The sequence below is a fragment of the Panicum hallii genome, chromosome 1 (assembly GCF_002211085.1).
Source record: "Panicum hallii strain FIL2 chromosome 1, PHallii_v3.1, whole genome shotgun sequence".
NCBI lineage: Eukaryota > Viridiplantae > Streptophyta > Magnoliopsida > Poales > Poaceae > Panicum > Panicum hallii.
The window spans coordinates 25,909,357-25,980,449 of NC_038042.1; the positions used below are offsets into that span (position 1 = coordinate 25,909,357).

Genomic DNA, 71,093 nt, shown 5'->3' on the forward strand with positions numbered 1-71,093 from the left:
TACGTCAGCGGCTTCGACGACTTCTAGGCGTTTGTCTCCCAGTCGACGTCCCTGTGGCGCCCAGCTCTTCATGTATTCATTTTACGCTTCCGCATTCCTTGAACTGATTCTTGATTCAGTTCTAATAGAGACATTCATTTTATAATTTATACGCTTTTATTTGTGACATGTGTTGTGATATCTTGATGATCTGTTGTATATATGCGTGACTTGATCCTGGCGCATATATGATTGCTCGATTTATGTTCTTATAAATCGGGTGTGACAGATTGGTATCAGAGCCGTGTTGACTGTAGGACGAAGCCTAGATAGAAATGGTCGAGTTAGGGATTTCCTTTCGCTTGCTCTGCTTCCGCAAAACTCAAACATTCGTTTCTACTTCTATTCCTTGGATTCTGAACCTCGAGTTTGCTAACCCTCTCTGCTTTTTCCGAGGGTTAGTTTGATATATCCCGTAGACGTTGGCCTGAATTCATTTAACCCTATCAGTTTAAGCTATCCCAATGAAAATCCGCTAGAACGAGTGTGTTAGTCGAGTAGTGTGATAAACTCGACTAAGTTGTGAATATTGAATGTTTGTTATTGTGCAAATGTTTGATTTGGATTTTTGGTTGATTGCATAGTCTAGTAGTTAAACTTGTTCATGCAAATCGACCCTAACCCCACTTGAACTAAATAATAAAATTTGATTTAGATCGTTGGGGGTAAAATCTATATTCCTTTCTCTCTGTTATATCCTATCGAAGTTTCATCTCCTCAGCGGCACCATATCTTATTCTCATAAATTTCGTTTGTTGCAATCAGATGGTGAACACCAGGCGCACCAGTTCCGGTTCTGACCAGCAGGAGCAGAACAACCAGAGTGCTGGTCAGCCGCTGCCGATGCCTCCACCACTGACCCCGGAGCAGTTCTTCCAGCTCCAGATGCAGATGATGGCGACCCTGAACAACACCGTTCAGGCTCTGCAGCAGATCCACGCCCAGCCACCACCTCCTCCGCCGCCTCAGCCCCGTGATCGGCGTGCGGACTTTCTGAGAGGTCATCCTCCGACCTTCTCTCACGCCACGGACCCACTCTAGGCGGACGACTGGCTTCGTTCGGTGGAGCGCCGGTTGGTTGTTGCGCAGTGCGACGACCGTGAGCGAGTTCTGTACGCAGCAGGGCAGCTGCGAGGCTCCGCTCTCGACTGGTGGGAGTCCTACTCGGCTCAGGACAGTGATGCTCTCACCTGGGTCCAGTTTCGTGAGCGTTTCAGGAACCATCACATTCCTGAGGGCATTATGAAGATGAAGCAGAAGGAGTTTCATGCCCTTAAGCAGGTACATTTGAATGGAATTCTCTACAATTTCTTTTGAGCTTCGATCTATCCTTGATCTCTTTTATGAGCCTGACCTATTGAGCGATTTCTGTCCTTGTTGTCTGTGTTTGTCATTTCAGGGATCGATGACGGTGACGGAGTATCGTGACCGTTTCCTTCAGCTTGCCCGCTATGCCCCTGCTGACGTCGCTCGTGATAGCGATAAACAGGAGTATTTCAAGGAGGGACTGGATGATCACATCCAGTATGCGCTGCTGAACCACCGCTTCGACAACTTCAACCAGCTGGTTGACGCGGCCCTCAACACCGAGCGCAAGCGCCGGGAGATTGAGGATAAGAAGAGGAAGATGGCTCCATCCTCTTCGGGCAGCAACACTCGTCCCCGCTATCAGCATCCACCACCGCCGCAGCAGCAGAGGCCGCCTCAGCAGTACCAGCAGCGGCAGCAGTTTCCACCTCGTCCTCAGCAGCAGCAGCAGGCGGGACAGGGTCAGAGGCTTCCGGCGCCTCCGGCTCCACCAGCTCAGAGGCAGGGGGCGCCCACTCCTCCTCCTGGGCAGCAGGCTCCAGCACTCCCACCAGTGTGCTTCCACTGTGGTGAGCCAGGGCACTACGCCAACGTCTGCCCTCGGAAGGCACAGGCAGGACAGCAGGGGCGTGCAGCTCAGCCCAAGGCCCCAGCTCAGGGCAGGGTGAACCACGTGACGGCCGAGTCAGCGGCCGAGGCTCCTAACGTGGTTATTGGTACGTTTATGGTCAACACCCATCCTGCTACAGTGCTTTTTGATACTGGTGCTACACATTCTTTCATCACCCAGTCTTTTGTTGAGCATCATGGTATTCCTACTAGCACGTTAAAGAGGTGCATGTTAGTATCTTCACCGGGAGGGCAGTTGAGGTCTCATGTCTTCTGTCCCAGAGTCAGTGTGGCCATAAGGGGGGTAGATTTCAGTGCGAATCTGATGGTGCTAGACACCAAGGGCATTGATGTGATCCTCGGGATGGAGACTCTTGCCAAGTGGGGAGTCCGGATAGATTGTGCTCGGAGGACTATTCTTCTGTCAGCACCGGATGGTCAGGAGGTCACTGTTGGAGCTACAGAGCCTTCTGGATTTCTTCATCAGATGGAGGCTAGACCCACAGATGGTATTCGCGTGGTGTCTGAATTCCCGGATGTCTTTCCGGATGATTTGCCAGGTATGCCGCCTGATCGCGACATTGAGTTTTCTATTGATCTCTTGCCTGGCACAGCTCCTATTGCTAAGCGGCCCTATCGTATGGCTCCCGTCGAGCATGAGGAGGTTAAGAAGACTATCAACGAGTTGCTGGCTAAGGGTTATATCCGTCGTAGTTTCTCTCCTTGGGCTTTTCCTGTTTTGCTCGTAGAGAAAAAGGATGGAGCGAAGAGAATGTGCGTCGATTATCGGGATCTGAATGCAGTCACCATCAAGAACAAGCATCCATTGCCTCGTATTGAGGATCTTTTTGATCAGCTCCAGGGTGCTTGTGTGTTCTCGAAGATTGATCTACGTTCGGGTTATCATCAGCTGAAGATTCGTTCCGAGGATATTCCGAAGACGGCATTCACCTGCAAGTATGGGTTATACGAGTATACGGTCATGTCCTTTGGCTTGACCAATGCTCCGGCTTTCTTCATGCATCTGATGAACAAGGTTTTCATGGATTATCTGGACACCTTTGTGGTGATATTCATTGACGATATCCTGATATACTCCAAGTCAGAAGCAGAGCATGAGAAGCATCTGAGACTTGTGTTGCAGAGGCTCAGAGAGCACAAGCTGTATGCCAAGCTCAGCAAGTGCGAGTTCTGGATTGACGAGGTTCCATTCCTCGGCCATGTTATCTCCAAGGGAGGTATTGCTGTGGACCCCGGAAAGGTGAAGGATGTGCTTGACTGGGTTGTTCCGCAGACAGTGAAGGAAGTCCGCTCTTTTCTGGGCTTAGCTGGATATTATCGGAGGTTCATCGAGAATTTCTCCAAGATTGCGAAGCCTTTGACTTCCTTGCTGGAGAAGGGTGTGGATTTCTCTTGGACTGATGAGCGTCAGAGTGCCTTCGAGGAGCTGAAGAAGAGGTTGACTACGGCGCCAGTCCTTACTCTGCCAGACCAGAGCAAGAGGTTCACAGTGTATTGTGATGCTTCGAGGGATGGTCTTGGTTGCGTCCTGATGCAGGAAGGCAGAGTGATAGCTTATGCTTCGCGGCAGTTGCGCCGGCACGAGTTGAATTATCCCACTCATGATCTGGAGTTAGTCGCAGTTGTGCATGCTCTGAAGATATGGAGGCATTACTTGTTTGGGCAGAGGTGTGATATTTACACCGATCACAAGAGCGTCAAGTATATTTTCACTCAGAGTGAGCTGAATATGCGGCAGAGAAGATGGCTAGAGTTGGTCAAGGATTACGACCTGGAGATTCACTATCATCCGGGCAAGGCCAATGTTGTAGCAGATGCTCTGTGCAGGAAGAGCTATGTTAACATGGCCGTGGCTTTTCAGATGCCTCAGGAGTTATGTGAGGAGTTTGAGCAGTTGAGTCTGGGGTTCTTGCATCACACCTCGGGTACATCATTCGAGGCAGAACCCACTCTAGAGGCTGAGATCAGGCAGCATCAGAAGGAAGATAAGAAGCTGCAGGAGATTCGTGAGTTGCTCAAGATTGGCAAGGCTCCTCATTTCAGAGAGGATGATCAGGGTACCTTGTGGTACAAGGGTCGTATATGTGTGCCAGATGTAGCAGATCTCAGGAGGGTGATTCTGAGTGAGGCTCATGATACAGCATATTCTATCCATCCTGGCAGCACAAAGATGTATTACGATCTGAAGGAACGATTCTGGTGGTATGGAATGAAGCGTTCCGTTGCGGAGTACGTGGCTATCTGCGACACTTGTCAGCGTGTCAAGGCAGAGCATCAGAGGCCAGCAGGATTATTGCAGCCGTTGAAGATTCCAGAGTGGAAATGGGAGGAAATCACTATGGACTTCATTGTTGGCTTGCCTCGTACTCAGAAAGGGTACAATTCCATATGGGTAGTAGTGGACCGGTTGACGAAGGTTGCTCACTTCATCCCGGTGAACACTACTTACTCCGGTGCTAGACTCGCAGAATTGTACATCTCCAGGATTGTCTGTCTGCATGGTGTTCCAAAGAAGATTATATCTGATCGAGGATCTCAGTTCACTTCGCGGTTCTGGGAGCAGTTGCATGATTCGTTGGATACAAAGCTGCGCTTCAGTACTGCTTATCATCCTCAGACAGATGGGCAGACAGAGAGAGCCAACCAAGTGTTGGAGGATATGCTTCGAGCCTGTGCTATTCAATATGGTACCAGCTGGGATAAATGCCTGCCGTATGCAGAGTTTTCTTATAACAACAGTTATCAGGCCAGTCTGAAGAAATCACCCTTCGAGGCCCTGTATGGTCGAAAGTGCAGGACTCCGCTGTATTGGGATCAGATTGGCGAGAGGCAGGTGTTTGGTCCAGATATTGTTGAGGAGGCTGAACAGCTGGTGCAGCAGGTGCGAGAGAATCTGAGGGTCGCTCAGACTCGTCAGAAGAGCTATGCGGATGTTCGTCGTCGAGATTTGACCTTCGCAGTGGGTGATCATGTATACCTGAAGGTCTCGCCGATGAGAGGAATCCGCAGGTTTAATGTAAGAGGGAAGCTAGCCCCTCGATATATTGGTCCATTCAAGGTGTTGGAACGGAAAGGTGAGGTGGCATATCGTTTGGAGTTGCCTCTCAATCTCTCAGGAGTGCACGATGTGTTCCATGTGTCTCAGCTGAAGAAGTGCTTGAGGGTGCCAGAAGAGCAAGCACCGATAGAAGGGTTAGATGTGCAGGAGGATCTGACCTACATCGAGCATCCGGTGAAGATTTTGGAGACATCCGAGAGAGTTACCAGAAACAAGAGGATCAAGATGTGCCGAGTTCAGTGGAGTCATCACACGGAAGATGAGGCTACTTGGGAGCGAGAAGATGAGCTGAGGAAGACATATCCCGATCTCTTTGCTAGCTAGCCCATTCGAATCTCGGGACGAGATTCCTATAAGGGGGGTAGGTTTGTAACACCCTAAGGTAATTTCCTTAAATTTTAATGAATTTATTTTGGCTCAAATAAAACTTCCGGGGTTTTTCTTCAATTTTGTGGCATTTAAAGTAGTTAAAAACACAAGAAAATAAAATTTAATATAAGAGCAACATGTTTGTGCATTCATGCTGGTGCATTGCTTTATTTGTGATGGGTTTGAATTCAAATTTATTCGAATTCAAATGGATTTGTTTGAGTAGTTTGAGTGTAGAAAAGAAAAAGAAAAGGAGAAGAAGATAGCAGCCCATCAGTCAAAACCTCTCTCTCCCTCTCTTCCCTGGCCCAAGTCACCTAAGGCCCAGCACCCCCTCCCCTCTTTCCTTTTCTCCCGCGTGGGCCGAGCCCTGGCCCACTTCCCCGGCCCAGTTCTCAGCCCCACGCCTCTCCCTCTCTCTCTCTTTCCCTCCACGGCCCAGCCCGAGCCGGCCCTTCTTCCCTCATGCGAGCAGCCACTCACGGCCTCTGCCAGGCCGGTCCCACCGGTCAGGTGTTTCTTCCCCCTTCCTCGCGCCTCCTCTGTTTTCCCCTCTCGCCGGTCCGGTCGTCCTGCCGCTGACCGAGGGCCGCCTCGCAGCGCCCCGGTGTTCCCCGAGCCGTGCTGACCTCCCCATCCCCTTCGCAGGAACCTCCCGGAGCGATTCCCACCATCCAGAGGGCCCGGCCACCCCGGCATCGTCCTCCTCCGTGGGAACCCGACCCCTCCGCCGCCGGTCGTCGTCGCCGTCCTTCCTCCATTGCACCGTCGACCCCCACATCCCCTCGGTGAGCTTCGCTCCATCACCCTGGTCCTTTTTCACCGGATGCAGTAGCCCTTAGCCGCCCGTAGCGCCCAGAACGCGCGCGCCGTCGTTACGCCGTCGCCCCGAGCCGCTCTCACCGCCGTTGTGCCCTAGTCGTGCCCAAATCCTCCACCACAACTGCCCAAATGGACTACCCATGCTGCCAGCGTCCTCCAGGACTTGACCTCATCTCAGAAGGAGCTCAGACGGCCGGGAACGGTCTACTCCGGCGAGGCGCCGCCGCGGAGCCGAGCTCCGGCGACCCAGCGCCGCCACCTCGCGTCCCCTTTGTCCCGGGCCGTTCGATCCGCTACTGGCGTCTAGGATTAGATTGGAAACTCGTTGATCCGGACCGTGCGATCGAGATCCGAGCGTCTGAGTTCGCGCGTACCGGTTCGAGTTAAGTGTGAGACGGAGCCGTCAGATCTGAGTTGAACGGTTTGGATTTGAATCCAGTTAAGTTAGCGGCCGATCCGTTACATCTAGATCCTACGGCGGTTAGACGCGCGTACCCCTTCGCTGTTAGAATCTAATCTGAGCCGTAGATGCTAGATCCGGCGATCCAGATTAAAACGTACCGCTTCAGCCAGCCTTTTTGCTTAAGAGCCCTCGGGTTTTTGGGAAATCAACCCGCCATCCAACCCTAGCTCAAAAGTATTTACAGACAGGTCCTTTTCTTTCCGTTTGACCCCCTGAGCTTCCTGGAATTTGTGGCCGCCGTCCATGTCTTGTGTTTTCACGTGCTAGCCCCTATAGCTACCCTTTAATTACGTTTAAGTCCTCGGTTTTTGCGCAGAACCCCTTAGAACCTCCAGTTTTCTTACAAATAGGTCCCTGGATCTTGTTTTAAGCGTAGTTTTCGCGTTTTAGCTCCGTTCTAGGTGTTCTTTATATCCACGCGATCGTTGTAACGCGTAGAATAGTTCTAGGCCAGTTTTATGTGCTGTTTCATTGCTTTGTTGTACTGTTTCTTATATTTTGACCTTGTTTGCATGTACGTGTGTGCTGGACTATGTATTGACGTTGCGATCGTGAGTAGACGCGGAGCCTTTGGACCAGTACCAGGAGCAGCCATCTTCCGAGCAGTTCGAGCAGCAGCCGGGAGAGTACGAGGAAGGCAAGTATAACATGAACATCCTATCACTTTTAAATACAATTTCGTACTGCATTTTAATACTGTATGCCTATAAGGACCTTCCTAGCCACCTTTATATCCTTATATATACATCCTTTGGGTTGCATTTTGGTTAGTTGTGCTAGGTTGCTGCGCTATAACAAATCTTGGTCCTTTTTAATTAATTTGAATAATGGTCTTATGCAACTTAATTCTGGAGCCGACCCTCTGTGCTGTGTGCTTGAGTGGTTTGTGCGCCCTTAAAAGATGTTTTTGTTAGAAACATGGTTTAGGGGGCCAGCACGGTGCTTAGTGCTTGGTTGGCCACTCTCCATAAGGACCGGTTCATAGAGCGACAACCTGGGACAACCGCGCAACCACAAGACTGGAATGGGACGGTCTTGACTTACTAATTAGGTCATTTTGGTTCGGGAGTAACTTACCTGCGTGGGCAAGAGGGGTGGTAAGCTTCAATGGTCCCTGCTCCTCCGGCTTGGTCTGTGCTGTGTGTCTTGTACCCCCGGAGGTGGGCCCCATCGTCGCTGATCCAGAATCCTTAGCGGTTACACCTTACCAACGTGGTCCTTTGTAACGGTCTCGTAGTGTGCTTGCTAGTCATCTCACCTAAGGAAGTGTGATGAATAACTAGCGTAGCTCACGACTTGTGGGTAAAGTTGTGCAACCTCTCGAGAGTGTAAAACTGATATATCAGCTGTGCTCACAGTCATGAGCGGCCCAGATCCTCCGTCTGATTAGTGGGGTTATCAACCTTTGATTAGGGAGATTCCCCAGGTGGTTTGGTTTGGGTGGTTCTCAGTAGTTCTTAATTAATACTGATTAATTTCTTATGCAATTTGGGTTATGGTAACTCATCCACTTGTAGTAATTAGCTTTAATAAAATTTGCCAAGACTAAAAGCTAATGCAGTTGGGTCAGCCAGCCTAGAGCCTCATAGTTTGTGTTATACTTGTTGAGTACTAGTTTGTACTCACACTTGCCTCTCCACTTTTCTGTTCCATTTCAGATATCTTCGACCGCTGCTCAGTGCCCGGCAACGTGGAGGACTACGTCAGCGGCTTCGACGACTTCTAGGCGTTTGTCTCCCAGTCGACGTCCCTGTGGCGCCCAGCTCTTCATGTATTCATTTTACGCTTCCACATTCCTTGAACTGATTCTTGATTCAGTTCTAATAGAGACATTCATTTTATAATTTATACGCTTTTATTCGTGACATGTGTTTGATATCTTGATGATCTGTTGTATATATGCGTGACTTGATCCTGGCGCATATATGATTGCTCGATTTATGTTCTTATAAATCGGGTGTGACAAGTGTAATCCACACACATCCTCCATTCATTGTTGTTCTTTTTCAAGACTAGTATAAGGTTGGCTAACCACTCAGGATGGTAGACTTCTTTAATGAAACCAGCCGCGAGCAGTTTTTCTAGCTCCTTCTTGATGGCCTCCCTCTTGTCAGGAGCGAAGCGTCATAGTTGTTGCTTCTTCAGAGTGGCTTTGGGGTCGACTTTTAGGCAATGCTCGATCAACTCCTTGGGCACCCCTAGCATATCCACTGGTTTCCACGCGAATATGTCACGGTTAGCCCTAAGGAAGCTGATGAACACGCTTTCCTATTTGTCGCTCAAGCCGCCTTCGATCAAAGCAGTCTTGGACAAGTTGCCTTCTTGCAGCTGAATGCCTTGATGCTGACGTCGCTGGGGTTGGGTTTGACCCTTGACTGGCTAGGCCTCTGGTTGGAGATCTCCATCTCCGAGTCGGTGAGCTTTTGCGCGGCCACGAATACTTCCGCAGAAGGTTGTGGCACGCGTGATGTCGCGGCGTACTTGATCGCCTCTTGGTCGCAGTCGTACGACTTCTTCAAGTCGCTGCAGAACGTGATTATGCCTGTCTTGCCTGGCATCTTGAGTAGTAGGTAGACGTAACGGGGCACGGCCATGAATTTGGCCAAGGCTGGCCTGCCGAGGATGGCGTGGTATGACGACTCGAAATCAGCCACCTCGAACTTGATGTACTCCGTGCGGTAGTTATATATCTTTCGTCCCGAAGGTGACTAGCAGGACCACTAGCCCGAGTGGTGTAGTTGCGTTTCCCGGGACGATGCCATTGAAAGGAGCTCTACTAGGGGTAAGCATCTTGGAAATGTCCAGCCCCATCTTCTTTAGAGTACTCGCAAAGAGTAGGTTGAGGTCGCTCCCGCCGTCAATGAGTACTCGAGTCAGCTGTGAGGCCACCACGACAGGATCTAGGTCGAGCGGGAATTTTCCCAGCTCGAAGAGGCTGGTCCACTGATCATCCCTAGAAAAGGAGATCGGGACCTCGCTGTATCTCAGAGGCTTTTGTATGGCAGGCTTGACAGAGAGGATTTCGCGCAGGGTCAGCTTCTGCACGCGCTTGGAGGGGAAGCCACCGTCTCCGCCGAAGATGACGTTGATGATATTCTTTGGGTCTTGGAAACCTTGAGCCCCTAACTTGTCACCCTCGTCGTCGTCCTCCTGATCCTTTCGCTTTCCATCTTGAGGAAGCGGTGGAGTGTTGAGTGACTTGCAGAGGCTGACGCACTCGAAGAGTATATGTCGTGACTTTGGGTGCATCGGGCATTGTTTGTGCGGGACTTTCTCAAACTGTGCTTGATTGCTCCCCGACTTCTTGCCCCACGGATTGCGCTCAACAACCATGACTTCATGGTCTGGCTTGCGATTTTCGAGGATTCCCCGAGTTGTTCCGCTGGCCCTTGTTGAAGTGGTTGTTGCCGTTGCCCTGCTTGTCGTTGTTGTGCTTGGGGAAGCGATCTTTCTCCTCATCCTCCTGGTCAGCCTAGCATGCCATCATGTCGCGCAGCTCCATGGCAGTAGTCGGGCAGTTGCATCCAAAGTCGTGGTACGTGTGCTTCGAGAATAGGCCGTTTTGGAAGCAGCGGATGACATACTCGTCGGTGATGTTGGCGATGGTGGCTCGTATCTCGAAGAAACGCTGGGTGTAGGATCTCAGGGTTTTGTTCATCTCCTGCTTGACTTGGGACAGATCATGGCGAATACCTGCTCGGATCACTGGTCCCTGGAAGTTGTCGATGAAGGCCTGTTTGAGGTCCTCCCAGGAGTCGATGGAGTTTGGTGTGAGGCTTTCAGGCCAAGTGAGGGGCACGGATTCCAAGGCTACCAGGAAGTAGAGTTCCTTGGTGGTGTTGGATCCCCCTGAGACCTCGATGGAGTAGCATCAAATCCATTGGCGCGGGTCTTGCTTGCCATCATACTTGGGGATCCCGACTAGTTTAAAATCCTTGGGGTAGGATTTCTCGGTGATGTTGGAGGTGAAGGCGAGGAAGCGATCGTTATCGTCATCATTGTGGTACCTGATGGGTCGGTCCCTTCTCCTTTCCTCGATGATGCGCCGTGCGTCACGGCCATCATTTATCTTCTGCCTAAGATCAATTGTGGGAGCATCCTGGAGGCTGGCCTCAGGTGGAGCTTCGCCTTGAGGAATTGCATCACGCCGGTTGCGAGGTGGGCGAGTGGATTGTTGCACCTCTTGTTTGATGTTGCCACGCGCGGACTGCTAGCCCTGGGGATTGCCTTGGCCGACTGGATTGTCCTGGTTGCACTGGCGATTGTCATTCGTCCGGTATCCGGGGCCTCCTCCAGGGGTGCGACTGATCTGCGTAGTGTCACCATGGCGCTCCGATCTCGAGGGCATATTCCGAGTGGAGGACACTGGATGTTGCCCATCGAGTTGCACGAGCGCGTGCTAGGTTACATTCTGCAGCCTTTGTATCTGGGGATTAGGTGGTAATTGTTGAGCTAGGAGCACTGCTTCTGCAATGGCGCTAATCGGTGTACGATACTCCCGATCCACAATTGCTGCAAAAGCATTGTTGAGGTTCCTTTGGTGCATTGGGTTGTGAGCGCGATTTTTCGTGTTCCACCTACGCTTGGTGTTCTTCAACCGTCGGATCCTTCTATGCTACTTGTTCTCATCCTGGGGGGCGTCTGCCGAACGCTCAACGGCAGACACATCCGCGAGTAGTTCAGCATCGTACTTGGGACCCGGCTCGTCCTCATCCGCATTGCGAAGGGAAGCCATGTAGACGTGACGATCCGACGAGTTCTCAGCCGTATGGCTGTACTCGAGTAGCTCTGTGCTACCCTCTCCCTCATCCGAGATGGGAGAGAGAGGTTTTCCCTCTTGGAAGGGTAGTTCCTGCGTGAAAGCCGCAATGTGGGAGTCGTATTCGAGTAGTTCAGAGGGCTCTAAGCCCTTCCAGTACACGAAACGGCCTTGCGGCGTAGATGTTATGATCAAACCCAGGTGACTACCCGAAAAGGATTAGGGGTGGTCATCAGGTTGCGACTGGTTGTCGAGGATGGGGGCCTCCCGACAAGCGGTGGCTCCCTCGTCCTCATGTCCTCCTCAACTTTGGCTTGAAGGTGTAGTACTAGTCGACGAGTACTCTTCGTTGGAGTCAGAGTAGTTGTCAAAAATGGGCCCCCCCGACAGGCGGTGGCTCAAGTTTGAGCAAACGATGTAAGTCCTCCTCCAAGTCGGGAGAGGGACTCGGATTGTGTAGTCTCCTCAGATCGGTTTGAGTCCGATCCGACTAGTCCTGGTGCAGCGCGGGTTGAAGTCGCGTCGAAAATGGACATCATCTCGATCTGCCTGGCTAGATTGGGGAGCAGCAACTCATCGAGGTTGTCGATGAACTCGTCGAGGTCGCTATGTCGAGTTGGTGTAGAGGCCTCCGGCTTCCTAGAGTTGACTAGGTGGCTGTTGAAGCCACCCAAGCCGTTGGCGACGCAGATCCAGGAGCCGAAGATGAAAGTTGTGCCCTCATCGAGCACAGTGCTGGTGAAGCTGAGAGATGCCATCGAGTTCTCCGGTGGATGCTCGATGAACACCCCTACCTGGCGCGCCAGCTGTCGGTGTTTTACCGCTATGCCCACCGAGGAATACCCCCAAGGTGGTGAGTTTGTAGGTAGAGTGTCGCCGAGATCAGAAACTCGAAGGTGCAAGGAACACAAAGTTTAGACAGGTTCGGACCGCCGAGAGCGTAATACCATACGTCATGTGTGGTTTGTATGGCCTTAGGTGGTGATCGGGTGATGTCAGAAAAAATATTTTGAATCTGTGAAGAGGTCCACACACACGAAATTTGGATGTGGCGCCTTAGGAAGAGCTAGGCAGTGCGGCTCTTGGGATAGGATGTTACACAAATTGAGCTGGTGTCACATACACCCCTATGAAAAGACCCGACATTTTGGACGATCCAACTCCCCGACCGTATATCCAGTGTTGGTGCCATATAACATGTCGTGGATCCAGAACTCATAAGCCACTATTAGGCAACATCCAAATTGGATCAGGTGTCACGTACACCCCACACCCCGCTCAAATTAAAGGACTTGATGTTTTTATTGGTCCAACTTGATGATCCTACATCTAGTGCCGGCACCAGGCCATGTCGTGTGTTCCATCCGAAGCCACACGCGCCATGCAATATATGCTTCACACACTAACCCGTATCCAAGAACATCCTCTCTTAGCGCATGATCGTACGTCTAATATCAGCGCCATATGCCATGCCGTATGTCCCATGAAGGTCCACACGCGTCATGAACTATATACCCACATACTAACCTGTACCGCGATCGTGATGGTCGGCTCTAATACCACTTGTAACACCCTTTCTTCCAAAGCCACATTATCGAGCACTTCCGAGAGGCACCTGAAATACACATAGCATCTTACTTACACTTTAGTTCTCGCTTTGTGTAAAAGAATTAACCCAAACATACTATGACGGAAGGATAAAAACTTATAAGTTAACTCCAAACTTAGTATGGTGGTTATAAACAACAACACTCGTAGGCCACAATTGGACCACATCCAAATTGGGTCGAGCATCACGACTCACAAAAAGAACAAAACTAGTGATGAACAAATTTGAGAATCAAAGGATTATACGACTGATAATATACCTTCAGAGTTGGGGGCTAAGAACTGGGTACACTACTCCAGCGCCCCATCACCGCCGGTTTGGGTGGGTGTTGGATTTACGTTGGTGGTGATGGTCCCCATCACCGCCGGATCCAGAACCAACGGTGATGACAAGTCATCATGTCATCACCACCTGTTTGTGACGAACCAGCGCTGAAGTATCCATCATCACCGCCGGTTAGAATCTAAGAATTCTAAAATCTAAATAAAAAAATTTAAACTATAATTTAAAATAAATGCTAAATTTCATTACTAGTATTATATACCAATGTATATACATCCCGATCATCATAATTAAGAAATGCTCTCTAAATTAAGAAAAAGCTTTTACATCCTGATCATCACAATTAAGAAATACCCTATAAATTAAGAAAGAACCTTTACACATCATAATTTTGACAATGATAACCATGAATAGCTAGTTTCGTACCTGGAATCAAGTATGTGAAGTCCAACCCTCAAAATTTTATGAGCCTCCATGTTGACTTTTGATGTGAAATGATTCTAAAATGAAGAAAGAGACTCTCCATGATCACTTCATCACAAAATACATAATTAATCCAAAGATAAGGTATGAATCTAGTCACTAACCTTAGCACAAGTTGTTGCACTCAAACAACAAAAAGGGAAGCCTCCAAGATGATTTTTGATGAGGAATGGTCACAAAAATACAAGATTAATCCAAAGAAAATGGTAGGAATCAAAGGAATTGCTAGTTAACAACCTTAAATTAGAATAAAGTTGTGTAGTCTATACATCAAGAATGGGGAGTTACTGAGGATTTTGGCAAAATCCGGCCGCATGCAACAATGGAGGAGAGGAGCATGGCCGTCGGGGTGGAGAAGAAAGATGGTGGGAGGAAGAAGGGGTGGCGGTTTTGTACTGTATAGGGTCATCACCACCGGTTCGTGGCTTGAACCGGCGGTGATGACCGTCGGCATCATCACCACTGGTTCCAATTGCCACTCCAGCCACCAATTTTGGAACCGGCGGTGATGGGGCGTTTGCAAAACCCTGATGTGTAGTAGTGGCAGACCAGTTCCAGATTGGAAAAAAAAGACCTTTAATTCGTTGTAATCAGCAATTTCTTTTTGAGAGAATTAATAATTTCTAACATAGAAGTAAGTTGGTTTGATTTTTTTCCTTTTTGCGAGGACTAAGTTGGTTTAGTTTTTTTTTCTTTTCTGCAAGGAGTAAGATATATCTCATAATGAACACGTTGTGACCTCGATACGAGGTGATATGCAAGAGATACATTGCCCAACGGCTTGAAGCACCGAAGGTGATGCACGCAATGTGTCCACAAGTTCACCTTGGTCACCTAGGATGTCGCAAAAATCATAGAGACATTATACTTGTAGTGAAATAGGGTTGGAAAAAGATAGGTTTTAGATAAAAATAAAAAACATATAAAGTGTACTAATTTTTGTCAATTTTCATTAAATCGTATCTCTTCCATGAACCGAACCTACTTGGCCACCTCCAAATTGCGCTGGGTGCCACAACTCTCACAAGTCACAAGTTACATGATTTTTCACGTGAAATACGTGAGCATGCGATGCGTAGGATTCGAATCCAAAATCTCTTGTCTTGCGCGTATCTTTCTTACCATCTCACCTACACAAGGATGTTATCAACTAGGACAAAAGGCCTTCCGAGCATTCCTTCCACCATAAACATAGTGGTATTATTAGTAACGGTCCGATTCCTACCATTACCTTTGTGGTGGATGAGCGGCGAGTTTTCTAGTAGTGCGGCGACGAGACCCTTGTGTCGTTGAATTATCCTAAACTCACAAAAACGTCACGCCAAATTAATTTAAACATCAACATATACCCTCCCTTTGTAAACTTGCATGCCAAGAAATAATCTTCACGCATCCTAAACTTTGCATCGTACCATCACACTCCATAGATAGGTCAAAATCATATGTGTTTCTATAAGTGATAAAATTTTATCGAGCAAGATTATTGTCTAGAGAATCATATGTGTTTATAAGAGTGATAAAATCACAAGCTTCAAGATTATTGTCTGGGTCACATTTTTTTTGCCGTGCAGAATAACAAGATAGCACGCGCCAAGGTCGTAATTGGGCGACCATGTTCTCTACTGTATGTCCATGCATTGGTTGTGCTCTTTACATTCTCATCATCAGTGCTACAGCGTGGCAGACACTACTAAAAAACAATCTGTATGTACGTCCTGTTTTTTTAGGGATGGATCAAAAAATAACCCGCTCCTACAAATGGAGCGCTGTTACTATAGCATCCGACCCGCCCATAGAAAAGCATTAATCATTTTCAGGGACGGGTGATCACATCACCCGTCTCTAAAAATGGCATTTCTAGGAGCGGGTGATGCCACTACCCGCCCCTGAAAATGGTGGTATTTCTAGGGGTGGGTGATGACTTCACCCATCCCTAAAATATATTTTTAGGGGTGGGGTAATGGCATGATCCGGCCCTAAAAATAGTTTCATATAAAAAAATTTATAACTTTTTCATATGATATCGGATGAAGTCAAACATTATATCAAAATTATAGAGAATGACAAGATCTAAAACTTTCTAGTTGATAAATTTTTCATTTAAGGTTATTTAGTAGTCCAAAAAATTATTATAAACCTACATATACTATGACTATATAGTATCTCATGCAACTCAAGCCATACTTTGAGGTTTCAACGATCTTAATCTTTATATATACTGAAATATACTTGGCATATTTTTTTATCTATAGTTCACAATAACCATAGTGTAGAAGTTTTACTTTTTTATTTTTGTTTTGCTATATGGAAAGATTTAAATGAATGTTCGAAATAAAATTAAAAAATATTTTTAGGGATGGATGGTGGCGTCACCCGCCCCTAAAAACGGATTTCTAGGGGCCGGTGATTGCGTCACCCGCCCCTACAAATCAATTTCAGAGTTAATATAAAAGAAAAGCATACCCTATAGAGTCACAAGTGACTGTGTAGTGTGGTGGAGAGTTAGGTAAGCACGAGACTTGAGATATGCAGTTTGAACCTCGGATGATGCAAGTGTGCATATTTCGTCAAAAAAAATTGTAACTCGATAGCACAGGGCTTGTGGTGGTGGCTGGTTGGCTGCAATATTTTTTTCTTTTTTCTTTTGCTATTTTTTATTTTATTTTGATTTTTTATTTTCTGGAAATCAATTTTTAGGTCCGGATCACGGTATGATTGTCACACCCTAAAATATTTAATTTTAGGATGTGAGTATCTTTTGGAATGTGTTCATCTATCAATAGGATTTTCCGAGAATTTTTCAGAATATATTTCTGGAAATTATTCTCTTTTCCATAGAGCTAAATCCATTTATTGGAAGGCTCTAAAATCTTTTCTTGGAATCCGAGTATTTTATTTGGACTTGTCGTGTCCTAGGTTTTTCCCCGAAACTTTTGGGAATGCTTCAGGATATATTTTTCGTGGTTTAAAAGATTTATCTGGACTTTTCTAGATTGATTTTAAGCTCGAAAATATGTTCTGGAAAATGAATTCGTTTTCTTTTCATCTCGAGCTGGATTCAACTCGTTTTGGGTCTAGTCCGCCTTAGATCCTAGAACCGTGCCATGCAAGAGCTTGAGTTCAACTACCACCACTATCTCATCGTCTGTCGCGTTTCATCGAGAAAATAGACCAGAAGCTTCTCTTTGAGGAACCCTTCGCCGAGGCCGAATACATTAGTGCCGGTAGTTGTTGTGCACAATTGCTATGGATGAAGGCAACATTGAGTGACTTTGGAATCAAATTCAAGCAAGTACCATTGTTGTGTGATAATGAAAGTGCAATCAAGATGACCAACAATCCGGTTTAACATGCAAGAACAAAGCACACAGATATAAGACATCACTTTATAAGAGATCATCAACTAAAGGGTGACATTAGTATTGAGAGTGTGGGCACCGAAGATCAACTAGCCGACATATTCACCAAGCCACTTGATGAGAATAGGTTTTGCAAGTTGAGAAATGAATTGAATATTATTGACTTCTCCAACATGAGTTGATGCACCCCACTAATATGACATGCCTCTCCTTCAACAAAGCAAGGTAAAATTGGTTGACATGTCATTCATCCTATGCTAAGGACTAGTTTAGTGCATCTAAACATATATGCATTTTATAGGCTCATTCATTGAAAAGCAAATGAATTTGATGTATGTATGCTACCACTATTGTTCTCTATATTTACATGTTCTAGTGGTAACATATGACATGTTTGTGGGCTTGCAAACCTAGTGTTGTATCTAGAAAATGAGCTCATGATGTGTAATTCAACATGGTCAAGATAACCCTTATATTTTGTGAGGTGTGAAGAAGCTTGTCCTTGATTCAAACCGAATTACATATTTAGGCAAGTGATCTAGATTGAACCATAATTTGATCCACTCTTTGATTGACTTAATTCCCACTAAAATTGATTGACTTGGTTCTCTCCAACTTAACACCTTTTTGGTGATTGTTGACAAAGGGGGAGAAATAAGTTACAAAGATACAAAGGGGGAGAAATAAGTACAAAAGGGGAGAAATAAGTCACAAAGTTGGAAATTTGATAAAGGGGGAGGATCAATTAAAATTTGAGCACACAAATAGGGGGAGCAAGCTCATGGACTATTTGTTGCATCTTTATGTGCATAAACATGATGAAATGTTGCATTGCAAGATTTAAATTCAATATTCATGCTTGCTTGGTGTATGCTAGAATTTGTTTTTGAATGGTGATTTAAAGAACTAGCATGCATAGGTTTGTAGCTAGACATAGCATCCTTCCTTGTGGTTTTCCAAGTGATATCTAATGTTGATCTCATAAGGTATTTTGAGTTTTTGATGGATGTCTAGTTACATTGATGCTAAGGATGGTATATAAAGGCACTCCGATTGGTATCACGCTTCAAAGGTCCATTCTATATATCTTAGCATCCTTTTGGTAATATTAACTCTCCCACAACTCATACTTATGCATATGTGAACATATTGATCTAAACTCATGAAGCACATATGTAGGGGGAGCTAATACTACCAAAACCGAAATTGAAATGTTTGTCCAACTTTAATTTATGATCAAATGCTTTGGACAAGCAATTCAAATTTGATATTGAATTTATTTCATATCTTTGTGATGGTTGTCATCAATTACCAAAAAGGGGGAGATTGAAAGCCCATGTTTGGTTTTGGCTAATTGATGACATACCAAGTTGCTAATGGTGTATCTAAGATGTGATTAGATAAATAGCAACACAAAGAGGAAGAGCTAGGTGGCATGGTGAGATGGCCACAAGATCACATGGACATGGACTTGATGGACAAGATCATGGTGATCAAGCTCATGCAAGATGGAGAAAGACCAAAGCTTGGTTGATCAAGGCAAAGGTATACTTGATAGGGCTCTTTGGTTTAGTGATCAAGACACCATAGAGGGTGTGATCACATTTAGGATAGATAGCCGACTATCAAGAGGGGATATCACGGTTAAATCCTTTAATCAAGTGCCACTAGGTTCATGCTCGACTTGCATACGCATTTAGAATCTAGTGGAGAGACTAATATCCTTGAAAATGCTTTGAAAAATTGCTAACACACGTGCACAAGGAGAGTACACTTGGTAGTTAGCAAGTTGGAAGCAAGGGTGTTGAGAAAACGAGTCGAATCACTGCTGGTGGCGCAGCGGACGCTGCACTGGATGCACAGGCCGGTGTGTCCGCTGCAGCTAGCCAGGTAGGGTTTCGGGCGTCGCAGCGGACGCGTCCGCTGCGTGCGTCGACGTCACGGTTTTCGTTGCCCAGTTGCGAAGAGGGCGGCGGACGCTGCCGTGCGTCCGCTGCGTGTCCACCGAACGCGTCCGGTGGATTTTCAGGGGCTCGGGAACCTCTCTGGACCCTCTCCGGACGCAGCGTATTTATTGCATCATGCTTGCATCACAGCGTCCGGAGGCTGCGTCCGGAGCGTTCGGGGACTGCTCGTTGGAGCAGCGGACGCTACGAGCGGTGCATCTGCTGCGTGCATCCGCTGCGAGGTCAGAGGCGCTGTTCTAACCGTTGGAGCAGCGGACACGTCCGGGACTTTGGTCCTGTGCGTCCGCTACAACATTAACTTGCGCGCGGAGTGTTTCAACCGTTGGAGATTAATGGTCATCGTTTGAAAGGCTGACACGCAGCGTTGATTGAAGCACCGGACGCATGGCGTTGGAGCGTCCGCTGCACACACGGTTTCTGAGGAAAGAGGGGCAATGGCTCTTTGAGCGTGGCCTCCTCTATTTAAGCGTGGTGGCCGGTTCTAGCTCACTCTCTTGCATATTTTCATTGCCATAGCATACTTGTGAGCTAAGCCTAACCTCTCTCACTCATCCTACTTGCTTGAGAACATCCTTTGGTGAGATTGAGGTGATTCAAGAGCATTGCTTTTTGAGTTGCATCTAGAGGCACTTGATTCTAGTGGTTGCTGCGGATTTCTTGTTACTCTTGCGTGTTTCCCGACAAGCTAGATGGCTTGGAGCAGCAAGGATCGTTGAGAGGAGTTGGTGCTTGTACTCTGTCTCCGATCGGTGGATTGTGAGGGGTCTTGTGGCATTCCCCGCGGGAGATTCGCGAAAGCCAACTCTAGTGGAATCCGTGGCTTGGAGGATCCCCATCTTGTGAGTGTTTCTTGCGAGCTCCCACCGTGGGATTTGGCACCGGCCATTTGCTTGTGAAACATCAAGTGGGTGCATCGCCACAATGGGGACTTAGCTTGCCGGGAAGCAAGTGAACCTCGGAGAAAAATTCTTGTGTCAACTTGTCATTGCTTGTTGGAGATTTCATTTGATTGACACTTGGTGATTGGCATCCACCTCTACTCTTCTCGGTGGTATAAATATCACAAGCTCATCCCTTGTATTTACTTCATTATTTTGTTCTTGTGTAGTTTGAGTAGTTGGTTAGCTAGCTAGCTTAGTTAGTACCTTTGCTCACATAGGAGTAAGTTAGCAACCTAGTTGTTGATTGTGATTAGAGACAATAGCCTTGATCACTAGACTTGTTTAGGTGGCGTGCATATACTAGAAAGCTAATGCTAGACAAAAGCTAGGCCATCTTATTAACTAATAAGTGGTCTTAGTGTTTTGCTAGAAATTTTTATAGGCTATTCACCCCCCCTCTAGCCATTTAGGACCTTTCAGATGCCTCCTTTAGGCTTGGTCATCTTGGCTTTTTGGTAACCTATATGCTCAGATCCTCTGGCTTCTATTCTGTGACCCAAGTCGAGTGCTTTTAGTCCGTGTGAATCTTTGGCAGTGAGTGTACCCGACGTTTCACCTGAGACTTCTAGCTACCAGTTAGCCTTGAGTTTCAAGCTTTGTCTGTCGAGGTGTTAGGCTTGTCCGAGGGTTCAGGTGAGAGCTACAGTTCGAGATTTCGCAAGAAATTTTTGAGGCTCCTATTCACCCCCCTCTAGTCGCCTTTCCCGATCCTTCAATTGGTATCAGAGCTGGTTAAGGATCACTTCCACCTTAATCGGTCGGTGATCCGTAGAAGGCGACATGGATCGTGGTTACGGTCATCATGGTAAGCTGCCGCAATTTGATGGAGTCAATTACCCATTTTGGAAGATTAAGATGCAAGCACATCTTATGGGTATTGACTGGCGGGTTTGGGAGATTGTGGAGGATCCCAACTACGAGATCTTTGCTGCACGTGTTGGGCAAGAGCAAATTGACCAACACAATGCCAATAGCCGAGCCCGTAGTGTGCTGTTTTCGGCTTTGAGAGATGCCGATTTTGAGAGAGTGTCTGATTGCTCCACTGCTCGAGAGATTTGGAAGCGCCTTGAGAGCTACCATGAGGGAACCCCACAAGTTAAGAATCGTGTCTATGAGACTCACAAGAGGGAGTACGACAACCTCATCCAACTTGAGGGAGAGTCCATCGATGCCTTGTTCGCCCGCGCACAGTCCATCATCAACAAGATGAAGGCGAACAAGCCGACGATGCAACTTGATGATCATGAGCGAGGTATCAAGCTCCTTTACGCTCTTGATCGCAAAGTTTGGGAGGTGAAGGTGAACACCATCCAAGAGTCCACAACCTTGGACACCCTCACCGTTGACGAGCTTTTCAGCAAACTCAAGTCCTCCAAGCTTGACAACCAGCTTCAAGCCAAGCTCTGCAACCCCTCGGCTCCCTCCGTGGCTTTGGTCTCAGGTAAGACAAGCTCCAGTTCTTCTTCTAACCCTTCACTTGGTTTTTCCTTGTCTGCACTTGTGAGTGTCACAAAGGAGCAGCTGGAGTGTCTCGGTGATGATGAGTTGGCTCTCATCATCGGTCAGTTCTCTCGGTTCCACAATAACCGATTGAACCGCCAGCGCGGTGGTGGCCCGAAGGAAGGCTGCTTTGGTTGCGGTGATCCGGACCACTACATTGCCAGCTGTCCGAAGAAGAACAAGCAAGACGCCGGCAAGCGCTCCTCCGACCGCTTCTACACCGATAAGTATGACTCCAGCAAGCACAAGGACAGGCGCGAGTACTCCTCCGGCAAACCAGAGCACAAGGCCAAGAAGTTCGACAAGGACTACATCAAGCGCAAGTACATCAAGAAGAAGAAGGCAGAGAAGCACGCCTTCCTTGCCTCCCTCAGTGACCTCGAGGACTCGGACGCCAAAGCATCATCAAGTGATGATGAGGCCGAGACCAAGATCGAAGAAAAGCTCAGTGGGCTTTGCTTCTTCGCCGACGCCAAGCATGGAGGCTTTTGCACCATGGCCCTTGGAGATGAAGCTTCCGACAATGGCAACTTGTTTATATTGGCATATCTTATTTCATTTGATCATCTTGAGTTTTGTGCAAGCACTTGTACCTTGTTGACATGATACTACTTAGAGCATGGTTTCATTCCGTTTGCTATAAACTAGAAGCTCATGCATTGAACTTTTGTTGCATTCATGGCATGATTCAAGGGGAGTTTTACATCCATGTGCTCTAAGTCTAGTTGCTTGATAAGTGCATATGCCAACAAGGGGGAGAGATCACAAAGACCTTGAGAAAGGGGGAGAGATCAGACCTTGAGAAAGGGGGAGAGATTAGAGATCACCATGACATGAGTGCAAGGGAGAGGTCACCATGACATGAGTGCACACTTTTGTGAGATTGCATCTTCCGAGGGGGAGCTTTGCGCCGTTGCCTCTTTCTTGAGGGCCTGGCGTTTTTAGGCTGTGCTTTGTGCTTTGCTAGCGGTGTTGAGCCCGTTTGCCTCTTCTTGAGGGCTAGTGGGGTTTGCTTGGTTGTGTCAAGCTTTTGCCCATGGCTTTGAAGACCAAGTTTTGCTCAGTTCAAATGACTCGGTTTCAGCTTTTCTTTGGCTTTTGGTCATTTGGGTGAGTTTTCTTCTTCCTTCCAATGTCTTTGTGTTGGTGTTGACAATGCACTCATCAAGGGGGAGATTGCGAACACATTGTCTATCTGTGTTTTGCTTTTGTGATGAGTGATTGTCAACAGCAACATTTTCATTCTATTTTCCTTTTATTTCTTTGCTTCGGCTATGTTGGCTGGCACACTGCGGTGTGTCGAGCGACGTGCTTCTTCGGCTTGTGTTGAGCAGGTGTCGAGCTCGGAGACGGTGGTCGATGGTGAGGTGAAGATCAAGTAGGACGTGCCGTGCTGAAGACCGCGGGAGTGCGGGGAAGGGCGGACGTGAGGCTTGGATCGAGGGACTGGATCACCGGGTGGCCAGCCGTGGTGGCTGACACTTGGGACATCGGCAAGTGCGGGGACACATGGAGTGACCGTGTCGACTGAGCTAAGACGGCAGACGTGCAAGTCGAGCAGGAGGCTCGGATGACTTGGCGTGCGGGTGTCCGAGGCGGCGGGACACTGGTCGGAGTGCCTCGGACGCGTATGCTGTACGCAGTTCGGGGGCTCGGTTTGATGGTTTGGGCCTCAAAGCCATCGGTGGCCGGTTTGGTGGTTTGGTCCTCAAAACCATCGGTGGCCGGTTTGGTGGTTTGGGCCTCAAAACCATCAGAGAGGTTTCACGGGTTTGGGCCTCAAAACCCGGGCGGAGGTTCCAATGCGGAACGGACAGCGCGTGGCGGCATCAAGGAGGTTGCTTCGAAACAAGGCTACTGATGAGGAGGTGCGGTGGCCGTCGGATCAAATTATCCCGAGTCAGACGATATTAGCCTTAGGGTTAGTGGTTTGGCTCATGTATCTAGGGGTAGTTTGGGCAAGAGGAATTGACTATATAATGGGGGCAGCCGCCTCCGTTCCTCTTGGCCTCTCATTCTCCATTTCTTAGCTAGGGTTTCATTCCAGTGAGAGAGTGCCCACTGCAAAACTTTTGTAGTGTTTTGTTTGTAGGAAGCACACCCCTCAGTGTGTGCTGCCCTCTGTGGTTTTGGATTGATTGTTGTTCTTGCGATTTTGTTTGTGTTCTTCGCGAGTTCTCTTTTTTCTCCTCTCAATCCTGGTGCATTATCTTCTCTTCTAGGGCGTTTGATCTCGTTTTTCTTGCACTGATTTGGGCTATGACGTGAGAGGATTGTTTCCACTGAAGAGAATCACTTGTATCCTCACAAGTTCATAGATCGGGCAAGATTTGCGTTCGCTCTTGTTCTTGAACGATTTTCCCGCGAGATCTAAGTTTCCTGTCGATTCACTCGGTCAAATTCGAAATTTCTTTGGGGGATTCGGTCACCTACATGCCTAGTTCATCTGGCTTTGATTTTGTGACCTGAGATTTCGATTTGAGTGAGATCTGGATCGATTTGGGTGCACGGGCTTGTTCCTCTACTCGCCCAGCCGCAGAGCTGCTTTCTCTGTTTTCTCTCCGTCTCGGGCGTGGCGGAATTCCATCGGAGACCACCTCGGGCGAGGTGCAGTGCTGCCCGAGGCTGCTTGCCTACTTTCTCTCGCTTCTCTGTTGAGTCTCGGACGAGACGGAATTCTGTCCGAGACCCCCTCGGGCGAGGCGCAGTGCTGTCCGAGGGTGCCGGCCTTTTCTTTGGCTTCTTCTGATCTCGGACGAGGCGGAGTTCTATCCGAGGCCATCTCGGGCGAGGCGCAGAGCTGTCCGAGGTTCTCGGCCCTCCTTCTTTTCCTTTGGTCTCGGGCGAGGCGGGATTCCGTCCGAAGCCACCTCGGACGAGTCGGAGTTGCGTCCAAGGGTGCTTAGGCTCGGACGAGACGCTATTCTGTCCGAGGCCTCCTTTAGGCTTGGTCATCTCGGCTTTTTGGTCACCTATATGCTCAGATCCTCTGGCTTCTATTCTATGACCCAAGTCAAGTGCTTTTAGTCTGTGTGAATCTTTGGCAGTGAGTATACCCGACGTTTCGCCTTAGACTTCTAGCTACCAGTTAGCCTTGAGTTTCAAGCTTTGTCTGTCGAGGTGTTAGGCCTGTCCGAGGGTTCAGGTGAGAGCTACAGTTCGAGATTTCGCAAGAAATTTTTGAGGCTCCTATTCACCCCCCTCTAGTCGCTTTTCCTGGTCCTTCAGATACCTTTAATTCTTGTTGGCATGAAGTCGAAGGCCTCTGACGTTGAGCTCCCCACAGCGGTCGACAGGCCCAAGTACCGATCAGAAAGTGCTTCAGCATTGATGTGCAGCTCCTGTCTCACCACTTGCTTCACTGACTCCTCACAATTAGTGCTAAAAAATACTGAGGATTTATCCCAGTTCACTAGCTGACCAGAACCCTTACTGTAAACCTCCAAGATTTGCTGAAGTCTGATTGTCCCTCTTTGCGATGCTTCAGAAAAAACTATGTAATCGTCCGCAAAGAGAAGATGCGAAATTCAGGGAGCGTGAATGCCCACGCGAACACCTCTGGCAAGATGCATTGGGCCGACAGTCTTCAGCAAACATGAGAGGCCTTCCGCACACAGGAGAAAAAGGTATGGCGAGATCGGGTCTCCTTGACGGATGCCTCTGGTCGGACTTAAACTCTCTATCAGTAAACCATTCACCTTGATCCTAAAGGATACAGATGTTACACACTTCATCACCAAGTCCACAAAGCCTTCATGGAAGCCTAGTTTCAGCATGATGCCTTTTAAGTACTCCCACTCGACTCAGTCATACGCCTTGGCCATATCAAGTTTGATTGCACATGCACCAGATTTTCCTTTCTTCCGTTTAAGATAGTGAGTGCATTCATAAGCAACTAGGACGTTATCCGTAATCAACCGTCCAGGTACAAACGCACTTTGCTCTTCAGATATAATTTCATCAAGACACTCTCTCAACCTATTAGCAAGCACCTTGGAGCAAATCTTGTAGATCACATTGCAGAGTGAGATGGGTCGGAACTGTTTCATCTCCTGTGGATGCTTGACCTTTGGTATTAAAACAATAGTTGTGGTGTTGATCTCTGGAGGCATCAATCCCCTGTTCAAAAAATTTAGCACAGCATCAATAACCTCCGGGCCCAACCATTCCCAGTGAAGCTGATAAAATCCAGCTATTAGTCCTGGGCCGGTGGCCTTATTAGGGCCCATCATGAACAAAGCTCTGCGTACCTCTTCTGGTGTGAATGGCTTCATCAGTGACTCATTCATATCATCAGACACTTTGTGTGGGACACAATCAAGCACCAGTCCTGGATCCAAGACTTCCTGTCTTGTAAACAGGCTAGAATAGAAAGCCAAGGCTGCCGTTTCAATCTCCTCCTGTGTAGATACCACAGCGCCATCTTCAAGTCTCAAGGCATTGATCCTATTTGTTCTTGCCCTCTCCTTCGATTTAGTTTGAAAGAAGGCTGTATTACGGTCCCCTTCCTTGAGCCACTCAATGCGTGATCGTTGTTTTTCCATCGTTTCTTCCCGAGACAGTAATTCAGCAATCTTAGCCATCAACTGTTTCTCCTGTCAGGATGGACCAGCTCTCAAATTGGATTTTCGGACGACCTCTAGCTCCTCCCGAAGTCGTTTCAGATCCTTCTTGACCTGACCAAATGATGAAAATTCCCACTCCTTCATCACCTTAGTGACATGTCCCAGTTTTGAGGCCAATTGATTAAGCGACACCGAGGTGTCCTGGGTTTGCCAAGCCACATCCACCGTATCACGGTATGTAGGATCACGTCGCCACATATTTTCATACCTGAAGGACCGTTTCTTCCGATTCCTCCTGCCATTAACCTGTGAGCATTCAATCACAAGACAACAGTGGTCAGACTCTGTCGTTTGGACATGCCAAACCTTCACCATTGAAAATAAATTCAGGAAGTCTGCTGTTGCTAATCCACGATCTAGACGGACTTTAATATTGTGATCCCCTTGTTGTCTGTTATCCCAAGTATAGGGAAGTCCAAAGAAACAGAGGTCTGAAAATCCACACAGCCACCGCCTCCCTAAACCCATTCATCTGATGTTTAGTTCTTCCTTGCCCTCCAAACTGTTCCTGGGCTAATAGAACTTCATTAAAATCCCCCGCACAAAGCCATGGGAGATTTGTTCTTGAAACAAGGAGCTTCATCAGATCCCAGCTCCTATACCTCAATTCCCTCTTGGATTCCCCGTAAAACCCTGTGAACCTCCAATCTCCTAGCTCACTAGAGATCGGGTGGACAGTGACATCGATGTGCAATTTATCATAGCTCTCTAGCCTGACCTCCACTTCCCGGCTCCATAAGAGGGCTATGCCTCCTTTCATACCCAGAGTGCGTACCAGGCCATCAACCCGGTCATTGAAGAAACGCGTCTCCGAGAGAAAGACCACCCAAGGGCGATGCAGCTCACACAAGCTGCGTAGTTCTCGAACTGCCTCGAGCTGCCCCAAGCCCCGGCAGTTCAGGCATAAGTGTTTCATGGTGCCCGGCGGGGGCTGTCCTCCACAGCCGCCGCCGATCGTACAGATTGTGACCTACCTCGCTTTTGCTTCTTTAGCTGTTCAATCATGCTGTCTCCTCCACTATCCCCACTCGCATCCAATTGATTAATGCGAGAATTCACTAATCCCACTAGAACAATTGCATTGGCGCCATCTAGCGGTATATTAAAGTTAGGTGTCTGGGTGCCCAGGTCTGATACTTTAGACTTCCTCTTTCTTGGTCCAAAGCAGTTGATTGTCAGACAAGGGGCCCAAATCAAGCTGTCGACTCACCCCAGCACCTGCACCATCCCTCTCTTTCGCTGCTGACTTTCCACTATTCTTAAGAGGTGATAACACCTCTTGGTCATCAAGATTTTTTGTCTCACCCACGCATTCTGATGAGTGCCAAGACCCATCCTCATTCCTCGAAGTTTTGCCATCACCCGACTTGCTGCGTTGCGGCCTCGGGTGCCTAGACGACGAAGACGTGCCACTGCCAAAAGATTCAGCCGCGGCCACAGCAAAGGATTGCATGCGCCTTCTTCTTTCTTCCAGGGCACGCAGTTGAACATCATATGGTAATTTACCAGTCTCATCGCGAGCCACAGGATTCAAGCATTCCACCTTTGAGTGCCCAATCACGCCACAAGAGAAACAATAATACGACAGCTTCTCATATTGAGCCGGGAACCATCTAGGATCCTCCGACTTGCTCATGCGCAGCATCACACCTCTGTCAGCGTACCTGGGGTGGGGTACCCCAGGGTTGCTGCCTCAAAACTCTGCCAATGGGCGGAGATAGGCGAGAAGTACAGGAACTGGGCCGGCTCCACGTCGCGGCGGCCCAGTAGAGTCATCCTCGGGCGGAGGCTCGGAAAGCAGCGGCTGGCCCCCGAGATGCCCCGGGACGGTGGTTACATCACCCTGGCCCCAGGATGACGCCACTCACCTATATGAGGGCATCTCTCCTCGCGGGCAAAGGCGCGTCCCCGCCAGGGGAGAGCCATTCGTCGTCAAGCGGGGGGATCACCCCCAAAACAGGAGAAAAAGGTGATAGCGACTCCCGGAACAAGCGGAGCACGTCACCGACCACTACGACCACTATTCCAGCTGCCCCGAGCGCGACGTTGACAGCTCGAGCACAGGAACGGAGGAAGGTCAAATATACAGGAGCCAGTCCTACGCCGTAGCTGTGCGCCGCGGCTACGCGCCGCAGCTACGGGCATCATCACCCCTAATGATTGCAGTACAGCGACCCGTCCATCAGCCTCGTCTCCCGTCAACCACATAAGACAGAAGAAATCATGGCCCCTGCAGAGCGAGCGAGCACGCTTTTGACCTTCCTCTCACTGTATCCCATCATGATGAATCGATCCGCCCCTGGTCAGCGATAGCACAGTGAGCGTCAGCAGAAGGAGCAGAGGTCAGACCGATGATGGTCATGTATGGTGAACTGTGCGATAGGATAGAACACCCGTACATCATGACCGACTCCTATGCGTCGTGTCATGATGTACGAAGGACATGTAATTCTCACTCCACCTTGTGCCTATAAAAGGGGAGCAGGAGGTAAACTCTAGGGGGGACAGACAGGAGAAGGGAGAAAACGAAGACTGATCCAATCCAGAATACAAAAACAGAGGACGTAAGGTGTTACGCGCTCGCGGCCCGAACCTCTCAAAAAATCCTCTTGAGTTCATAGTCCACAGGCGAGATCCATCTCTGCCCAGACCATCTCGCGCTCACTCCCGCACCCTGTGTGTCGCAGCAGACGACAACCTCGACGGACAGGTTTATCAATCTCAATCGCTACCCGGGCACGTAAGTAAGCGCCACTGGCCTTGCCATCAGGATCAACGTCCATCTTCACCACACGACTGAGTAGACCCATAGCACGTGAGCCCCTCGTCTGGTTCATCCAACCAAGCGGCAAATTCAAGATTCTCACCCATAGCTCCATTCTGTCAAACACGATCTCCGAAGCACTGAGCTTCTCATCATACTGCTGTAGAAGAACTGCATACCTGCCCACCATCCACGGTGATCCCCCCAGCACGTGTTCCAAATCAGCACCACAACCGAATTCCGCCACAAACAAATTGTCAGCCTTCTCACTGATTGCTCGGAGTTTGAGGCCTACCGGATTCCCCCATGCTGGCTTCATAGCCGACCTCACTGTATTCACATGGACCGGCGAAGGAGACAGTACCTTCCCCACCAATGCCCATTCTACAGTCGATGCGGGTACAATCTCCTCATCATCAGAAAAATCTGCTACAGCTCCTTCCTCCTCCGTCAGGTTCAGCCGTCTCAGCAGATCAGTCACATTAGGGTTTGGGGTCCTGCTCCCATCCCCATTACTTCCACTTCCACCCGACGCCATGCGATCAGATAGAGGGCAAAAAAGTTTTTGCCAAATAAGATTGGAAACTTTTTGCCAAATAAGACGAAAGTGGTACAGTTTTTGATGCCAAAAAGTTGTATTTTTTCGTCTTATTTGGCAAAAAAGTTTCCAATCAGCGAGTAATTAGGCTTAATAGATTCGTCTCGTCAATTACGACAGATCTGTGTCAACATGCATGCAATTAGTCTACATTTAGTACTCCATGCATGTGCTGCAACATGTGATGTGACGGTTTCCGGAATTTTTTTCCATAACCAAACAGGGCCTAAGTCCTCAGTTGCATCCTGCGATAGTAAACAAGGTGTCCGGCCGGATCGGAGATTCGGAGCTTCGCAGGTGAATGAACTCCTCACCAACCTACCTCACAAGACAAAAGATGGCTATGTATGTGCTTTACGGCTTATTTGATCTCTTCTCTTGCCGCCCAGGAAAGGTATTTTGCACTTCTCAAGCAAAGTTCGCGCCTAGGCATCTCGTCAGTTGTTTTTGTTGTTCAACGTGTTTCCAGACAGGCAATGATAACATACAAATACTGTATGCAATACGTACTGTACAGCTGATGCTTGGTCCTTAAAATACGACCTTTAATTTGTCTGTCTGGCGAAATGATTTGCCGGTGACGCTAAAAAAAATGATTTGCCGGTGCCAATATGCAATGATTTGTTCTATCATTGAGTTCAACTGTACTAGTAGTATATGTCATCCAAATCCCAGGACAGTATGTATGTATGTATAAGACGAAGGGTAGCTGCATCTGATCGTGATCGGATTTAGGCATTCTATATATGTATGGCTATATATGCACATGCACCTGTGTAAATGAAGAACACATCGAGTTCAGAATGCAAAGGGCGTGATGGAAACAGCTAGCTAGCCATTAATAATCTCATGATGGCGATGGTTAAGTTCTCAAGCAGGAAGCTTTCGCTGGCTGCCTCTCCTTTCTGCGGATGCCTTTGCAACCACAGCCTCTGATATGAATGGCTCCTCCATCGAGGTTCGCCTTTTATCAGTCACATTCACATTGCGCCTACTCAAGTCACCAGCAGCGGCAGACCTGAATTCCTGAAGATGTCATCAAGCTTATTCATCAACCGGATAGTAGCCAGTATAATTATGAGATTTGTACTGAAAATTAATAATGTTATAGTTAGGGATGAAAACAGAACATGCAGAGCCTTCCTTGTCAGTTTGTACTGAAAATTAATAATGTTATAGTTAGGGATGAAAACAGAACATGCAGAGCCCTCCTTGTCAATATGCCTACTTCCTATACTGTCCTTTTTATGCATGAAAGATATAACATTCCATTCCAAGCAACACATCTTAATTATAATCCCAATTTCAGCTTGACAAGTTTAACCATGAACCACTATGTCAACATTGAGTTCATCCAGGTCAGGGGCAAAGTGTATGAAGTTGAATCGAACACGGCTTATAAACTATAACAATGTTTATAGTTTACAGAGTTTCCAATCAATGCAGTTCAATTCCTTAAAACTCAGACTACCATTGCAAACAAATGAAGCAGAAATATGTGAAGCTACCGGGAAGGCAAGATCATAAGAGAAACAGACACAGAATGCAAAAAAAAAATGTGGAGGGGTCATCAGAGACTTAATATTAGGGAATCACAGGAGAACAATATCCAACCACATTATTCCAGTGACAATCATTGTTTAATATAATGCTGCTCAGAATATATAATTTAACTGCAAGCAGCGGCACGAGGTACAGTATGGTAGCAAAACAAGTAAATCAAATGCATATCTGTCTTGAGCAACTCTGTTATAGCAATTTCAGTTAACCATAGCATAAAACATCTCAGCCTTTCTTAAATGCCCATCAAACACTGAATCCACAGAAAAAGCAGACACAAAATGTAAATGTCACGACGATAATATAAAGCAGATATTAGTGGCTTTTACTTGATACATTTGAGTAACCAGTAGCAATAGATGACAATATAACACACCAGGATGATTGATTACATGACATATATAATAATGAGTTGATCTTAGGATAGCTGCATCGCAGACAAGATACTACTACACCTTGGGCATCTGACAAAGGTCACTCATGAATGAAGATAGCATCAACTCCCTAATAACACAGCTTCCAGCAAGCAAGCGAACACAGATTCTACACCTCCTCCACATCATCCCTCTCGTCGTCAGTGACTTGGTACTGGAGGACCGCGTGTCCATTGGTGCGGTATTGCCGGAGAAGGTTCGCCTGGTTTTCTATGTGCCTAATACGAGAAGCAAGCCTTCTGCCTTCTGTGGCGAGGTCGTCGAAGGTATCCATTTCCCTGGTGACTGCTTGCTCAAACGTGGACACGCCGATAGACATCACGTAGCTCCAGACCTCATTAGACAAATAGTGCCCCATTTCAGCCTGGTTGTTGATCTCCTGTGTCACCAGCTTCATCTTCTTGTTCTTCGCCTCTGTCTCTGTCCCTTTGATGATCTCGGCGTATGCGTATCCATAGGTGCGGTACTGGTACAGGACGTGGGCGTCGAATTCTCTCTTCTCCTGGAACTCAGCGGCGATTTCTTCCTTGAGCCTCTGGTCCAAGTCGAACTGCCCAGAGCGGGAGAGGCGCCTCAGTCGCTAGGAGACCCATCACCTCCTTAGTGCGCAGGTAGTCCAGGAGCTCCTGGCTCAATTTCGTCATCCCGCCACCAGCCGCGCTGTCGTCCTCTATCTCTCTCATCACCTCGTCGCCCATGGTGGGCTTCTTCGTCCTCTTCTCCTGCTCACCGGCCGCCTGCTTCCCGAGCTTGGAGGCAAACTTCTCTATCCTCCTCTTCTTCTTCTTGGATCTTTTCTTCTTCTTCTCCTCTGACCTCTTCTCCTTCTTGGATGGTTTGTCGGCCTTGCGAGGACGCTTCTTTTCTTGGTGACGCTGACGGCGGCGCACATGGAGCCGTCGCCGGCCACGGTCTCCTCGGAACACCTCATTGACCGCTTAACCTCAGCAGCCGTCTTCATCTCGCCGTGTAGCCCGCTGCCCGCTCACGAAACCCTAGCTAGTTATTTGATCAGCGGCGGCGGCGGCCTCAGAGATGCGATGAAGCAGAGTTGAGGTTGGAGGACAGACATGAACATAGGATGGATCACAGGAGGGGAGATCCTAAATGGGCCGGTCGGCGCTAGCTAAATGGGCCATATCTACTCTAACCACAAGCCCAGATCATTCTTCAGGTTGGGCTTCTGCTTCTTCTTTTCCTCCTCTCCAAGGGATTATTATTTATCCAATTATATGCAAATGATTTTTCTAAAAAAATTATATGCAAATGATTCTCAAAAAAATTCCAATTATACGAAAATGCAAAGTTATTAACAACAACTTCACTAGTAGAAAGGGACCTGTGGAGTATGTTTCCTCCTCTCCAAGAACCAACACTTTCGTATTCTTCCACGTACACAATTCAACAACATTAAAGCAAGTCGTGAGCAAATAATTGACAAGTAGGCAAATGAATGTTCATGCATGTGACCTTAACTACTATATGTATTTACAAAATAACTTTGATTTTATCAGTGTCTTATTCTGTGCAATCACCTGTGCAATTTAATCGGCGAAGCGTAGGTCATCTCTAGACCACAAAATAGGCGAAACACCGGCCGGCTGCACACACATATATTAGTTATCTTGCAATGTCGTGAGTACGCAGTAGACGACACATGCATACATCATTAGCTAGCTAGATAGATAAAAATGGTTAGAGCAACGCAAGGCTAATGAACTTCCATACATGCAAATATATAAGGCTTGGGTCATCTCGATGATCTATATGTTCATCTATATCTAATATAAGAAATTTGGCACTTTTGCTAGCTAGCTTGCTGGTCCATTGAGTTCAGTATGAATCATCACTAATCATTTAGTACCAGTTAGTATTTCATATATATGTGGGAACAACTTGCATCGAGTACCAGTTAGTATTTCATACGTACTACACTACGTGTGCTGTGTTAAGCTAAAAAGCTAATCTCTAAAAATCCTTTGGGTATAAATACCCTCCAAAGTCTCCATGTCGACCTGGACGTCGCCATCTGCGTCTGCCTCGCCATCAACGCCATCGTCCTTGGCGTCAACCACGACGTCGCCGTGTGCCCGCCGGATTCAAATGCGCCTACCTTAGCTACTACGCCGGCCCGCGCGAGAACAGAGGGAGAAAGAGTGACGTCAGTGAATACCGTAGCATACTTTCCCTTTTTCAAACTTTTCCAATTACTTTCAAATTTACATAGAAACTTCAACTTCCAAAAAAAAAAATGTTGCTCAAAATTTAAACTCTTTTGGCCAAAGATCTCACGCCTGCCATTGCCAAGTCTGTAAGGAACAAGAAATGCACTGTTTCCTTATACAGCCACACTTTGATGAGACTACTTTCTATGGCCCTGTTTGGATCCTAGTGCTTAAAAACACTTCACTTTTAACACTTTTTTTAGCAATGGGATCCAAACAAAGAGTGCTAAAAGAAGTGCTAAAAAGTGTCCCAATGCCTACAATATGGGCTAAAAATTTTCACACCAAAGGAGACCATAAAAAAACTTTAGCTTTTAGTGCTAAAGTTTAACAAATGGCAATAGATCCAAACACACCCTAAATCAAAAAGATTGCATGTTACCAAAAACATTGGTTCATCGTGTTATGACATCTAAGAATCATTCAATTGTGATGTTTCCAGATGGCCGGATTCAAAGAACAAGAATAGAAGAACCGAGTAACATAGAGAATTCCTGCTGTCAAATATTCACATAGCTAAACCATTCAATATTCCAAATACTCCCCAATTTTAAGATAGCTGAACCATTCCAAATACTCTCCAGTAAGCAGTGTAATGGTTATATTTGGAAACCAAAATTGCAACGTAAAAAATCACCATGGTGCATGCAAAATTTTGGTTACCAAATCTCCAAACATAAGTACAGATGTAGCATCAGACACCATCCACGTGGCAGAAGAAACAGATGGCAAGACATTTCGCCAAAGTACAACTCTTGGAAAGGTCCTCAGCATCAAAGCTCCTGGTCATCCATGAAGTCAGTAAATCTCTTGGGAAGGAGCTCGTGGTCATCCATGAAGTCAAGACTCACTAGTAAATCAATGGATTGTAAAACGATCAGGTCAGATTCATGTGGCGTTCAACAATCAGGACACACTAGAGAATGAGTTTGACAATCAGAACAGATTCGAAAATAATTGGGTAGAGGATCAAACCTGTTGGGGATTGTCATCCTCGAGCTTGCTCTGTAGGTCTTGCTGGGCCTCCGTAAGCTGGGCTTGCTACAATTAATATAATGAGAACTGATCAGATACTTAGGAATAACAACAAAATTTAGGTATGTACGGTGGGAAAAGCTAAAACCTCAATCTCAAGGAACAGGTGCAAAAATTGCTCTATCCCAGCCCGCAGCTCCTTCACAGAGTGTTTCTTCCTCCTACATGGAATGCCTGTTGCGGTCTCAATTGATTGACCAAATCTCCTATTGCGAACACCAAGCCGGTAGCTGTTCCATCCCCATTCTGTCAGCTGCGGCAAGTGCAACTCTAGAAAAAGCCTCAGCATAGCACTACAGGTGTCTGCCATAAGGACAAAATTTGAGTCAAGCAGGGTAAAGAGAGCAAAGGGTAGCAGTATAATTTCACAGGGCAAAGAGAGCAAAGGGTAAAGAGGGGCAATATCTGTCAGTGTTAGTCAATAAAATAGGAAACAAAATCGCATGAATCTTAAACTGCAAGGTAGCAGTTGGCTGATGAATCTTAAATTACATACACAGTCGAAACCTACTGTGCAAGAAATAAATAGCTGCATGGTAGCAGTTGGCTGATGATAGTATGGAGCCCAAAAATGTTTCAGCTTTGTCAATGGGAGGACGAAAACAAACCCTAATTGCACATCACACTAAGAAACGCAGCAATCAAATAAAAGACAGATGAAATACTCCAAGGAATTCTACTGCAAGAAACCGATTAAAGACTGACAGATTATTGATAACTAAACAGCACAGGAGGTTAAACCGAAAGAGATTGAAGCAACATCTAGATTTCATTTTACTCGTAGAGGAAAAAATGCACAAATATCACTGCATCAAGATAGATTTCATCTAAAACAAATGGATCAGAATTAAAAACAGGAGGGCACAAAACATAAAGAGAAGAAAAAGGATTACCATTATTGATATGTTGAAACTCTTGGATGGCGATAGCTTGTGTTGCAAAAGGATAATGCACTATAAGCTTGACAACAGATGTAAAGCTCTCAAAGCTCAACAAGTCAGCGGGGGAGAGAGTGTTGTACGCCCAAAACAGCGAATAGCCCATTGCAGATTCAAATAGCAGAAAGACTGCTCTGCCATGATGTATCGGGCTATTCTGTGGAATACCTTGAGGGTAGAGAGAAAGGAGACAATCGATGTCTGGTAGCTGGCCCTGATTGACTATAGAAGGATCTTCCAGTATCTTGTCTCTTAGTGCAGCTGGCATGTGGAATATCTGGCTTCCATACAATTGCTCGCATTTATGTATCACCTGCACCACATTAGCCAACATTGTACTGCAAGACTGGATCTTAGCTGCAAATAAACCATGTCACAAATAGGAAGGATCATAAATAAGCACATATAGGAATGTCGCAAATAAACCATGTCACAAATAGGAATGATCATAAATAAGATGGTGATCATGAAATGAAAGCTACATACATGTGAGATCGTTGCCAGCAACAGTGGCCTGAGCATCAACTTCCAGTCGAAGCCGGTGATCGTGTAAATAACGAATCCTGTTGACATTTCTTGCCAATGCACTGTACCTGATCTGAAGGAAGCGGTTACATTGCGCTGCACTCACTGGATCCTTGCCCCAAAAGACACTAACTGCAGGCAGACCTTGAGGTACCGAGATCTGTTAAAAGGCACAAATTTAATTCAAGAGGCAATTGCATCACACAAATTGAGCAAGCAACGAATGTAACATTAATAAAATTGAGCATCAAACTTACTTCATCAGGAAAAATAGTGAGGCCTGTTACAGAGGTATGAAAGGGAGCCATTCGGAAGGGTAACAGCATCTGGAACTTTGTCAAGAAACTGACGCACAAAACCAGCAACAAAGGGCTCACCCCCCACAGCTATAACTTCTGCAATCAAACACTTTGCCTGCCCAGCAAGTAATGGCATTGAGTCTTCACAGTCTGAAAAAGGAGTTTAATATAGATCAGTCCGTTGTACATAGCCAATAATGGAAATTTACCATAGAAGTCACTTTAGCAGAAGAGGTGACATACACAAATCATGGAATAACTTGTAACAGGCAGAAAAAACTGAGGAATTTACCTCTGATCTCGCGCTGGGCGATAGCCATTGATGTTTCATAACTGCTTTGTCCTTGCAGAAGTGTTGCTCTTTCTTGTTTATCATAGGCTTCATTTATCTTATTTTGAGTCCAACCAATATCCTCGTAAGTTAAGCGCAGTCGGTTGTTGAGAGTCAAGATGCGGCCGTTGCCAGGATTGAAGTCATCTGGAAAATTGATCTGAAACGAGGATTCAATGAAACATTAAGCGAAACAAATACAGAACCAAGTGCCGCGATTGTGTGATAACCGGTAAGTAATGTATACAGAATACAATAAGACAAGACTACGCTACCCTACTACAGAACCAAACACCAGAATTATGGGTTAACCGGTAAGTGATGTATCCAGAATACAATAGGGTAACACTAAACATCCCTACAACAGAACCAGACACCACGAATATGGGTTACCCAGTAAGTGATGTGTCCATAACACAATATGATAACACTAAGCAATCCTACTACAGAACTAAAAGACCACGATTGTGGGTTAGCCAGTGTATCCAGAACAGTAACGCTAAGCACCAGAATTAGGGGTTATATCCAGTAAGAAATGTATAAGACAAGACTACGCTACCCTACTACATAACCAAACACCGCAATTGAGGGTTAGCCAGTAAGTAATATATCCATAATACAATATTGCCAACACTAAGCAACCCTACCACGGAACTAAAAGACCACGATTGTGGGTTCACCAGTAAGTAGTGTATCCAGAATTCAATTATGCTAACACTGAGCAACTCAGCCACAGAACCAAACAAGGAGCATTGTGGATTAACCAGTAAGTAGTGCATCCAGAGTACAACAACAATATGCTAACACTAAGCAACCCTAGGACGGAACCAAACACCAGGATTGTGAGGTTAAACAGTAAGAAATGGATCCAACCAACACAAATAAATCCCAGATCCAAGCACCAGTCGTAGGTTAATCCAGAGCAAAATTAATTCGCAGGGGGTAGGTACCTCCTCAGGGAACTCATCCCGTAGCGCCCACTCTGGTATATTTCCCATCACATCGCCTGACACACGGGTTCCGCGAGACATGGCGGATCTGAAAGGGAAACCTATGAGGATGAGGGATCTGAAAGGGAAACCTAGGAGGATGGATGGGAGCCAAAAGCGAGACTAGCGCCAGCACGAACCTGGCAATGGGGAACGCCGCCGCGGGGGCGCGCCTCCGAGAGCAACCAGCGAAAGCGCACTGCTGGGAGGGGAACAGAACAGGTGCGCGATTGGCGAAAGCGCAGTGCAATCGGGGCGGGGTAGTAGCCTTAAGACGCTTTGGTGGATTACGAGCCCAGGAACGGCGTATCATCCCTTGTTTTCTGCGTTTGTGGGCCGGTATACCCCTCTTGTTTTCTTGCATAATATAGACACAAGAAAATTGTTCCAATTGTGATGAAAGAAATAAACTAGAGTAGTACAAAAGAATCCGATCCGATTATTATGAAAAACAGAAAATAATATTAGATCTACATATAACATGCGACTACACACGGTGTTAAACAGAAAGGGGATCTGAATTATCGGATAGGACCTCAGTGCACGTGTACACCTAGCTTAGCCTGGATGTGAATCGCTTAGCAGACTCGTCCAGCCTTTGAACCGGTACATATTCATACCTCTCTTTGGGTTTGGATTTTTTTTCCTGATGAAAAACAAAGAAAATCGTGAGATCTATGTACAGACTCTTTGTGTTAGGTTGGATTGATGAAAAACAAAGGATATGTAGAGATAGGAAGATATCAATAAGTGAAAATAAAGATCATCTCACCTGCCCTTGGTTGCATCGATCCAATGACTCCCTCACCATGGCCCACAACTAGCTCTCTGTATATCTCTGACTCTCTCCACAGAGAGGCCATATGGTCACCTCTATCCACAGAGCGGCCATGGTTGAGGAGCCCAAGGGAGAGGATGGATGGGGATCGGAATGACAAGAGACTAATAGTACTAATATAAGGAGGGGAGGCAACCAGAGCCAAGTCCTCCTCCACCAACCGTTTATTTATTTATGATGGAGTATTTATTATTTATATTACTATAGGGTAAGAGAAGCGTGCCAAATTAATAATTAATAATAATGGTGCTTGTCAGTTTCGATCACCACAAAACCCGGCCAAAATAGCCGTGCACGCTTCCACTAGTTTTCCTCGGACTTCGCAAAAAAGGAGAAAAATAATTTTCTGGAAATATGAGCACGCCTGGTCAGCGTATTCCTCACATTATAATAAAAATTGAATTGATTTGTTCTGGAAATACAGTACTACGTATAATTAATCAGTATCGGTACGTATAATATAATAAAATAGAATAATGGGGGACAGGTTGTGACCGCCCGTCGAAAGGTGCGGATGGCCGGTAGTGACAAGTCACTAGTGCGCCCAACCCACCACCTCTTGCGCAGATCTCGATTTATATTTTTTATAAAAAGCCGTGGCCGGCGAGGGGACCCCGACAGCACATTAACACCTCTCACGCGTAAGACTGACTGCACCGCAGTCACCTTATGTGCTGCTGTAAATTTTTCCAGTACAACATACGTAAAAATTCCCTGCTGTTAAAATATTTTGCAATTTCCAGATTAAATCCATAGTATAAATCACGACGAACTGGACAACTAGATTAAGCATGTTTAGTAAACTAGCATGACTCAAAATCATATCACAGTTCATAGCATGATTGGATAGCATATAGCACAGCAAGATCATAGCAACTAGTGTAAGCCCAATTCGTACACTAGACAGATTGAATATGATGAACACTAAGATTAGATCACGGGAATAATACCTGTTGGTCGTAGATGACGGCGTGATGGAGAGGTTCCCGAAGGCGAAGCCGAGGTCTTCCAGGTCGCTGTCGTCGATCAGCGGCGGCGGAAGACTTCGAAGAAGCTGACGATGAAGACGATGCCGAGACGTAGCGCCTCCTGTCCTCGATGGTAGACGAGCCGTGACGAAGATTCGGAGTAGTCGCGTGAAGAGCGCTTCCTAAAAACCTTATTCGTCTTCTCTCGGTGCAGGATCGCAAAGACGAAAGTTCCGGAGTCCTGCTCGCCTGGTTGCTGGTGCACGCGAGCGATCGGGCTGTGACTTGGCAACGGAGGCGCAGCAGCGAGAAGAGGCAAAAACCTAGCTTTCGATTGGATGCGTTTTAGCGTGGCCGGTGGTCTGATTATATAGTCCGAGTAAACCGACCTCGTGACACAATCACGATCTAAATCATTTAGGACTCTGCTATTGTATCCGTTTAGGACTCTGCAAACCAAAAGACCAAAAACTAAAACTGCAAAAGGAGACCGCGCTCCCGCAAGGCAAGGAGCCGGATTTCGGCAGACCATTCACGCAGGTGCCGCGCGTCCACACCCTTCGCCCCGCGAGGCGGGGCGAGTGCTTGTGGAGTTCCCTTTCTCCTTCTCACACTGGACTTGAGAAGGTGGGAACAACTTCCATATTTAAGTTGGTTCTCTCCACCTTCAACTAGCAATGTGGTACTAAAGAATCTCCACTTCTCTCCTTTACTCACATATGAATGAGCCTTTGAGATTTATTAGGAATTTCGGAATTGTTATTGGGCCAAGCCCATATACACATAAAATTCCAACACCTGCACCACGGCCCGGTAAACGGTCCGGAAGCGCCGCCCATCCGCCAAATTAACTGGCTTCTAGGACACCCGCTATCGGCCAGCGTGGCACAGGGCCCACGTGCCTGCTTCCGCGGCCTTGCATGCGCGCCTGCAGAGGGGAAAGGGAAAGAGTAGAGGAGGAGCGGAGCGAGAGCTCCAACAGCCGCCGCCCGTGCTGGATCCCCAAGGCCGCCGCGAGCCTCCGGTGGGCGCACTCGTCGCACCCGACCGCGAGCCTCCATTAGGCACACTCGCCGCACCTCCGGCATGCTCGGCCTCGCGTACTCTGGCACCGCGCTCTGCCTCGGCCGTCTCCCCGTCTCCCTCACCCCGCCATGGCCGCGAGCGCGCCGCAGGGAAGCAGGGAGCGGCGGCGGTGGTCCAAGAGCGGAGGAGGAGATGGAGCTCGTCGGCAGGTCCAGGGAGTGTGTTGTGTGCCTGCCCTCATCCAGGTCGTCCGCCGCGGCGGCGCTGGGCCCCGCCTCGCCCGCCGGTCTGCCGGAGAGGAGCAGGAGCCGCTCGTGGCGGTCGTGGATGCGAAGACCACCAGCACGGGCGCCTTCTGCTTCGCGTCCTCCTCCTAGCGTCCGCGTGGGCGTCTCCATTCCCCGCGTCCGATCCGCCGGTGCGGGCGCCCGCTGCTCCTACCAGCACGGCACCACGGGAATTGCCACGGGGCTCACGCCCGAGCAGGCGGCGCATTCAATAGTTGAGGGGTTATTTGACCGGTTTTACAAAGTTTAGGGGGCAGAAAATCCAGTTTAATAGTTCAAGGGGTGATGTAGTCTACCCTCAATAATTGAGGGGGTTATGTAGACTTTTTCCAATAAAAATGTTAGGAAAGGCATACGATACGAGCTCCGATGGCATAGATGCGTAGACAACGCGGGCTTTGAGGGCCCGAGATCCGGCGGCGCGGCATGCGGCGGCGCGGGCTCCAGTGGCGTGAACTCTAGCGGAGGGAATGATGCCATGAGATTGGCGTGCGATGTCTGGGAGATGAAAAAAAGAGTGAACCCACCAATCCATCACAGCTCCGTGGTCACGGGTCACCCTGGGCATTCGGTTAACCGAAACCGATCGGTTCGGTTCCTCGGTTACTTATGAAATTCGGTTAGTGGAGAAATGAGAACTGATCGGTTAGTTAGAAAACTAGGAACCGAGGGACTTCGGTCCCGGCTAGTTTGGTTTGGTTTCGTTTATAACCGAACTAACCGAGCCTCATATATCAGTGACGGAAGACATGGAGAAATAAAAAAACACGAACACGTTGAGCAGAAAAAGAATGCAAAAAACCCCTCTTGATCCGGTCCTCTTGGTTGAGCAGAGATAGATTGAGGCTGGCCGCAACGGTTGTAGGGTTGTAGAGGCAGACAGTTCTAGGCCAGCAACGCCGGTGCCGAACTCCAACCTCCAAGTAGGCGGCACCGGTGGTAGACAGGCAACACCCGCGGTGGGCTCCAGGCGGGCGGTGATAGAGGGGCAGCTCGCCGGCTCGTCCTCCGTACCTCGCGCAGACCCCACCGTTGTCAGCGTCCCTGGGGAGGGGTACCCCAGGACCGCGGACTCAAAACTCTGCCGTCAGGCGGAGATAGAGGAAAGGCGTAAAAGCGGGGTCCGTGGCACACGATCGTGGGCCCCGGAGGACAAGCCCAATAAAGACCACGTGCCAGGTGGATTTACCCCTGATGGGTCAAGGCCCCGAGGCCGGGGCTACGACTCCCCGGTCACCGCGCGGGACAGGACCCCGGGGCCGGGGTTACGTCACCCCGGCCCCCAGAAGACCAAGACCTCGAGCCAAGGGCCTCAGGATGACATCACCCCGTGGTGAGAGACGGCTTCTCTCAAAAGGCAGAGGCGCATTCGGCGCCAGGGGATAGCCGCGTGTCCTCACATGGGGTGATCGCTGCTGGGCCAGCATTGATGGTGATAGCGACTCCCAGGACAGGCGGAGCACGTCACCAGCTACTCCGGCCACTATTCCGGCTGCCCCAGGCGCGACGTCGACAGCTCGAGCACATGAACAAAGGAAGGTCAAATATACAGGGGCCAGTCCTGCGGCGTAGCTGTGCGTCGCGGCTACGCGCCGCAGCTACAGGCATCATTACCCCTAATGGATGCAGTACAGCGACCCGTCCATCGGCCTCGCTCCCCGTCAACCGCATAAGACAGAAGAAATCATGGCCCCTGCAGAGCGAGCGAGCACGCTTCTGACCTTCCTCTCGCTGTACCCCATCATAATGAACCGATCCGCCCCTGGTCAACGATAGCGCAGTAAGCGTCGGCAGAAGGAGCAAAGATCAGACCGATGATGATCATGAATGATGAACTGTGCGATAGGATAGAACACCCGTGCATCATGACTGACTCCTGTGCATCGTGACATGGTGTACGGAGGACTTGTAATCCTCACTCCACCTTGTGCCTATAAAAGGGGAGCAGGAGGCAAACTCTAGGACAGATAACTCGAGACAACTCCATCTCGGAGAAAGAGAAACTAAGTCAGATCCAGAATACAAAAACAGAGGACGTAAGGTGTTACGCGCTCGCGCGGCCCGATCCTCTCAAAAAATCCTCTTGAGTCCATAGTCCACAGCCGAGATCCATCTCTGCCCTGACCCTCTTGAGCTCACTCCTGCCCCCCGAACCGTTCTTTGGGTGTTCCGCGCACCCTATGTGTCACAGCAGATGACGTTGGCGCGCCAGGTAGGGGCCTGGGCTTGGCGCAAGATCGAGTAGAAAGCGATGGCTTCACGCTCTGGACCAGCGTCTGCCGACGAGTGCACCGGCTCCAACTCCAACGTGCGTTGCGCGTCGTGTCGGGCACCTCAGTCGCGAACCACCCATCAGCAGGCGCCCCCGAGGCCGCAGCTTGCGCACAGGCACCAGCGGGCCTGGTCGTGGCTCCACCGCCCGTGCAGCAGAAACATAAGCACCAGCCACCACAGGACCCGCTGCGGATTCCACCGCCACCTCGAGGCGGGCAAGGCGAAACGGCACCGCCAACCGCTCGGTCTTGAACCACGAGCAGGGGGCCACATTGCACCGCCGGGCGGTGGTCGAGCGCGAAGGCCACTAGGCCTCCAAGAGGGACCGGCACTCTCGGAGGACGCGCCAAACGTGCTTGACGCGGCTGAGGTGCTTCTCCGCAACCCGCCGCCTGCGGATGTGACTCCTGAAGCCCGCGACCAGTGGTGACGTGATGTTGCACGCTTCGTCGCTGTCGGCCGTGCGGGGCAGGAGCTCTCTTACCACTCACAGCCCCTAACGCCCGTCTCAGCAGGACCCACGGAGAACTCTCGGTCACCCTCTGCCCCCGGGCAAGACCAGGAGCAGGGCCAGGATATGCGACCATGCTCGCGAAGATAACAGAACAGAGGTCAACCGCGTGACCTCCGAGACTCCATCAACAACCGGCGCGCGGGGGAGGATGCCCGACTTGCAATCGAATGCTCCCGCGAGCGACGTCGTTGTGAACTGGATGGCAGAGCCCCACTGCAGCCGCAGCACGGGGCAAGAGTCCCCCTGGTCCCTCTCGGGGCTAGGTGTCGTGCACTGACCCCGGCGCTGCGGGCAGTCGAGTGGCCCCAGAAGTTCCGGCCACACCTCCCGGAGAAGAATGACGGAACCATCGACCCGTCAGAATTCCTCCAGATCTATGCTACCGCCATTTATGCAGCCGGGGGTGATGAGAATGTAATAGCTAACTATTTCCACATTGCCTTGACTGGCCCTGCCCGGTCTTGGCTCATGAACCTCCCCGAGTCAACCATACGCTCGTGGGAACAATTGTGCAGGCAGTTCACTGCTAACTTTGCAGGAACATGTTCTCACCCCGGAACAGAAGCAGACCTCCATGCCATGCAGCAGCAGCCGGGGGAGACGCTACGCACTTTCATTCAGCGCTTCTGCCACGTCCGCCATACCATCCCACAGATCACTGCAACCTCTGTCATTGTTGCCTTCAGGCAGGGGGTGTGGGACGAAAGGATACTGGAGAAGCTCGCCACCCATAACATCACAGAAGTAGCCGATCTCCTGAGTCTGGCGGACAAGTGTTCGCGGGCCGCAGAGGGACGCGCCTGGCATACCCCCAGGGCTACATAGCCCGGGATGGCTGACCAGGGGACCTCGCAGGGCCATCAGCATGGCAAGAAGAAGAACAAGGGCCACGATGCAGGCCCAGCGACTGTTGCTACCCCCGGCGGGGGTAAAGGCACTCAGCAGCAACAAAAGAGGCAGAAGTTCGACTCCCGTGGGGACAACCGGGACAACCGGGGCTTCAAGGGGCCATGGTGCCCGATCCACCGAACCAAGGAGCATGACCTCGTGGACAGCCGTACCTTCAGGTCGGTTCACGAGCGAGAGAAGCAGGCGGAGGCGCAGCACGGGGTAGAATCCGGAACCGGATCCAGCTCGGGGCCGTCGGACAGACCACGACCTGAGCCCGGACGATGAGGAGGAGGAGCCCCTCGAATTTCAGAAGGCGAAGCGGACCGTGGCGGTGATCCACGGCTGCTCCGGTTCCATCACCTCCAAGCGCGCGGTCAAGCTCTTGGCGCGGCTGGTCAATACCGCTACGCCCAATCACCAACACACAGCTCCAGTAAAGTAGGCAGACGTCCCAATAACCTTCGACGCGGGAGATCGTCCCGAGAACATGGCCGGCGCAGGAGAACTCCCGCTTGTGGTCTCCCCGACGATTGCCAACGTGCAGTTGAAGCACGTACTCGTTGATGGCGGAGCGGGCCTCAGCATCCTCTCCACGCATGCATTCCTCCGTATGCAGCTGACAGGGGTCAGGCTCGACCCGGCTGAGCCCTTCGCCGGCGTCGGACCGGGGGCCATCACCCCGCTCGGCTCCGTTAGCCTCCCCATCACCTTCGGCACCCCCGATAACTTCCGCACCGAGTACGTCAACTTCGTCGTTGCCGACCTCAACCTGCCCTACAACGCGATCGTTGGGCGCCCAATGTTGCACAAGTTCATGGCCGCTGCGCATTACGGCTACTTGTGCCTCAAAATTCTAGGCCCCAAGGGTCCCATCACTATACACGCGGATCGGTCCAGGGCAGTCAGCGCGGTGTCCAAAATGTACTCCATCGCCGCCAACGGCTTTGCGCCGGTAGCGGCACGAGAAGACCCCCAGGTGGCTGGAGCTGAGCTCGCCCCGGGGGTGGAGGTTAGTGAAGACTCGCTGGGTCCGAGTGGCGAGCCAGGTCCCTCCACCTCAACTACGACCCGGAAAAAGATTCCCCGTCCCACCAGTGGCGACACCGTCCCCGCTAAAACCGTGCAGATCGGAGCAAGACCCTCCTAGACCATCCGCATTGGCGGGGGACTGACGGAGAAATAGGAACTCGAGCTCGTCGCATTCCTCCGGGGTAATGTCGATGTTTTTGCATGGCAACCATCAGACATGCCCGGGGTCCCTAGGGATGTGATTGAGCACAAACTGAAGGTCCTCCCCGGCTCCAAACCCATCAAGCAGAAGGTACGCAAGCAGTCTGTCGAGAGGCAGGAGTTCATCCGCCTTGAGATAGACAAACTCCTCCACGCCAGGTTCATCTGAGAGGTTCAGCACCCAGAGTGGCTTGCGAATCCAGTTGTTGTTCCCAAGGCCGGTGGTAAGCTCCGCATGTGCATTGACTACACTGACCTCAACAAGGCATGCCCAAAGGTTCTGTATCCGCTCCCGCGCATCGATCAGATCGTTGACGCCACCTCAGGCTGCGAGCTACTCTCTTCCTTGACGCATACTCTGGCTTCCACCAAATCAGCATGGCTCGGGAGGATGAGGAAAAAACAGCTTTTGTCACCCCGAGGGGGTTGTATTGTTACGTAAACATGCCGTACGGGCTAAAAAATACGCTGGCAACTTTTGTAAGAGAACACATATAACTCTAGGGCCACATATCGGCAAAACTTTAGAGCTATATGTAGATGATATAGTCGTCAAGACCCGCAAGAGTGATTCGATCCTCTCGGACCTTGACGTAGTCTTTCAGAGTCTGCGCCGAAACAAGATGATGCTCAACCCGGAGAAATGCGTGTTCGGGGTGGCAGCAGGCAAGCTCCTCGGCTTCCTAGTATCTCACTAGGGAATTGAGCCCAACCCAGAGAAGATCCACGCCATTGATAACATGAAGCCCCCGACGCGCATCAAGCATGTACAGCGCCTCACCGGCAGCATGGCGGCGCTCAGCCGCTTCATTTCCAAGCTCGAGGAGAGGGCGCTACCCTTCTTCAAACTCCTACGCGGTGCCCAGGCGTTCCAGTGGGATGACAAGGCGGAAGAGGCATTCCGAGACCTCAAGAGCTACCTCAGTTCACCCCCTGTCCTTGTCGCCCCACTTACAGAAGAACCTTTGCTACTCCACATCGCCGCTACAACAGACGTTGTGAGCATGGTGCTTGTAGCAGAGCGTGACGAGCCAATCAAGCACGGACCTAACCCCCGTGAACCTATCCGGGGGCCATATACAGAAGTTCCTGCAGAGGCAGTCAACCCACCAGACGACGGCGTGACTGGTGAAATTGCAATGTCCGGCTATTCGCTGGAACCAGGACCCAGTAGCACTCTGCCTGCATGTCCTGGTGACCCCGAGTCCCCGGTTTCCGCTGAGATCGCCGAGTCCCCCGTCATGACACCTTTTGCAGATGAAGTTTAAGTCACCCGACGAGTACAGAGACCGGTGTACTTCGTTAGTGAGGTACTCAGAGATGCTCCCCGGCGCTACCCAGAGATACAGAAGCTCCTGTTCGCAGTTCTCATCGCCTCCAGGAAGCTACGCCACTACTTTCAAGCACATAAGATACGTGTGGCGACCACCTTCCCATTAGGCGCAGTGCTGCGAAACAGACATGCCACAGGCAGAATTGCGAAGTGGGCTGCGGAGTTGGCGGAGTTCGAGCTCAAATTCATCCCCCGAACTGCAGTCAAGAGCCAAGCGCTGGCGGACTTTGTCGCAGAATGGACGCCGATAGAAGAAAGAGACGAAGAAGGCAACCAGATTAGCCCTTGGGATTTCCCTCAGACCACCCCAGTCCAGTTCACCGACATCCCCTGGGAGTTGGCCTTCGACGGGTCCGCAAGGCAGGGGGTCGCCGGTGCTGGTGTTGTCATCACCTCACCAACTGGGGAGAAGATCAGGTATGTCTTCCGTATCCTGTTCGAGGCATCCAATAACGCCGCGAAGTACGAAGCCCTCATCGCCGGGATCAAAGCTGCGCACAGTCTGGGAGTCCGAGAGCTCAGGGTCAGGGGAGACTCACAGCTGGTAATCAACGAAGTCAACGGCGTCTGCGGATGTCACAAAGCTCATCTAGCTGCATACCTAATCGAAGTCAAGAAGCTGGAGCTCGGGTTTGAAGCCATCGAGTATGTCTTCATACCCCGCGACAGCAACACAGAAGCGGACGAGCTATCCGTGATAGCATCTTCAAGGCAACCCCCACCTATGGGCGTGTTTGACAGGAAGATCCCCGTACCATCCGCCCGGCCTGCCGACCCGGGTGCAGAAGGCGGCCACGATGTCCTTCCGGAGACTCTGGTCACAACATCTATCCTCCCGTACGCAGGAGACCGTACAGGCACATCCGGGGCCTCGGGTCTAGCTACGGGGGAAGCCCATGACCCCGTTCGGGGGAGTGGGGACATCCTCCCACATGCAGAAGACAGCACAGGCACGTACCGGGCCTCGGGTCTAGCTGTAGGAGGAACTCAGAGAACCTCCTCTGCATGGATCGATGAGATCCGGATTTACCTGAGTGACAATATCCTTCCCGACGATGATGCCGCGGCTAAACGTGTCACCAGGCAGGCTAGAAGATACACGCTGGTCGAAGGGGACCTCTACCAGCGCGGCGCCAACGGTGTGTACCTGAGGTGCATCACTCGGGAGAAAGGCAGTGAGATCCTCGCTGATATCCATGAGGGCGAGTGCGGAAGTCATGCGTCAGCTCGAAACCTGGTTGGCAAAGCCATACGGCATGGTTTTTACTGGCCAACAGCCCTCACGGATGCATTTGACCTGGTTCGAAGGTGTAAGTCATGCCAGTTCCACTCCAAGCAGATCCACACCCCGGCCTAGCTTGCACACTTCATCCCTCTTTCGTGGCCATTTGCCATGTGGGGGATTGATATATTGGGGCCATTCCCAAGAGCGGTCGGGGGATATAAATACCTCTACGTCGCCATTGACAAATTCACGAAGTGGCCAGAGGCAGAGGCAGTGACAAGCGCGATGAAGAATTCAGCAGTTAAGTTCCTTAGGGGGATTACGGCTCGCTTTGGGGTACCAAACAGAATTATCACAGACAATGGCCCGCAGTTCATCAGCAAGCTGTTCGGGAACTATTGCGAAGAATTGGGCATCAGAATCTGCTTTGCTTCATCTCATCACCCCAGAGCAATGGCCAAGCAGAGAGGGCCAACGCCGAAATCCTCAAGGGACTGAAGATGCGCACGTATGTCTCCCTCAAAGAATACGGGAAGAAGTGGATCGACCATCTCGAACCAGTGCTGTGGGCGAATCGGACCACACCGAACAGGGCCACCGCGGAAATGCCGTTCTTCTTGGTTTATGGGGCGGAAGCCGTTCTCCCCCCTGAACTTATGAATCAGAGTCCCCGCGTTCGTGCCTATGATGAAGATATGCAGGAAGAGCTCCGGCAGCAAGACGTCATGCTCGTAGAAGAAGCCAGGCGCCGCTCTGCTCTCCGTGCGGCGAGATACCAACAACAGCTACGACGGTACCATCAGCACCACGTGAGGCCGAGGTCGCTGGAGGTCGGAGACTATGTCCTGAAGCAAGTCCTAACCAGGCTGGGGCAGAACAAACTTTCCCCCGCCTGGGAAGGACCTTTCCGGATGATCGAGGTCTGCCGACCCGGATGCGTACGCCTCGCCGCAACAAACGGAGAAGAGCTGCCATTCCCATGGAACATCGAGCACCTGCGCAAATTCTACCCGTAAAGATACGCAACCCCGAAACTCTCTTCCTGCATATATTATAAACCTTCCGCAATTTAAAATTTTGTAGTGTGATACCTAAGAATTGTCCCCGCGACTCACTCCGCAGTGCACCCCCATAAAGACGACATTGGTGGTGGCAGGGTTTCTGCCCTCCCCTTCTGCCAAATTCTCGTAACCCCGGATTGCTGTGCGCACGAGACTGTGTAACCACCTAGTTAGCACGGCTATCATGCCAACGTGCCTAGGGCGGCTTACTTTCTCTAGGGCGCCTCATCCTGGGTCACGGCGAAATGGAAAAGTAGGACGATAGTCCCCCCCGGTGTATCTTTGTGCGAGGCAGGCATCGGTCGTTAGTCCCTGGGACAAGGGGGCCAGTACGGTACCACACTACGGGGCGTTGTGTTTTGACTGCTCCTCTAGTACGTCTAGCTCTGTTTGATTGCAGAAAAAGCAAGCTAGCGCGCTAAGGCCGGGGTAACATCGGCGCAAACCCCCGTGTCTCCCGTGACCCGTGTGCAAGCACGGGACCCAACCGCGGGCCTCCTCGACTTAACGTAGCTCCCACGCCGGTGAGGTTGTGGACTCTCCCGCAGCACAGTGGTGATCGCCGGTAAGACCTACGTACTCCTGCGTCCTGCTCGGAGTCTGGGCTCGGCGGCGAGGCCCCGGAACCTCCCATGGCGCACTCTAAGGCAGAGGGTGACGGCGGAGTCTAGGTCAGTTCCGGATTCTCCTCCAACCACTCGGTGGCACTAATCGGTGACAAAGCACCCGGATACTCCTGCGCTCAGCTTGGCAGTAGGGCTCGGCGGCGAGACCCCGGTGCCTTCCGTGACCTACTCTAAGCCAGAGGACGGCGGTGATGTGTTTAGGTTGTCGCCTGTTACCGTGATGCGCTGCTATCACTGAAGCCCCGGTCTCGAGCAGGGATGATGGGGGATTCACGAAAGCTAGAATGGGGTCACCTTTGCATTGCCAAAGGGACCCTGTTGCTACCACAAGCAAGATAAGAACAGAGTATGAAAAAAATAAGGAGCATGGCGGACGCCCGTTGCACTTCAAAATTCAGAAAAAGCAGAGTGTATACAGGGAGGTCACATGTTCATTACAAAGGGGCCCGAGCTGGCCCTACAAAAAAAGAGAGTTATGGGGCCGGGGGCGGCAGGTCACCCCCATGCTTGGAGCCGCTGCCCGAGCCACCGTCGGTCCCGCTTCCATTGCCACCGCCGGGAGCGCCTGACCAAGGGGCGCCCGTCCAACGCATCCCAGTCCGCGCTGCGATTTTGAGGTCCTCACCTGTCGGCATGATCTGTCTGCCGCTCGGGCTGTCGGGGTAGACGATCCCGACCTCCGGGTCGAAGTTCTCCGCAATGAAGTCCGCCACGTCGACAACGCTCGCCTCAGCGAAGGGCTTCTTACTCCAGATTGGGCCGTGGCGGATAACTTCCATGTCCAGGTCCAGGTAGTAAGTCAGCAGCGTCGAGAGGACATCCTCGGCAGTGATCCTCGCGAACTAGCGGCTGTCGTCGACTTGGGCCTCCATCAACTTTGGCGGGGCAGCGTCAAGACAGCTGGCGAGGTCTTCGAAGCCCCGGCATGGCCCAGCGACGGTGCTCATCTCTGCGCCCTCCGAGAGTGGCGGCAGCTCCAAGCCCAGGCCCCTGACGGCGTCCCTGGCGGCGAGCAGGGCTTGCTTCAGTGCCTTCCTGGCGAATTCGAGGGCTTGGCTCCCGCTCGCGTCGCTGAGTCGCTGCTGAAGTGCCGCGTACTCGGCGGCGAGACCATCGTACGCGGCAGCCTTCTCCAGGATCATCGCATGATTGACGGCCACCTCCTTCTCACGCTGCTCCAGGGCCCTCTTGCGGCGGTCCTCATCCTCCTTGAAGGCCTGGATTTTGATGAGCTCCTCCCTGACCCCGTGGGCATCCTGGAGCAGCTTGGAGTTGCGCTCCTGCAGCTTCTTCTCCCCGGCTTCAAGCTCCTGCTCGCGCTGGGCCAGGGATGTCTCCCGCTCGGTCAGCGTACGATCACGCTCCTGAATGGCAGCCTCCGCCTCTGCCATCGACTCCTTAAGGGATTCCAGGGCCCCCTCGGCGCGAACGGCCCGCTCGGTGACCATCTTCAGTTCGACGGCAGTGGCTTCCTCCTTCGACACGCTGCTGTTAAGCGCTTCGATGGCCTCAGTAGCGGCAAACTCCGCCTCCTGATGAGCCTTCTCCAAGCGGGCGACTTCGCGTGTCACGACGGAGAGGCGCTCCTCAAAGTTGCTGGTGGCGAGGCGGAGGCCGGCGCATTGTTTCTCCAGGGATTCGACTTTCTTCTGCGCCGATTGGCGAATGCACCTCGCCTCTGTCACCCCAGCCACGGCCGTTTGCTTGGCCTCTAAAAGCTTCTGCTCCGCAGCGCGCTCCAGGGACATAGCCTCCTCCAGCCACTTCTTCGGTGACTCGGCGTTGAGGACATCTCGTGCGCGGGCTTCTTCTTCAGCAGCTAGGATCTGGTGGACAGCCTTCCAATTCCGCAGGCTGTCCTCCACCAGGACCCGTGCATGGGAGAGCTGTGCTACCCGGTCGTCCCCAAGCATCAGGGCTTTGGACAGCGAGGGGGTGAGATCCTCCGCCTCCATCTCCTCCTGCATCGCCTTCTCCGCGGCGGCCCACCTAGCCTCCATAGTAGTCCACCCCGCCCGGCCTCCAGTTTTGGGTGCTGATGGCATGATGGTTGGCACGCGGGCAGAGGCCTCTGTCACCCCGTCTCTAGCCGAGGCCATCTGCCGGGCTTCTCCGGGGGGTGATTCCGGCGCGTGAGGACGACACCCCTCCTGTTGTGACCTCGGTTTGAGGCACAGGGGCCTGGGTTGCCTCCGCGATCTGCTTAATGGCGGGGTCTGGCGGGGAGACCAACGCGCCTGTCCCAGACGGGGACCCTGCTGCAACCATATCAAGAGAGGCAAGTTAATGCTGTGAGGAGACAAACAGAAAGTATGAGCTGCGAGACTCCCCCGTACCTGTTACGCTGGGCTCCTAGTGTGACTCGGGGGCCTCGGCCGTGACGACAGACGGCGCGTCCGGTTGCTCCACGCCACCACGAGTGTCCTCATGGCCCTCTGCGTCGACAGCCTCGTCTTCACTCCCGGTGAGGTCAACTATCGACCCCACGGGAACCGCAGACTGGACTGCGATGAGGGCCACAGCACTCGAGGTCGCGCTGGTCAGAGCAACGCCGCCCTCTGTAGATGCCTCCTCGGTGGAAGCAGGAGGCTCGGCGCTTCCCCGAGCTTTGGAAGACCCCGGCTGCGCCTGGGGGCTTGTCCATGCCTTCCCCGGCTTGGCTTGCCTATCCAAAGGGCAACAGGGTGTCAGAAATCGAAGGAAATAGTGAAAGGAGAAAACTACAGGAAGTGACACTTACCTTATCAGGCCTCGCCGGGAACCCCACTGGACGGAGAAAGGGTTCGTGCCTTGGGGGCGGGCGACCTTCGTCGGTCCCGAGCCACTGGAACCCCCCTCGTCGCTCTCTTCGCGCCCCTTGCGTTTTCCCCGGTCCGCCGCCGACTGAGGCGTGGGGGCCGCTACTGGCTAGAGCACGAGGGCCGGATCCAGACGGCTCATCAGATGGTCCCCGGGAAGCGAGACCAGCCCGAAGGCGTTAACCCCTGGCATCTTTCGGAGGGTGTCCGCACGCGTCCTCTGGTCCTCAAACAACATCCTGAGGTTGTCCGGCATCCTGATGCGGTCATTAGACCTCTGGAGGATGCAGCCCCGCAGAAAGTCTTGCACCTGCTGCCCCATTGGTTTGTTGTTGGAGACCTTCAGGATGTCACTAGGACCGGAGTATGCCTAGAAGCGCTTCGGGTTCTCCCGTAGCGGGGCGAACCGCCGCCAAACGAAGTCCGCCAGGAGCATGGAAGTGTAGAGTCCCTGCTCTGCCAGGTCGGAAATCCGCTTTAGCACTGGCGCCCACTCCGAGTGCATCTCTGGCACGACGTTGCTCTCGTCTATATCATGCTCGGGGACGCCATGCGGGACCTCCATCCTTGGCTCCGGCTCCTCCAGGGTGATGTACGCCCAGCTCTGCCGCCAGTCCTCCCACTTCCCCTCGAAGTCGCTGGGCAGGCACTTCGTCCGCGGATTCCTGCGCCGCTGGAAGCTTAGGCCGCCAAAGACTTGGCCCTTTCCCTTGGCTTGGAGGATAAAGAAGTGGTGCCAGAGGGTAACGGAAGGAGGCACACCGACAAACGCCTCGCAGAGGTAGGCGAATGTCGATAGCATGAGCATGCTGTTGGGGGTGAGGTCATTGACCCTGACGCCATAGAAATCAAGGATGGCTTTGAAGAAGGTAGAGAGGGGGAAGTTAACACCCATCTACGCATGACCGTAGAAGATGATGTACTGGTTGCGCCCGGTGGCTAGCGGCTCCGGTGGATCAACGGCCGGCCTCACGTGCTGACTGCGCGCAACATCGGTCCACCCCAGGACGTTCTGCAGATTGTCCAATGACTCCTGGTTGCGCAGTTTTGAGCGGGGGAGTGTGTCGGAGAAGTTCATGGGCTCACGGCGCGCCATTGAGACTTGAGGAGGAAGAAGGCCGAGGCTGCTTTGGCAAGGAGAAGTGAAGGCGTAGGAAGCAGAAGCCAGGAGCGTGAAAGTGTGAAGTGCGATGGTGCGGTTGAGGCAGTGATTTATAGGAATCAACCTCGCCCACTACACCCATTACCATGAACCAGAGAAGCCGAGGCGGCGCGCAGACGATGGCAGCGCGTGGGGAAGCATGAACCGCTTTGCGAGTTTTTTCACCGTTTTGAATCTGGACCCCCTGATGAGGCCCTACTCACCAGGGGGCCCGGGGGCCACTGTCAGCATCCCTGGGGAGGGGTACCCCAGGACCGCGGACTCAAAACTCTGCCGTCAGGCGGAGATAGAGGAAAGGCGTAAAAGTGGGGTCCGTGGCACACGATTGTGGGCCCCGAAGGACAAGCCCATTAAAGACCACGTGCCAGGTGGATTTACCCCTGATGGGTCAAGGCCCCGAGGCCGGGGCTACGACTCTCCGGCCACCGCGCGGGACAGGACCCCGGGGCCGAGGTTACGTCACCCCGGCCCCCAGAAGACCAAGGCCCCGAGCCAAAGGGATACGGCCCTTGCCTCGGGATGACATCACCCCATGGTGAGAGACGGCTTCTCTCAAAAGGCAGAGGTGCATTTGGCGCCAGGGGACAGCCGCGTGTCCTCACATGGGGTGATCGCCACTGGGCCGGCATTGGTGGTGATAGCGACTCCCGGGACAGGCGGAGCACGTCACCAGCTACTCCGGCCACTATTCCGGCTGCCCCAAGCGCGACGTCGACAGCTCGAGCATAGGAACGAAGGAAGGTCAAATATACAGGGGCCAGTCTTGTGGCGTAGCTGTGCGTCACGGCTACGCACCGCAGCTACGGGCATCATTACCCCTAATGGATGCAGTACAGCGACCCGTCCATCGGCCTCGCTCCCCGTCAACCGCATAAGACAGAAGAAATCATGGCCCCTGCAGAGCGAGCGAGCACGCTTCTGACCTTCCTCTCGCTGTACCCCATCATGATGAACCGATCCACCCCTGGTCAGCGATAGCGCAGTAAGCGTCGGCAGAAGGAGCAGAGATCAGACCGATGATGATCATGAATGATGAACTGTGCGATAGGATAGAACACCCGTGCATCATGACTGACACCTGTGCGTCGTGACATGGTGTACGGAGGACATGTAATCCTCACTCCACCTTGTGCCTATAAAAGGGGAGCAGGAGGCAAACTCTAGGACAGATAACTCGAGACAACTCCATCTCGGAGAAAGAGAAACTAAGTCAGATCCAGAATACAAAAACAGAGGACGTAAGGTGTTACGCGCTCACGCGGCCCGAACCTCTTAAAAAATCCTCTTGAGTCTATAGTCCACAGGCGAGATCCATCTCTGCCCTGACCCTCTTGCGCTCACTCCTGCCCCCCGAACCGTTCTTTGGGTGTTCCACGCACCATGTGTGTCGCAGCAGATGACAACCGTGGGAGAGGCCGCGGGAGAGGGAGCAGTGCCGCTGTCCGTGACCGTGGCAGAGGGAGTGGAGAAGGGCGCCGCTCCGCCACCTACGTGGCGGTGGCGCCGTGTCGGGGAGAGGATAGAGGAGGGGTCGGGGGCGGTCCGCGCATGGACGACGTGGCAGGGAGGGGGCATGGTGTGGCTGACCGAGTGGATGCTTTAGGGTTGACGTCTGTTGGGCTGGACTGTATGCCAGACTGGGCTGTATATGCCTACATTTCTATGGGCCTTTATAGATAATTCAGTTAGTTTGAGATAATTCGGATAATTCGGTTAATCGATGCCTAGAACCGAATTAACTGTAATAATTTTGGTTCCCTCGGACCTAGAACCGAACCTGAAACCAAACTTTTTGGTTTCGGTTCCGGTTAGTTCGGTTCGATTCTCGGTTCACGGCTTTTTATGGCCAGAGTGAATCACGGGTGCAGGTGACGTTGCATTTTCTTTTTTGATCCTAGACACTGCATTTTCACATGACTCACCAACTCATTTTTCTTTTTGAGGGACCGACTCATCAACTAGTAAAAAGAAGAAGCCCAACCTAAGCAATGAGTTGGCCTTGTGGTTACGTACGGTCCATTTGACCTATTTGGCCCATTTCGATTATTATTAGCAGGGTCTCTCCTCTTTTTCTTTTGCTCCTTCCTCGCAGCAGCATCCGCCGCCGCCGCAAACACATCTAGGGTTTCGTGAGGGACAGGTTAAGGCGACGGCACGATGAAGAGGGCTGCTGAGCCCGTGGCCGGCGACGGCTCCATCTGCGCCGTCAGCATCACCAAGCGTGCCAAGCTTGAGGAGCCGGAGGCTGAAGCGGCCGACGGCATCACCAGGCGCTCCCCCAAGCTCGAGGCTGCCGACGGCGCCGGCATCTCGCCCGAGAAACCATCCAAGAAGGAGAAGGGGGCAGAGGAGAAGAGAAAGAGATCCAAGAAGAAGAGGGCGGAGGAGAAGAACAAGCAGCCCAACAAGGTGGAGGTGGCCCCTGACTTAAGCATGGAGGAGAAGATCATGGCCAAACTGGCGGAGTTCGACAAGAAGATGGCAGAGGAGAAGGGCAAGAGATCCGACCAGGAGAAGAGGATAGAAGAGTTCAACAAGAAGATGGCACAGGAGAAGAGAGAGTTCGACAAGAAGATGGCACGGGAGAAGAGCAAGAGATCCGACCAGGAGAAGAGGATGGAGGAGATGTTGATGAGGATAGAGAAGATTGCCTCCAAGATCGAGGAGCAGGTGGCCGATGATGGCATGAAGAAAGAGAAGATGACAAAAGTGAAGAGGGCGAAGAAGCTCGAGGGCGTCGAGGTGAGAGAGAACAAGGTGATGAGAGAGATGGCGGACAACGAGGCTGGTGGGTTGAAGAAGAAGAAGGTTGTGACGTGGAGCTTGAGCCAGGAACTCCTCGAGTACCTGCGCGCCAAGGAGCTGATGGGCCTCCTAGCGTCTGAGGCGTCTCTCCCACTCTGGGCAAACAAGATGACAGAAGAGCTGTTCCCCAACCCAGAGGATCCCAACCCTGAGGACCCTGACCTCAAGGATGAAATCCCACTCAAGGAACGAATCGCTGCTGAATTCCAGGAGAACAGAGAATTCGATGCCCACGTCCTGTACCAGTACCGCACCGAGGGATACGTTGAGATCGAAGAGGAGGTCTCGGACGAGGAGGTTGATGAGGAAGTCTCTGACAAAGAGCATGATGTGGAGGCAGATGGTGAGTAGAAATACCATATGCTTGTTCACAGGTTGCAGGGATCCTTGCTGGTAAGGAGTCAGGCTAGCTTAATAATAATTTGTTGGTTACCTGTGTTTCAGGGATCCTTGTTGGTAAGAAGCCTGAGAAACTATCCAAGAAGGAGAAGGGGGCAGAGGAGGAGAGCAAGAGATCCAACCAGGAGAAGAGGACCGAGGAGAAGAACAAGGTGGAGTTCTTAACCATGGAGGAGGAGATCAATGCCGAACTGGCGGAGGAAGAGAAGAAGAACAAGAGGCTGCTGACGGTGGAATTGAGCCAGGCTCTGATGGAGCACTATTTGTTCCATGAGGTCTTGGACTACATGGTGGCTAAACCCATGGTCACATTTGGAGAATACAACTTCCGGCAAGACCTGGGGATGTACGATGATCCCTACAAAGGGGCCAAATTTTATGCTTTCCGTAGGAGGTCCATAGAACGCAAGGCGAACGTGCTCCAGCAGTACCACACCAAAGGTTCCGCGGTCCTCCAGTTCTATGCCACCGATGACGAGACAGAATAATCTGTGTTCGTTTGCTAGAAGCTGGCCGCAGGGTTTTGGTGCTAGGGATTTGATGCTATCTTGATTCATGAGTTACCTTTGTCAGCTTCCTAAGTTGTAGTGTCTTGTCTGTGATGCACTATCCTAAGATCTGCTCATAACTATATATGATGTAATCATGCATCCTGGTGTGTCATCTCTTGGTACTGGTTACTCAGATGTATCAAGTACAAACCACTCTATGTTATATTGTCATCTCTTGGTACTGCTACAAATCTATATTATTATTGTGACATACATTTTGTATCTGTTTTTTTTTCTGTGCACTCTATGTTTCATGGCACTTAAGAAAGGCTGGAGTTGGTTTTGGTTAAGTTGATAGGGGTTGATGGTTATTTTTGGTACTTTGCAATGTAATTTATTTCATTCTGATTTCTGTTTTTTCTTAATATAATATAAGAGGTAAAACAGTAAAGAAATTTCAGGGTACCTGTGTCAGTATATCCTTCCTGCATCTATGTCTTGATATATATTTAGTGTAGCAACTTGTCATGAGGTTATATCTGATAAATGGAACTGAGATGCTGAGCATTGTTATGGGAAGTAATGAGGTTGTCATAATTGCATGAGGAAAAAGCACAATGTTAATGTGGCTGCATGGCGATGATGCTCATATTGCGAACTGTACTGTTCAGCCTAGCATCTTTTGTGAGGAGTAATTGATTTTGCCATATTATCATTTGGTGCATGATGTATTGTTTTAAGAGTTTGAATGCTATTTTTGATATTTTTAATATGTAGAAATCGTTTCGAAGTAGACTGTGGAAGTGGCAGTTTCTCCATTTGAAGCTTTCAAGACTTCACCTAGTTCATTCCTCTACCTAGAAACTGGAATAGAATAGCCTTCCAGAAGGGTAATAATATTAGGGCAGGGTGCTTGGAATATTGTAAGCTTATTTACAGTATTTGTTCCTGTGGCAGAACCAACCTGAATTATACCGGCTCAAGTACGCGAGTCCACTCCAGAGGGCTCCAACGTGCTTCAAACGGTATAATCCCTTGGCCTGTCGGGTAACGTCCCGATAAACTACCGATACACAGGATCAAATAAGGTTACCTCACACGAAGGTGAGTCCAGAGATACAATCACCATCACATTTTACATCACAGAGAATTACATTACGAGAGTTTCCAAAAGAAGTACGAAGTTTCAAACTTAGAGAAAACAATACAAACTATTTAAGCTATGATCTTTAGCAGCGGAAAATATATGCGATGATCTACAGCACGTCGACAAGACGGATGTCATGCTAAGCCCAGGCACGACATCACTCGGTATCACCAATGTTGGTCGCGGACGGATCCCATTCCACGGACCAACCTTCTGGAAGAGCACAGGGCCATGACAGGAAAAGAGTAGGGTCTTCAAAGGCTTTACCTGAAAAACATAAAACTAGCAAGGCTGAGTATACTAATACTCAGCAAGGCTTACCCGGTGATGGTATACTTAGCCATGTAACTAGACTTATGAAGGTTTTTAGCTCTGGGTAGAGTTTTCAGTTGAAAAGCATCAAAGAGTAGATCCTTAATGTCAACTTTTAGCTTTCAAGTTCTATGTGATTATTCATTCTAAATGAGCACCTATAGCTATTCAATTATGGTAGAATCTTTGGTCAAACATCATCTTTGATAATCATATGATTGCTCTTATTACTCAATGTGGAAAAGGGGGTAAGCAGTCTCATGCATCGTGAGAGGCGGACGATTCTTGAATCGAAATTCAACCTTGCAAGGTAAACCTAACTCACACGCTTGGAACACCATAGGGTCGTTCCGAAGCAACCGTTTGCCTTTCATTCCGACTCGTGGACAGGTCCACCACAAGCGACTGCAGGACCATACGCACTTCCAAAGTGCAGGACGTACGTCTGTAGCGCGACTACAAAACCCGTACTCCTGGTTGCCCTTGCAACACGTATTCCCACACGTCGAACATAAGTAACCAGAAGAAGCAAGACGAGTGGTGGGAGGTATGTCCACTCCTCGGGCCGATTGGTTACTAGGCTTACCGCTTACCATATTTCGCGGCATGTGGTTAGTACTTTCAAACACTTAACCCGCACTTCCACACGCTGCGACCTTAACAGATTCAACAACACAGACGGGGTATCACCTCAACCATTATACCTCACAAAACTCCCGTCCGTCATCCTTATAGTGATAACAGGAATGTAAACATTACAACTCCTATATCGCGCGAGTGACAGGAAATCACCCGACTTCTACCGGCCCTATTAGCATAGCAGCTAGTCGGACTCAAGTACTAGTATCCGTCACATTGGTTCCTAGGAGAATGCAACTAGGGTTTCAAGCAATTCCTAAGAACTTAATGCATAGAATACGTAAATAAATATAGATTGCAATGTAATTAAAATAGTGGGTTATGTCCGGGGCTTGCCTTTACTGGTGGGTCTGAAGTCAGAAATGTTAACATCTTCCGAACTTTGGTTCGGGGCTTCAGTTAATCCCTTGGTGACATTCACTCGGTCTTCAGGAACATCCTCCGTAGACTCCGGGGAGATCTCGTAGGTACTGTCTGCGGAAGTAGTCGTATCTACATGCAATGCAACATTCCATTCATAGTGTGCACATAAAACTACCTTACTTCACAATTCAATTGCAAACCAGCATTCATACAACATACTATTCACATATCAACCAAAAAGATCTGAACTAAACCTAGATAGAGCTTTAGGGGAACAACTAACTAGAATCAGCTACTCGTTGAAGATTACGACAGAGCCGATTGGCAACAACAGAGGTTTAGTCGATGGAAAGATGCATTGGTTTTCTAATTGATCGATGAAAGCATCGATCACCTTAGCAGAGGGGTGATTCCTTAAGCAGTTGTCTTAACGGGGATGTGCTTAAGTGTTATCTTAGATAACTAGGTGTGGTTGCATCGGTTCGATTACGTCAGCACAACAATTGAGTGACGTACCGCCGATGGGAGTGTGGTTGAGGATACCTGACCGATAAATATAGATAGCCGATCTCTTAGTCGATAAATCGGCTGATAGAGGTGTGTGGATATGAATGGGGAAACTAAAGATCGATCGGCTCTATGTGACCGATATGGAGAGCAACTAGAATCGGCTTAGGTCGGCCGATGGCAAGAACCCTAAGATTGTGTGTGTCTCTCTGATACATCGACTCTGTGCAGTCGATGTAGGACAGACAAAAGAATTGTATCGGCAGTAGCCGATACTAGAAAGGTAACAACCGTATCAGCTATTCAGCCGATGGTAGAAGCATGCTAAAAGAAATGCACCGGCCGATAACTGTTACACAGAAGTATTCTAAACTCAAAGGAAACGGATGTTTAGCGGTTGGGTTATAACCTGACACTGAAGCATAGCTGTCGAGACGTATTAGCTAGGCAGCAGATACACATGGACTAAGAGGAATCCTTATACGAAAAGGGCCTTAAGGAGATTGCAATCAGGGCGAGAACAATGTCTTGATGGCAGGGATATGAGCACTCATATGAAAGGTTTGACGAAACATCACATATTTCTATTTAAGATCTATATTCTATGGCTTACTTTTCAGTTATAACACAAGCATACAATATAGAGCATAATAAAACATTCATTCCCTAACATTTGACCTAAACCACACATCAAAGACTTTCACTCAAGATCACAACATAAAACTTGTAGGTTTTGACTTAGGGTTTCAAACGAAACTGAAAGATATCTAGGCCCCTAAGTGGGTTTTGGTGATATATGACAAAGCACATGTATATTTAATCGTGTTATTAAGCATGTGTGCAGGTGCTAATGGTGACTAAGCAAAGCTTTTAGAGAAGCGTGAACCCTCAAAAAGGATATGAAAAGCGGCGTCCTCAAGTGTTCTTGAAGACTAGATTTTATTTTTGAAATTGAGTATAGGAACGCCGAACTATCAAGGGGAACTGTGATCCACTAGTGTAGACATGGTAGTTGTGCTCAAGAGAACCCACAAAAATCATAAGAAACCATCTCAACACTCAAAAAGGGGACTTAAATGTGAAATTCAGTGTCTAACCCGGAGTGTCCGGGTCCCAGTCCGGAATGTCCGGACAGAATGTCCGGAGTATCCGGACGTATACCCGGAGTGTCCGGGTTACTGTTACCGGTCTGGAAAATCAGTTTGGTCCGGAGTCTCCGGACCCCTATGTCCGGAGTATCCGGACATATACCCGGAGTTTCCGGGTATCGCTCTTCCAACGGCTAGTTTCTGGGAGAGGGGGTATAAATACCCCTCATACCCCCTCTCACTCTCTCTCTCTTGCTCATTTTCGACCAGACCTGCAGAAAACCTAAAGAGAGCCTTCTCACTCCCCATTTGCTCCATCCTTGAGTGATTTTCGTTGGGGTTTGAAGTGAGATTGTTGCAAGAGCTAAGATTGTGCAAGTAAGCCTTGATTTCATCTCTTGAGCACATCAAACCAAGTCTAGCCCGTGGATTCTAGTTTATTACTCTTGGAGCTTCAAGCTCCTAGACGGCTAGGCGTCACTTGTGATTGCGTGATTGTTTTGTGAGCATCACAGCTGGTTTGTAATCTTCTTTCCTCTCCGAGGAATTCATAGTAAGTGACCCTAGGGTTTGAGCGTTGGTCTCACCCTTGGGAGAGGAGCATAGGAGTTCTTGAGCACCGTCTCTTGAATTCTTCCTCAACGGAGACGTAGCTCCTTTGGGAGTGAACTTCGGGAAACAAATTCTGTTTCATTCTCATATTTCTACCTCATGCTTGTGATTATTTGCTTGTGAGACTAACCTTTTAGGGTTTGAGGCCGATCTACTTTTGTACAAGTCTCACGAGAAAGAAAACTGGTGAAAAACACTCCAGAGGTACCACTAGTCCCTCTAAATTTACCTGATTCAATTTACAGCATCTAAAACAGTGATTAATAGCACGTTACTTCATACCCGGACAGTCCGGACAATATATCCGGAAACTCCGGACTCTACATCCGGAGTATCCGGACATATATCCGGAGTATCCGGATACCTGTGTTGCTAACCGTATTCAAAGTGTTTTAAGTTGCAGATTAGCCTATTCACCCCCCCTCTAGGCATCTTGAGATCCTTTCAATTGGTATCAGAGCAAGGTTCTCCATATTTGAAGCTTAACCGCTTGGAGAGTCAAGATGTCGAGTGACGCTTCATCCAAGGGTCAAGCCGATCCAATGGTTGAAGTTCATAAGGAGAAGTCATCTGAAAGATCAGAGGATAAGAAAAAGAACAGGCTACAAGAAGAGGAAGAAGATTTGGAAACAACTGACGATGAAATGTCATTTCAAGAATGGAAGGCTTGGAGGAAGAAGAAGAAATTGCAAAGAAAGAAAGAGAAATCAAGCACTAAAGTTATGATCGAGTCAAGTGATGACTCGGAAAATGACTACAAGAGAAGATCTTCAAGCTCTTCAAAGGTGAAGAAAAGAGCCAACTATCACCAAGTTGGTCATGACTATACATTTCAAATTCCTAGTGATCATAGTGCTTCAATTCACATGGGAAAGCCCCCTTATTTTGATGGAACGGGGTATAATCAATGGAAGACTAAGATGTTTGGTTATTTGAGTGCAATTCACAAGGATCTATGGAAAATCATTGAAGTAGGGTGTGAGATCCTGGAAGATGGAGAAGCCACAACACTCGTTCAAGCATATGTCTTACAAAGAAATTATCAAGCGTTGAACATTCTTCATTCTTCCGTGAGTCCGGAAGAGTTTGACAAAATTGAAGATTGCTCCACCGCCAAGGATGCTTGGGACACTCTCCAAGTAAATCATCAAGGGTCAAGAAAAGTCCGAGAGTCAAGAATCAAGACTTTGGAAGATGAACTAAGTCTATTCTCCATGAAGAAAGATGAAACTGTTAAGGAGATGTATAACCGCATGAAAAAGATCACCAATCAAATCAAATCTCTTGGTGGAGACAAATGGGGTGATCGTGAGATAGTGGATAAGCTCTTAACCGTCTACATGGCTAGGGATGTCACATTACCTAGTTTGATAAGAGCGGAAAGGGGTTTCAAGCATTTCACCGCCGAGAATGTTCTTGGGAGAATTGAGGCTCATCATGATCAATTAAAGAGAGTCAAAATAAATCAAGATTTAGCCGATCTACAAGAGCAAGCTGCAAAGAATAATGGGTTGGCTCTTCAAGCTAAGTTGAAAGGCAAGGAAAAAGCATCCCAACCATCAAAGATTGATGACTCTAGTGATAGTGAAGATGATGAGCTTGATGATGAGCAAATGGCCTTTTTCATCAAGAACTTTAGAAGAGTTCTAAGGAAGGGCAACTTTCGAAACTTTGGCAAGAACAAGAATGAATCAAGAAGAAGATCAAGCAAACCATGCTTCGGTTGCAAGAAAATTGGGCATTTCATTGCGGATTGTCCGGAAGAAAAGAAAAAGAACAAGAATGCCAAGGAGAGTTCATCCAAGAGGGACAAGCCAAGATATAAAAAGCATGTTGGTGAAGCTCATCTTGGTCAAGAATGGGATTCAAATGAAGAAAGCAACTCCGACAATGAAGACATTGCAACCATGGCATTCAAGACTTTATCTTCACATCAACCAAGCTTGTTTGAAGATCTCACTGATGATGAAGATCAAGATCAAATTATGTGCTTGATGGCGAAGAACTCAAAGGTAATATCTCCAAACTCATCGGATGATGAAATAGATGATGATGATGAAGTTGCTAGTCTTATTAAACAATATGGCAAGAGTGCGGCAACTAGAATAATGAAGTTAATAATGAAACTAGATGATCTAGATGAGATTCTTGAATCACAAGAGGAATTGTTTAGGCTTGAAAGAGAAAAATCCGAGACTCTAGAAAAGAACCTTACCTATGAAAGGAAGGAAAACAAGAGGCTTGGAGAATATCTAAAAGTCAAGGATAACATGCTTCTTGAGGTAGAAGAGTCATTCACTAGTGAAAAGAGGAAAGTGGATGACTTAACTAAAGAACTTCTTTTAGTTGAAGACACTCATACTAGATTAAAGAGAGACAATGATAAACTTCAAGAAAGCTTAACAAGCTTGCAAGCCATGAACACGGCACTTGAAGTTAAAGTTAGCACTCTCCTAGTAAGTTCCTCTAACACTTGTAAGACATCAAAGTCATCTAGTCCTTCAACTAGTAATGGTTGTGCACGATGCTTTAATGTTGATATTCAAACTTGTGTGACTAACCATGCCGAAGTGCAAGCCATGAGGAAAGAGATTAGTAGACTCACCCAATTGGTGCAAGAAGAGGAAATATCTCACAAGGGAGTACTCAAGACAAATCCCTCACCGAGGGTAGGTGAGTTTGAGAAGCATACCAAGGGGTTTGGTTCAAGATACTTAAGTAAATATGGTTTTGAGAAAGGTAAGGGATTAGGAAAGAATGAAGATGGCACTTCTCAAACCATTCCTTATGTCAAGAATAACAAGAAGGCCGCCTTAGGGGCAAGAGGAGGCCTAGTGAACATGACAACTCCCATCCATAGGAGAAGTAGTGAGAAGCAAGGGTTAAGTCAAATCAAGTTTGTCAAGAGAGGCACAACATGTGATGAAGGTGCCAAAATTGTTGCATCCTCTTTGAAGCAAGACAAATTTCAAATGCCCAAGACACCAAAAACATTATCTCAAATGTCATTTTATGCGGATTATGTTTTAACTAGAAACCACCATGGTAAACTGGTTGCTAGGTTTGTGGGTCACCGCTCATGGAACACTAAGGTGAAAAGCCATGTGTGGGTACCCAAAGTGCTTTTGACTAACACTCAAGGACCCAAGTATTGTTGGGTATCTAAAAGAAAGGAATAATCTTGTTTTGTAGGAATACTTTTCCGGTGGGTCAACATGGGTGATTGATAGCGGATGCACCAATCATATGACCGGAGAAAGAAGCATATTTGAGAGTTTGAAAGAATCAAATGATGATCATTACATTACTTTTGCCGGAAATCAAAAGGGAAAAGTGCTTGGTACCGGTAGTATTGATCTAAACTCAAAATTCTCTCTTTCAAAAGTTCTTTTAGTCGAATCTCTTGGGTATAATTTGCTATCCATATCACAACTTTGTGCATCGGGTTTCAATTGTTTATTTACTAACGAAGGTGTGACCGTCATTAGGAGAAGTGATGGCTCCGTTGCCTTCAAGGGTGTACTCAAGGGAAAGCTTTATCTAGTGAATTTTTCACAAGAAAAGGCTCAACTTGATACATGCTTGGTGGCAAAGTCTAGCTTGGGTTGGTTATGGCATCGCCGACTAGCTCATGTTGGGATGAGAAATCTCAACAAGCTCCTAAAGGGGGATCACATTCTAGGACTAACAAATGTCTCTTTTGAGAAAGATCGTATTTGTAGTGCTTGTCAAGCCGGAAAGCAAGTTGGTGTTCCTCATCTGTCAAAGAGCATCATCACCACTGTCAAGCCATTTGAACTGCTACACATGGATCTCTTTGGTCCGGTGGCTTATATAAGCATTGGTGGTAACAAATATGGACTTGTTATTGTTGATGATTATTCTCGTTTCACTTGGGTATTCTTTTTGCATGACAAAAGTGTAGTGCAAGAGACATTCAAGAAATTTGCAAAAAGAGCTCAAAATGAATTCGAGACCAAGATCAAGAAAGTGAGAAGTGACAATGGCACCGAATTCAAGAACACCAACATTGAAGAATTCTTAGAAGAAGAGGGCATTGGGCATGAGTTCTCCGTTCCATATACTCCACAACAGAATGGAATTGTTGAAAGGAAAATCGAACTCTCATTGAGGCCGCAAGAACAATGCTTGATGAATACAAGGTCTCGGATCAATTTTGGGCGGAAGCAATCAACACGGCGTGCCATGCTATCAATCGTCTTTATCTTCACAAGATCTTGAACAAGACGGCTTACGAGCTTCTACTTGGTAAAAGCCTAACGTGTCATATTTTCGAGTTTTGGAAGTAAGTGCTTCATTCTTAATAAGAAGCCCAAGAACTCTAAATTTGCATCTAAAGTTGATGAAGGTTTTCTTCTTGGTTATGCCTCAAATGCTCATGGATATCGTGTCTTCAACAAAACCACCGGTTGTGTTGAAGTAGCGTGTGACGTGACATTTGATGAATCTAATGGCTCTCAGAAGAGCAAGTTGATGATGTTGTAGGTATGGAAGAATCACCAAACAAGGCGATCAAGAAGCTAGCCACTGGTGAAATAAAGCCACAAGAACAAGAGGATCAAGACGATGATGATGTGTTGATGTTCAAAGGGTCATCTACATCAACTTCCGCGGCGCAACCCGGAAACTCCGGGTATATATCCGGAGACTCCGGATCACCTGTCCGGAGTATCCGGACACAGGGCCGGAGTATCCGGGTTACAGAAGATCGATCATCATCTCCACATCAAGATCAACCTCAGGATGAACAAGAAATCGAGCCCATACAACATGAAGCTCAAATTCCTCATCCAAGAATTCATCAAATTATCCAAAAGGATCATCCCGTGGATAACATCCTTGGAAGCATAAACAAAGGGGTAACTACTCGTTCTCGTTTAGCAACCTTTATGAACATTACTCGTTTGTCTCTTCTTTGGAACCACTTAAGGTTGAAGAAGCTCTGGATGATCCGGATTGGGTGATGGCCATGCAAGAAGAATTGAACAACTTCACACGGAATGAAGTCTGGTCCTTAGTAGAAAGACCCAAGCAGAATGTCATTGGAACAAAGTGGGTCTTTCGAAACAAACAAGATGAACATGGCGTGGTAACAAGAAACAAGGCAAGGTTGGTTGCTCAAGGCTTCACTCAAATCGAAGGTTTGGATTTTGGTGAGACTTATGCACCCGTAGCTAGGCTTGAGTCAATTCGTATCTTGCTTGCCTTTGCAACTCACCATGATTTCAAGCTATACCAAATGGATGTGAAGAGTGCCTTTCTTAATGGAGCAATCTCCGAATTGGTATATGTTGAGCAACCACCGGGTTTTGAAGATCCTAAGCTACCTCATCACGTCTACAAGCTCCATAAGGCGCTCTATGGGCTTAAGCAAGCTCCTAGAGCATGGTATGAATGCCTTAAGGATTTTCTCTTAAGAAAAGGCTTTGAGATAGGCAAAGCCGATCCTACTTTTTTCACTCGCAAAGTTGACAAAGAAATTTTTGTGTGCCAAATATATGTCGATGACATTATATTTGGTTCTACTAATCAATCTTGGTGCGAGGATTTTAGTAGGATTATGACGAAGAGATTCGAGATGTCCATGATGGGAGAGTTGACATTCTTTCTTGGCTTTCAAATCAAGCAACTCAAAGAAGGAACCTTTATTTGTCAAACCAAGTATACCAAAGATATGTTGAAAAAGTTGACATGGAGAATGCCAAGCCCATCAAGACACCCATGCCGACTAATGGACATCTCGATCTAAATGAGGATGGCAAGGCCGTAGATCAAAAGGTATATCGCTCCATGATTGGATCCCTTCTTTACCTTTGTGCATCTAGGCCCGATATCATGCTTAGTGTGTGCATGTGTGCAAGGTTTCAAGCTAATCCTAAGGAATGTCATCTTATGGCTGTTAAGAGAATTCTAAGATATTTAGTTTTCACTCCGTACCTTGGCTTGTGGTATCCCAAGGGCTCCACTTTCAATCTACTTGGCTACTCCGATTCGGATTATGCCGGTTGCAAAGTAGATAGGAAGAGTACATCGGGGACGTGCCAATTCCTTGGCCGGTCTCTTGTGTCTTGGAGTTCCAAGAAACAAAATTCTGTTGCCTTATCCACTGCCGAAGCCGAATATGTTGCTGCAGGTGCTTGTTGTGCACAACTACTTTGGATGAAATCCACCTTGAGCGACTTTGGTTGTAAGTTTAGCAAGATTCCACTCTTGTGTGACAATGAGAGTGCAATCAAGCTAGCGAACAATCCCGTTAACCACTCAAGAACCAAACATATTGACATAAGACACCATTTCTTGAGAGACCATGAAGCCAAAGGAGATATCGTTTTAAGTCATATGAGCACCGATAAACAACTAGCCGATATCTTCACTAAACCACTTGAAGAGCAAAGGTTTTGTATCTTGAGGAGTGAGCTAAATATTTTGGATTCTCGTAACTTAGTTTGAGATCATGCACATGTTTGAATGCTATAGAGAAATTATTTTGAAAAATCTACTAGAATTAGTGGGAGTGTGACTTTGAAAATAATTTGAATTTTTCTTACTTGCTTGAGACTATTGTTTCCATTGTTGATTGCTGGCTAGTCTCAAGTTAAGTAAGCCTCTCACACCATTAGATCTCTCTTATCAAAATTCAATCCTATTCTCTTTGGAATCCTTCACAGTTAAGGAGAGCCGGATACTCCGGACATACGTCCGGATACTCCGGATGGTAAAACCATCTTATATATATACCGCGGGGGGGGGGGGGGGTCGGTTAAAACGGTTCTATCTCTTATTTTTCACCTCCACCGCGCCTCTCCTCCTCTCCTCTGTCTCCCACTCGCCCAAGGGGAGATTTCCACCATCTTTTCGCGTAAGGTTTGCGAATCGTTGAAGGGAGTGCTCCATCTCGTCCGGAATCTCCGGAGAACGCTTTGGATTTGGAGTTTCCCACGTTTTCCTCTTCATTAAGGTATTCAAACTTCAAATCGCCCGATCTCTCAATGTAGTGGTCAAAACTAGATATCCTTTGGGGCATTATCTTCCCTCATGTGCAGCAGCTTGTGCCACAAATTTCATTCAAATCCCATGGGCAAATCTCTAGATTTCATGAAAGTAGGGTTACATGTCGATGCCCGGAGACTCCGGACCTTCCGTCCGGATACTCCGGACTGTCCGGAGTATCCGGACATATATCCGGACTCTCCGGATTCCTAGAGATTCTGCCACCTGTCTCATTCCTATTCGTCTAGCTGCTCCTAATCGATATATTATATATCTAGCTATGGGACGTGAGCGTGCACAGACTTCTTCCGGTCAGAGACGGCAAAAGCGCCGTCATGATCCTCAAATCCCAGAGGAGGAAGTTTCTCCTCCTAGTCCTCCTCCAAGAGAACTTCGTCCTCGTCACCGTCCGGGCAAAGAGCCTGCAGGAAGCAGCTCACAAGCCCGTCCACCTCGTCAAGCTCCCTACATGATGCCAAGTATGGCAGTGTCACCTCCTTCTCGGGCTAATCCATCAAGACGGGGAATTGCTTGGATATCTGCCCTCGCACTCCTCCTCGTCTTCAAGTTGAATATCCACAAGATCAACGCCAATATCCTAGGTGTCCAAAGCTTCACCGTCCTCAAATCCTCACTGAGTTTACTACTACTATGGGGAGGAATTATTTCAAGCAAACTGTGGCACTTACGGATGCACGCAAGGAGGACGTTTACAAGTATGAGAAGGCTGAAAACTTGGAAAGGAGATTTTGGTGTCAGTTGCATCAAGATTTCTACTCCTCCGTTGTCATGCGCAAGGGTAAAGCTCCCATTGTTCCTTGCAAGTATGTTGATTGGGAATATTTTGAGAGGATGAATGACCCATTCTTCAATCAAGCTATTGGCAAGTGCAAGGAATTTGGTCTTTATGACATCATGGGATTTCGGTATGATTGGAATGAGGAAATTCTTGCTCAGTTTCACTCCTCTCTATATTATGATGCAAGGCAAGTTGCTTTCTTTTGGACTACCGAGGGAGTGAAGTATGGAGTCGATTACATGACATTCTCTAGACTCCTTGGACTTGGTTCAGAGGATGAGAAGAGAGATCCCATTCATGTGGAACATCAGTTGAAACCAAGTCAATTACCGGCTCTTTTCTACAACCCTATTCTAGCGGAAGCCGGCAATGCAAGCACTCTCCAACCATTCTACTACACCATGAACCAATTTTTTCATGCCACTATTGATGCAAAGGATGGTGATGCCACTGCTCTTAGGTACTTTGCTTGCAATCTCCTTGCCCGTGTCATGCCCGGTGGGCGACCTTTCTCCATTATGGATTTCATTTGGAATGAGTTAAGGAGGACGATGAATGATCCCCAAAAGTTTCTACCATCTGCTCCTTACATTATGTATATGATTGAGAGGGTCACCAGGTCACCTTTCCCAAGGATTGCAAGCACGCGCCCTTCACCTTCGTCCTCGATCCGGTGATGCACCGCACGCCCTCCTCTTCATGCCGGTGCCACAAGGAACCCAAGGTTTGACCCAGCTCCATCTTATGCGGGTCCATCTTCATCTCGTCGTGGTCA

At 49.0% G+C, this 71,093-nt stretch overlaps 3 protein-coding genes across 8 annotated transcripts; 1 reads left to right on the top strand and 2 right to left on the bottom strand.

Annotated features, from left to right (window-relative positions):
* Positions 1-34,147: 34,147 nt before the first annotated feature.
* LOC112878814 lies at positions 34,148-38,863 on the bottom strand. 5 transcript variants are annotated; one of them, XM_025943041.1, is made up of 11 exons: positions 38,685-38,854; positions 38,448-38,558; positions 38,053-38,269; positions 37,874-37,961; positions 36,885-37,083; positions 36,551-36,742; positions 36,255-36,453; positions 35,724-36,125; positions 34,919-35,133; positions 34,771-34,836; positions 34,148-34,645 (listed from the first exon to the last, which is right to left on the bottom strand). In XM_025943041.1, exons 6-11 carry the CDS (start codon positions 36,617-36,619, stop codon positions 34,643-34,645), a joined length of 954 nt encoding a protein of 317 aa, XP_025798826.1. In that variant the 5' UTR covers positions 36,620-36,742; positions 36,885-37,083; positions 37,874-37,961; positions 38,053-38,269; positions 38,448-38,558; positions 38,685-38,854; the 3' UTR covers positions 34,148-34,642. The 5 variants fall into 5 exon arrangements, 4 of the variants coding, with proteins under 4 accessions (XP_025798826.1, XP_025798825.1, XP_025798822.1 ...); XR_003225876.1 differs by having other exon boundaries at positions 36,362-36,453; positions 38,053-38,558; positions 38,685-38,863; XM_025943040.1 differs by having other exon boundaries at positions 36,551-36,707; positions 38,053-38,558.
* Positions 38,864-51,027: 12,164 nt separating this feature from the next.
* LOC112896577 (rootletin-like) lies at positions 51,028-52,284 on the bottom strand. Its single transcript, XM_025964597.1, has one exon. The coding sequence runs from the start codon at positions 52,282-52,284 to the stop codon at positions 51,028-51,030; it is 1,257 nt and encodes a 418-aa protein (XP_025820382.1).
* A 3,918-nt stretch (positions 52,285-56,202) lies between these two features.
* Positions 56,203-58,124, top strand: LOC112879030 (stress response protein NST1-like). Of its 2 annotated transcripts, XM_025943351.1 has the most exons (3): positions 56,203-56,674; positions 56,708-57,293; positions 57,395-58,124. In XM_025943351.1, the coding sequence occupies exons 1-3, from the start codon at positions 56,303-56,305 to the stop codon at positions 57,835-57,837; spliced, it is 1,401 nt and encodes a 466-aa protein (XP_025799136.1). In that variant the 5' UTR covers positions 56,203-56,302; the 3' UTR covers positions 57,838-58,124. The 2 variants fall into 2 exon arrangements, with proteins under 2 accessions (XP_025799136.1, XP_025799134.1); XM_025943349.1 differs by having other exon boundaries at positions 56,203-57,293.
* Positions 58,125-71,093: the final 12,969 nt, after the last annotated feature.

Bases quoted from the DNA above. Each gene is read 5' to 3' on its own strand.
- LOC112878814 (XM_025943042.1), bottom strand. From the start codon at position 36,619: ATGCTGTTACCCTTCCGAATGGCTCCCTTTCATACCTCTGTAACAGGC. The intron at 36,126-36,254 runs GTATGTAGCTTT...GTTTATTTGCAG, and splicing joins TGCTGGCAACGATCTCACAT to CTAAGATCCAGTCTTGCAGT. The intron at 34,837-34,918 runs GTTTTAGCTTTT...TATTAATTGTAG, and splicing joins ACCTGTTCCTTGAGATTGAG to CAAGCCCAGCTTACGGAGGC.
- LOC112879030 (XM_025943349.1), top strand. From the start codon at position 56,303: ATGAAGAGGGCTGCTGAGCCCGTGGCCGGCGACGGCTCCATCTGCGCC. The intron at 57,294-57,394 runs GTGAGTAGAAAT...CCTGTGTTTCAG, and splicing joins GCATGATGTGGAGGCAGATG to GGATCCTTGTTGGTAAGAAG.
- LOC112896577 (XM_025964597.1), bottom strand. From the start codon at position 52,284: ATGGCCTCGGCTAGAGACGGGGTGACAGAGGCCTCTGCCCGCGTGCCA.